The 72,089-nt window shown below is 40.2% G+C and overlaps 2 protein-coding genes and 1 long non-coding RNA gene across 3 annotated transcripts; all 3 read right to left on the minus strand.

Moving 5' to 3' along the window:
- Nucleotides 1–11,537: 11,537 nt before the first annotated feature.
- LOC134618333 (uncharacterized) lies at nt 11,538–11,969 on the minus strand. Its single transcript, XR_010091901.1, has 3 exons — nt 11,891–11,969; nt 11,688–11,795; nt 11,538–11,613 (listed from the first exon to the last, which is right to left on the minus strand). It is a non-coding gene; the product is annotated as an uncharacterized LOC134618333 (long non-coding RNA).
- A 5,542-nt stretch (nt 11,970–17,511) lies between these two features.
- LOC134620481 (NXPE family member 3-like) lies at nt 17,512–39,403 on the minus strand. Its single transcript, XM_063466657.1, has 6 exons — nt 39,338–39,403; nt 29,492–29,947; nt 24,271–24,566; nt 23,690–23,760; nt 18,152–18,358; nt 17,512–18,068 (listed from the first exon to the last, which is right to left on the minus strand). The coding sequence occupies exons 1-6, from the start codon at nt 39,401–39,403 to the stop codon at nt 17,512–17,514; spliced, it is 1,653 nt and encodes a 550-aa protein (XP_063322727.1).
- A 5,151-nt stretch (nt 39,404–44,554) lies between these two features.
- LOC134620487 (cytidine monophosphate-N-acetylneuraminic acid hydroxylase-like) lies at nt 44,555–56,743 on the minus strand. Its single transcript, XM_063466668.1, has 14 exons — nt 56,538–56,743; nt 56,368–56,459; nt 54,147–54,256; nt 53,344–53,534; nt 52,526–52,606; nt 52,372–52,438; nt 52,100–52,181; nt 51,884–52,021; nt 51,558–51,693; nt 48,912–49,055; nt 48,371–48,545; nt 46,843–46,959; nt 45,203–45,318; nt 44,555–44,693 (listed from the first exon to the last, which is right to left on the minus strand). Exons 1-14 carry the CDS (start codon nt 56,741–56,743, stop codon nt 44,555–44,557), a joined length of 1,794 nt encoding a protein of 597 aa, XP_063322738.1.
- Nucleotides 56,744–72,089: the final 15,346 nt, after the last annotated feature.

Consider the following 72,089-nt stretch of genomic DNA (forward strand, 5'->3'; position numbering starts at 1 on the left):
CTGAAAACCCTCTGCTGTCTGATCATTTCCTGATAACATTTACATTTACAATAATTGATTACACAGCAGTGGAGAGTAGACTTTATCAAAGTAGATGTCTTTCTGAAAGTGCTGTAACTAAGTTTAAGAATGTAATCCACCCACTGTTATCATCTTCAATGCCCTGTACCAACATAGAGCAGAGCAGCTATCTGAACGCTACCCCAACAGAGGTCGATTATCTTGTTAATAATTTTACCTCCTCACTACGTACGACTCTGGATACTGTAGCTCCTGTGAAAACTAAGGTCTCAAATCAGAAGTACCTGACTCCGTGGTATAATTCTCAAACACGTAGCCTAAAGCAGATGACTCGTAAGCTGGAGAGGAAATGGCGTGTCACAAATTTAAAGGATCATCATTTAGCCTGGAGAAATAGTTTGCTGCTTTATAATAAAGCCCTCCGCAAAGCCAGAACATCTTACTATTCGTCACTGATTGAAGAATATAAGAATAACCCCAGGTTTCTCTTCAGCACTGTAGCCAGGCTGACAAACAGTCAGAGCTCTGTTGAGCCAACCATCCCTTTAACGTTAACTAGTAATGACTTCATGAACTTCTTCACAAGTAAAATTTTTATCATTTGAGAAAAAATTACCAATAATCATCCCACAGATGTAATATTATCTACAGCTACTTTTAGTACCATTGATGTTAAGTTAGACTCTTTTTCTCCAATTGATCTTTCTGAGTTAACTTCAATAATTAATTCCTCCAAACCATCAACGTGTCTTTTAGACCCCATTCCTACAAAACTACTTAAAGAAGTCCTGCCATTAATTAATTCTTCGATCTTAAATATGATCAACCTATCTCTAATAATCGGCTATGTACCACAGGCCTTCAAGGTGGCTGTAGTTAAACCCTTACTTAAAAAGCAATCTCTAGATCTGGTTCGTGAACAGCACCATGCAGGACAGACGAGCACTACAGAGGGTTGTGCGATCAGCCGAGCGCACCATCCGCTCCGAGCTCCCTGACCTGCACTCAATCTACAGCAGGCGGTGCTGGACCAAGGCCAGGAAGATTGTGAAGGACCTCAGCCATCCCAACAACGGAAAGTTCTCTCTGTTGAGGTCAGGAAAGCGATTCCGCTCCCTGAAGACCAACACAGAGAGGCTGAGGAGAAGCTTCTTTCCGCAGGCAATACGGTCTCTCAATCACACCACCACATAGTGTTGGGTGTAATTAAATTACTTTTCCACTGAAAAAGTAGAGTAACTAATTACTGTTCATTTTTAGGTATTTTAATTACAGTTACTTACACTGTACTTGTGTTACATTGTATAATAATTAAACTCACTGAATATCGTTATTTAATTTCAATAATTTATCTTCTAAATGTAGACGTAAACTCTGCTGCTTTAACCGCGCTGTAGTGCAGGTGCAGGTCATTTCGCGCCAGTTTGCTGCACAGTCGTATTCTAAAGCGGAAGCTGTCGAACTCAGGTGAAGCGTGTGGCTGTTTTATGAAATGGACATAATCCCGTCTCTTCACTTTTCTGAAACAAGCAGACAAGAATATTACAGTAATATGTAAGCTACGTCCTGGGGAGAAAAATCTATCAGCCGCTGTTAATAGCGAGAGCATGAGAGCATAGACGAACACTTCTGAGTGATCCTTGTTCATCATCCATGGATAACACCGCGGCAACTCCTGCTAAGCAGGCAAAACTTGATTTAACTTCAGCAGCACAGAAAGCGTTTGAAGGTGAGCTTAAAAAAATGATTACAGGCTACATTGCGGAAGAGATGGTACTGCTGCGTACTGTAGAGTCTCGGTCTTTAAAATTTTTTTTTTTATTATTTATACAGTTTAATTTCTATTGTTTGCCCACTCAAGGTTTATAGGGATTTTAATACGTATTTAGCTAAATTACTTATTTAGTAATTAAGTTACTTTTCTGACACAGTAATTAGATAAGTATTTTAAATACAATATTGACTAAGTAATTAGTAATTAGTAATTAATTCCTTTTTTAAAGTAACTTACCCAACACTGGTACTGACCCACACATATGGTTTTTACACACACACTGGACATTCTGGACATTTGTTTACACTCGTGGCCACTGCACAACTACACTGCATGGTCATCTAATCCAACCCGTTCTCACTCCCGACGTGTAAAATACTGACGTTTTGTCACGTCCCTTAACTTCTCATGCTGACGCTGAAGGTACCCTTCCACGTTTTTATGCAACGCTGTGGGTTGTAAATTCATTCCAATATGAACCCGCTCGCGGTGATAAGAGACGCTTCGAGCAGAGGCTCCAGCCATCTATTTACTCCAATAATAACCCCGTCACGGCGAAACGTGACGCCTTGAAGTATAATCTAACTGGACAACCGGGGACCCTCTCCGCGAACGGGTTTTTCTCCCTAATTTAATGCTTTCTTTTAATGACATCGTTAACATTTCTCAACAAAAACACATGAAAGTAACACTGATAATTCAACAATAAAATCGCTTTATTTTCTAAAGTGATTCACGATCTGAAAGTGTACAGATTTAACGTACATAATCCGTGGTTGGGGTTATTATTTTTATTTCACACATAAAACACATTTATAGATTTATTCACCATTCCTGTTAGTTTTGGATGCACTGGGCTCCAACCAATCAGACCAATTTACGCTAATGGCGCACTACTCCCATAACTGCACACTACACATAAGCCTCAACCGCCGTTGCTGTGGAATGAAGATAATCAACAGCTTGGTGCTACCTGTTATTCCTTTATTTAATTTTATTTTTTACAAATTGCAATATTTATCTACAGCGTGCCTTTAGCGACACGTCAACAGATCTTAAACAAGGCGATTGGATGGTTTTTACTGCAATGCATCTTGGGAGTCGTAGTAAATGGATCTTTCAACTCACGGTCCTGCAGCGAATTTTTCAACTCGGCACGAGGATGATCTTAGCTAAGTAAGTTGTGATAAACTGTGGGTAATTTGCATGTTCAATATTAATCAGCTGATATTAAACTTGAAATGTTTTCACAGAGCAGTCTGTGTACCAAGAGAACTACTTCTGCAAAAGTTTATTTAATTTTTCTTTGTGATGTATTCTCATGTGTAAGACACTTGCTTGGCCACCCAGCTAATGTTAGTACTGCTCTGTTTTAGCAATGTATCTTTTCTGTAATTAATTCAGTTTTTTTAACCCTATTCTCGTAATTAACTCAATATTAACGACTTTAATCTCGTAATTGATTTTTTTTCTAAATATGGTGTAATACTGCCTCGTAATATAAGTTATTTCTTTGGTCACAAATTATTTTTGTAACCATTTCACCAAAACAGACCTGAAATAATCCCTACATGTTCCATTTTCATTTGCAGAAATGACAAAGCCAAAAACCAAACCATGCCCTTCCTGTCAGGCTCCAAACTCCTGCAACAGGAAGACATGCAGTGGATGCCTGGGCAGCCTGAACGTAAAGGAGGGATTGAAAAAAAAAAACAAGAACAGTTTAAAAACAGCAACTGCCTCTGTTAAAAAAAAACAAAAAAAACAGAAATGTGAGCAGGGTGGTTAATTCAGCCAAGTTGTCACTAATTTTATTAGTTCTGATCTAATAAGTGGTTGGTCTGCTAGACAATTCTTTATTAATCACAGTTGTCAATGTTTTCTTGTATATCATGAAGTAAGAAACTAACAAGACATGTATATACACATCAAATATTTATTTATAAACGAGCATAAATAAAAAAGTTATTCACATCAAAGTAACATCATCACACTAAAGACATCAAACTAGAAAAAAATATTTATATTTAAGCTACTTCTGATTTTTAATTTAATCGGCTAGTAACTGAGAGACAAAACATTTCAAGATGGATTTTATCATTAATTTACAGGTTTGGTTACCATAATTACTTTTTAACTATCTACAACAATAAAACACCAAAGATGTAAAACTTAAAGGTTTGTTATACATCAATTTGCTTACATGAAAGACTGGCTGCATATGTTTTTCTTTGTTGTTCTTGCAGGTTTCAAAACTACATGCCCTGGGCTTCCAGCCAATTCTGTTTCTTGGACAGTTTGACCGTAAGGGCTGTAGTAGGGGATGTGATCACTCAGATCGAACCAGCGAAAGGTGCTGCACGTGACATCCTTATAAAGATGAGGAAACTTTATGAACACCTTCTGAGAAGTAAGATATGCTTTGTCCATTATTTGTGTCCTTATCAGGTAGCCTATCCTAGCTGTCTTTGGGTGATACTCATGGTACACCCGCCTAGATTATTGTAATTCCCTGTTTACTAGCTTGGATAAATCATCTCTACAAAACGCAGCAGCCAGACTATTAACTCATTCTACCAAACGTGTTCACATCACTCCCATCTTATATTCTTTACATTGGCTCCTAATAGAGTTTAGAATTCGCTTGTTTTAACATATAGAGCACTAAATGGCCAGGCCCCAGATTATTTATCCAAGCTTCTTATAAAATACACCGCTGCTCGTCATCTCCGCTCACAGACTCAAAGTCTCTTAGTTGTTCCCCGTACACGACTGAAGACAAAAGGGGACAGAGCCTTTCAGTCTGTTGCACCAAGGCTGTGGAACAATTTACCACTACAGTTACGTTTGCTTGACTCTGTGGATTGTTTTAAAAAACAGTTAAAAACTTTTCTGTTTAAACAAGCCTTTTGTTGATCTCTTCATATTTTATATTTTTTACATTATTTACATTTGATCTTTTATATTGTGTACATTGCCTTATTACCTATATATGCCTTATTACCTCCCCGTGTTGTGTTTACATCACCAAAGCTAGCCATACTGAACCTCTGGTGTTGCCCACCTGAACAATTTTGTATGTGTGTCTGTGTGTATAGTATGGTCTTTCACACTCATGTATATACAAATGTAATTTTAAAAATCTTCTCGAAAACCAGACCTGATAATTCTCTTCGAGACTTTCTAGTATAATAAATGTTATATAATGTTACCAATATGAACACCATGATTCTTAAATAACTTATATACTTCTTAAGAGGTTAGCTGATTACCTTCCTTAGGTAGTTAGCATCACCATTGTACAAAACTCTTAAGTCACAGTACTAGCTTTAAGTGTCAAATGTTATGCACTACAAATTCAGGTAAGTAGTGTCATCAGAGGAAAAAATTCATTAGCTGTCTGGATTTATAGTCACACTCATTAATTTATTAATGTACAATGTAGAAAAGCACTACAGATGTCACACTACCCCCGAGGGCACTTGTACTGAATGATTTGGGTCAGTGAGAGTGTGTGAGATGACTTATTTGATGCCAATATTTACAAGTTGTAACTTTAGTAAAAACCTAACTGAAAACATGCAAAACACTACTTATTATGTGTTTATGTGTACTGTACATTTTTTCAACCCATTTTAATGAATATTTAATATTTAAAATTTTGCAAAATTACAAGCTTCACCTCCTGCTGAAAGTTCTACACCAGCAGCTGGACCATCCTCTGCTGACAGTGTCAATGCTGGACCAGTCCCAGACCCAGAGGCTCTAAACGAGGAATTTATTCTTCATTTAGAGCCTGTACCAACATCTTCCCTCTGTCAGCCTCCTGTATCCTCCTCTTCATCTCTGCTTCCTCCTGCATCCTCCTCTTCATCTCTGCTTCCTCCTGCATCCTCCTCTTCATCTCCGCTTCCTCCTGCATCCTCCTCTTCATCTCCGCTTCCTCCTGCATCCTCCTCTTCATCTCCGCTTCCTCCTGCATCCTCCTCTCCATCTCCGCTTCCTCCTGCATCCTCCTCTTCATCTCCGCTTCCTCCTGCATCCTCCTCTTCATCTCCGCTTCCTCCTGCATCCTCCTCTTCATCTCTGCTTCCTCCTGCATCCTCCTCTCCATCTCTGCTTCCTCCTGCATCCTCCTCTTCATCTCCACATCCAGCATCTCCCTCAATTTCTACGGTGTACACCTCTGATGTCCCAAACAAAAAAAAGGACAAGGAAAGGTTAGATGTTACGGTATTGTAAATGTACGAAATACATGACAGGTTCGTTAAGTTTGTTAAGATTTCTTTTTCTTAATTTTTGCATTTTCTCCAGTCTTACAGACCTCATGTAAATATTTCATTTGTTATTTTTCAGAATGCCAAAAACACCGTACACAGAAGATTTTCAAATATGAAGAGACAGTAGACAGGAGAGTTGTAAATGTAAGTCATTTAGCCTGCTGTTGTGCAGATTTGTTTGCGTCTTTGGACTTCCCGGACTTGAACTGTGCCTGACTGACTATCCATGAGCTTTTGTATTTGATGAATCTACGCTAATTCAGCCATTGAGTCTGGATTTCGCTCCAAGTAGGGCATTAAGTAGGAACATACCACCTGATACAACCTGGTCATGCTGCCTTCCTGGTGTTTACGTCCTTTAAAGTCCTCCTGACATCATGCTCAGAAGGAGTGGTTGATGTGGAGGTGCTCCTTCCCATTCAGTAACATCTGCTTCAGTTAGTTTTGCTTGTGAGCCACAATGTAAGCAGTGTTGCTTTGCTGACATGCACTCGATGCTGGCAGTACAAGCATTGTAGAGGTTCTTATGTTTTTGTAAACTAATTGTATAATATATTGAGCCATTCAATAGTACACAAATGTTTATAAGCTCCTTTTTGTATGCAACTTGCATGTCTTTCTTAATTAACTGTTTGTTTATATCATGTTTTTCAGGAAAAAGAAGAAGTTAAAGTCAAGTGGAAGCCCTGCTCGATATGGTATGTAGTAACAACTTTGTTGGACCGGAACAGACATTTATATTGTTGATAAATAGTTATCACCTCAGTTTGAATTCATGTATTTGGACTAAAGTAAATTGAGAGCTTTTAGCAATCAAGCTGCTCTTCTGTGAGGAGCTTGATAGCTGTCCACCTCCAAAGTTCATTATGAGATTTGGAGGTGGACATGGTCAACACTTTTAAGAGTAGGCATAAGACTTTACTTCTTTATAGAGCTTATAGTTAGGGCTGGTTCAGGTCAGCCCTTAGTTATGCTGTCATAGGACCAGACTGCTGTGGGTTAGTGCCCCCCCCCCTCTTTCTCCCTCTCTCTCTCTCCTCTGTCTGTCTGTCTCTTTTAGGGTCATGCAGGCTCAGTATTGGTTGAAGATGCAGTCACGTCTCCTTTTACTGAAAACTCTCCCCCTCTCCCTCACCATCTGTAAGCATACATGTCTCAGTAATGCAGTTCATGCATGTTACTAACTAAACTTCTTCCCTGGAGTTTCTGTGCTTTCTCATCCAGCACGTTCCGATGGCTCGTGGCTGCTGCTGTGGTCCTGCTTGACATCTACTCCATATATTATTACTCTCTGACTTGATTTGATTAATTTATATTACAATGAAGGTGTATAAAGCATGACATGAATATAGAAGATATTTCATTCTAAAAAATTGTCATATGTCACAACCTAAATTGTCCTATTTTGTGTGTGGTTGTCGTTGTTGTTTGTTATGTTTTTTTCCTGACAGTGGCAAAGTGTGGGATGACACATGAGAATCTGCGCAGCTTTACACACAGTAAACCAGATCCCTGTGTGCGATCGCACAGTTCAGTTTGTAGTTCAGCATAAAAGTTCAAAATAAAATATTTACTATACATTTCAGCCAGTGTCAGTCTCTGTTTCACTCTCTAATTTGTTTCAAGTAAAGTAAGTAACATCTTGTATGAGGTGATTAGGGTAAGGAGTACTGTGTATGGGAGCCTAAAGCAAAGTTAACTGCACCAGTACCAGCTTCAGAACATATTGTATATTATATGTTTCTACCTTTTGCAATATGTCATGTTTAGATGCAGTGACTATTGCACATTTGGAATTGTGGTCATATGTGGTTTTTATAAACAGGGTATTAGAAAATAATTGAAATTTTTTCTTGTTTGTTTGCACATTATTATTGTTAATATTATTATTATTAGATACCAAAGACACAATTTGATTAAGGGTTTTCCTGTCATTATTTCAATAAAAATGCAATTACACACGCAAACAATAGGATCAAAATAAACTTTTAAAAAGTCTATTATCAAATGCTGATTTTCAAAACATTCTAGAGGAAAATAGAGATAAAATAATCTGAATAATAACAGTGATCTTGGATGATGATGGAGACTTCAATGGATTATTCTGTTTCAATCAATATTTTCATATCTATGACAATAATTTGATAAGATCAAAGAAGGCAATGATTCCAAAATGGGAGTTATGTCATTATATGTATCCAGGAATATGTGTATGAGGATAGTTGTCATGAAATCAATATTAAATCAAAGTATTACTTAATTACCACAGCTGACACGAGTTCTCCATAGCTGCCTGCTGTCTCAGGATCTGTCTCCAAAAAGGACCAGGGAGTGCTAACATATTATGTTCTAAACTGATGCAGAAAATGCACATTAAACATAATATAAACTTACTGAGTGAAGTAATGTCAAGAGGATTCCTTTAGCTCCTATTGGGTTGGTTCCTTGATCAATGCAATACAGAATCATTAATCTGGTTTTATGTAATGTCCTTAAAACACGTCAAAATGAGGCTCACTGGTCTGTGTGGCCTCCACATGCCTGTATGACCTCCCTACAACACCTGGGCATGCTCCTGATGAAGTGGCAGATGCTCTCCTGAGGGATCTCCTCCCAGACTCCTGGACATTTTGTGCTGCAGTTGGTGGATGGAGCGAGACATGATGTCCCAGATGTCCTCAATTGCATTCAGGTCTGGGGAATGGGTGGGCCAGTCCACAGCATCAATGCCTTCGTCTTGCAGGAACTGCTGACACACTCCAGCCACATGAGGTCTAGCATTGTCTTGCATTAGGAGGCACCCGGGGCCAACCGCACCAGCATATGGTCTCACAAGGGGTCTGAGCATCTCATCTCAGTACCTAATGGCAGTCAGGCTACCTCTGCCGAACACATGGAGGGCTGTGCGGTCCCCAAAGAGATGCCACCCCACACCAAAACTGACCCACTGCCAAACCGTCATGCTGGAGGATGTTGCAGGCAGCAGAAGGTTCTTCACGGCGTCTCCAGACTCTGTCCCAAGTGCTCAGTGTGAACCTGCTTTCATCTGTGAGGAGCACAGGGCAGGAGTCGGGCCCTCATACCACCCTCATGGAGTCCATTTCTGACCGTTTGAGCAGACGTGCACATTTGTGGCCTGCTGGAGGTCATTTTGCACGGCTCTGGCCTTTCTTTCCTACTGCACAGTACCTTCCCTTACCATTTGTTTCCTACTCTTTTACTTCTTCTTTGATGACGGTTGTCTTTCTAGATAAGCAATTTCATTTGCTCTGGGGCGAGTCAGTGGCTCGGGTGCATTCGGGGACTGTCAGCTCACCAGTGTGCTGGCATGCTTAACAAACACACCACTACAACAAACATATCAATTGTACTTGCTGATTTCTTTGACAAAACACTGAACAAAAATTTCCTTGTGAGTGTGCTGCCTCGTGCTTTTAAATTTTGTGATAATTTGAGCAGCCCAGAAAGCATCCCATAAATTAAATTATGTTAGTCTATCTGAACATGTACACTAGTCATTAAATTACACGGGAAAGCATGATTATGGGTAAACAACTGCACCAAGGAAATTCCATTTTTCTTCTCAAAATGTAAAATGTCTGTTGAAAAATCACATTAAACAGAGATGTGATTAACTTTTTATTTTACCAAAAATAACATCAAGGATGACACAATCAGTCTTCATCAGAAGTGCTCAAATCACTCTCAGTGGCATCGTCTGGAATGTCCTCCTCCTCCGAGTCCATTTCCAGGAGTGGTTGGTAGCTGAGGATTCTCTTGTACATGTCCTTTACTTTGAGCATTTCAGCTTTCAGTTCACTTTGTTTTTTTAAAACCAGGCTATGGAGTCCCTTCTGTGCATCCTCCGACATGCCAACAAGGGAGGCTGTAAAAAGAACAAAACAAATAAATATGAGTGAAGTAAGAAAAACAAACAAAAAAACCTCACCTCATAAACACAAGGAATTAGGATCCTGTAATTAAACTTTTTTTAAAGGGAGAAGGCAGTGTTAGCTAGCAATCTAGATATAGGTAAAAGATCCAGTAAGACTTTATCATCTGCTCTTATTTTCAATTGATTCATCAAATAATTAATAAATAAAAGATGTGCTTACAGTCTGAGGAGATTGTCCCCAACACCACAGATCGCATTCGCAACACTGTCCAGTGATGCCGCATCTCCCTGCAAAGGATCATCTCCTCCTCTCTCAGGCGCCTCACAGCCATCACCTTCTCAAAGACCTTTCTCTTTGTCTGGAGGTCAGCAGCAGCTACAGTTTAACAACATCAGATGGGAAAACATAGCAGCACGTTGTGACTCAAGAACAAAACATTCAACTACTGCTCAGATACTGGGAGTTTATTTAAAAAGGATATTTATAAATCAAGAGCTTACGTTCACTTGTGCTCTGCCAGAGCCAAATGTCGGTCTGGATGAGGGCATCACTGGATACGATTTGCTTTGTTGGTTCAGCAAGCTTGTTGTAGTCGTCAACAGCAGCCGCCAAGCGTTTCTTCTCATCTAAGATGACCTTGCGAATTCTGTGTCGCCTCTTGTTGCTATCTGTAAATAATCATAAAAAATTCACACCTTCACATAATGTATATAGTTACATTTTAATCTACACTCATCAATTTGTTTGCTAGAACATGCATCACATCCAGATTAAACAAACCTGGATCTGATTTTATTCTGTTTACAAAGTAGCTGTACAAACTAAGTGTCAAACGGTCCATTTCAAAGAAACTGGGACGTACCATTTTGTCTGTAAAGACTTTGTGTTCGCACTCTGATGATGACGATAAGCTCCTCTATTTGTGCCTGCAACGCTCCAAGGCTGCCATCAGTTTGATCAGTTTCTAAGTGAGATGAATATTAATCAGAATACAGGATGAGGAACAGTCACCAAACTACAGTGGACTCTGTAATCACTGACTTGATGATATTCATTATAAGACATCTGTAGCCTTCATGTGCTGCATTATCATTAGATAACAAGTATGTCGGTGTTCAGGTTTATTAAACCAACTAGTACGACATCATTTCAACCCAGGTTCAATCCAATTTGATGAAACGCAAAAACTCTGCCATAAATTCCACTTTTACAAGGCTTATTTTTCTTTGTTTGTTGACACTGTCAGAAAGATATTAACTCTACCTTAAGTTCTTTAATGAGGCCATGGTGGGTCCTATTGTTATACACGAGTGCGTTATATTGAGACTCACCTTCAGCCCATTTCTGCACATCGGCCACCCATTGCTGCAGTGTGTCGTCATCCACACCCAGCTCATTTTTGGTCGCATTCAGGCTCTCCACTTGTTCTCTAAGGATCCTTATGATCTAAGAATACATTAATAAATGTCATTCACATTGATGTTTTTAGAGTACAGGTGTTTTTCCCCATTACCACACACATTAAAATGGGTGTTGAAAAAAAAAATCATCTTGACATATCTCTGGCTCAAACTGCGGCCCAGTTGTTCCACTTTCCTTTTGGTCCACCCCAAAGCCAGGAGGGTCAGCATGTCTGTTCGCCCTGCATTTCAGTTCGTATAAAAATAAGAATTAATGAGCAGGAGACTGAGTGGAATCTCACACACAGACACATACCTGCTTTTGTACTTCAATGGCCGCCCTAGACAGGAAACTGTTTACTTGTCCCACCTCTTTTCCAACTGTAGAACCGGCCCCATCCTGAAACGCACCTCCCCATTTGATCTATAGAAAGGAGGTCACAATACATGACTGCTGAATTCATTCAACCTTATAACAATATGTCTCAAACTAATCCAAAACTACAAGCTGCAGTATACCTCGCATTTCCAAATGAGAGCCTTTGCATGCATGACGGAGAGAAAAGGACGCATTGACAAGAGTCCTCAGCTGAGCCACCTTGATTAAATAGGGGAAATATTTACAGGACACATCGGAGCAAAGGAACGTAATATGTCCTGGGACGCTAAAATTAAGTATACATTAAGAAAAAGTAAAGTAAATAGTATTATAACAATACCAAGAGAAAAATAAAATGAATATACACCCATCCATATGCATTTATACACACACACACACACACACGCACACACACACACACACACACACACACACACACACGTGTGTGTGTATGGCGTTAACGTCATTTTAACAAGATTAACGCTGACAGCACTAATATATATATATATATATATATATATATATGTCTCTGGATGTTTTTCATAAACTCAGCAACTTCCTCATCTTTTTCAATGAAGACACCTTCAAAGTTCGCCTGCTCTGAAGTGCTGAACGGACACAGTGACAGTTGTTTGAAAAGAAACATTAAAATACTTTTTTTCTACAAAGCCATATTTGATTTATGTACACAATGCATAACGTACCTTGCATTAGATTGAAAGCGATAAAGCTTACAGTTTCCATCAACTAAGACGGCAAGCACGTCTGGAGTGCAGGCAGGACAGCTAACGCATGGCTCCTTGCACATCCTGTCCACCTCAAACAGCACTCCACTCCACAAAGCTTTTACTGAAGGCTGATATTCGGCCAGTCTTTTGAGTAGAGGACAAACAACAGAATATTCACGGACAGTCATCATAAACATTGATTTGCACAATTTCCTTAAAAGTGACAAATTTAGAAACTCACCCTTCCGAAATGGGCTGTTCTTTCATCCAGCATTTTGACAAATGCCTTAAGTGACATCCCTGGTGCAGCCTTCTTAATGTCATAGAAAGACTGAAAGATATCCATTGAAAACAGGGTGCAGAAATTTAAGGTGCCAGGCCAATATCCACTACCCAGGATGTCCTTAACTGAGGGGGACCACATTAGGTCACAGCTGGCGCAGCTCACCACTGGCAGTTTAAGGTTATAACAGCCTTTAGGAAGGATAAAGATAAATTCAGTCGTGGGTCAAAGCATTCATTTTTTTCATGTTGTGAAGATTTCATGTTGTTTTCAAAGCGGTCTGGTAAATCCAAATGACCTTTGACAGGTGCCCACATATACTCTGGGCCGAGGGTAATTCAAAACAAGATAGCAATTCTTATAGATGTATCTATTATGTTTCTATTGTTCAGCACTTTGGTCAGCCTTGTGTGTTTTTAAATTGCTATATAAATAAACAATGATGATAGCAATGTACAATTTGCACTAAAAAATGCAAACACATCTATTGTGTATGTACTGTGTGACAAAAGGGCAACTTACCATTTATGGTTACAAGAGCCACAACTGCGCCAGGTGAAACCTCAACGTTACCTGCTGGGCAGTCACACACATGGTCTGGCCTTTGCACAGGCAACAGCCGAACTAACATTAAAAACACACAATATATATAAAAAGAATTTGAAATTAAATGATACACAATACATGATACAATAACAGCACCCACTCATAGTACATAGCAAGAAATGCATAGGATTAAAAACCGTACCTATTGGCTTTTGAAACTCTGATGAAGGCTGCAAAAACCCTCCTGTTACTGCCTCTCGGTTGTGCAGGACAAAGCGTGTGTGAACTGCAATATCACACTCAGCACAAAGGAATGGAAGAGGAAGGCAGTCCAGACACCTCACAACTACTTGTTTGCCACACTGACACACATGGTGTGACGGTGGATCCAGAGTAGCTAACATATTGTCTATAAGACAAGGCCTGGCCTCTTTCCACTTTTGCAAGGACACCATGTTTCTGATCTCCTAGTGAGTAGCAGCTGACTCAGACGCCGTCTCATAAGTCATGGCTTCGTCCTCTTCTCCATCCTCCAACAACTGATGGAGCTCCTGAGGAAGCACCTCAGTTCCATACACTAACAGAAAAAATAAATAAAGAAAGAAACTCTTCCACAAAGTGAAAAACACTCTAGGCAGTATGTTTCTTAGGACTGCACAAAAGCCCTGCCTAACTCAACTATAACAACAAATATAAAAGTAAACTTTAAAAAAGGAATACCTTCTTTTATATATTGTGAAAGTGCCTTTTGTTGGGTTGACACTGGCAACATAACTAGGTTCTTCACGTGGACATTGATGCTGATCTGCGGAAAATGGGGGAAAAAAAGAGATTGAAGAATATTTACTTACTGAAACATATATACAGATATATAAAATTTATAATAAATATATCAAATAATATAACGTTTACTACGTACAATAAATTAGACAAGTGTGTCCCCTCTTTAACATTTGTTTCCACTACATCACATTTACAAAGAAAAAAGAAAAAAAAGAAGGTTACCTGCATGTCTTGAGGGAGTTCGTCAGCAGCTTGAAGCTTGGCGCTCCGGTTAACGTTAGCATCATAGGTTTGTAAAGAGCTAGCAGAACTATTAGCGCAAAAACTGCTTTACACACCATGTGAGGCTCTTTTACAACACACAAGTCCTTAAATGTTTATAATAGATTTAATGATCATCGTTGGATTAAATGGCTAATGCTGCACTAGCCACGTGTAGTCGTTACCGTACTCTACCTAGCAAGCATGCTGACGGTAGCTGTAGCCATTTTTAAATGCATTAAATTGTTTCCGAGATCAGTCACCTCTGTTTGTTTGAAGCTTTTGTGAAAAAAACCCTTTGAAACACACATCAAGCTATTACTCTAAATATATGTATTTTTTACATACCTGCATTTGAATCAATCAATTCCGCCTCCTTTTCTTATTCTTATAAACGGGTCTCTCCGTTCTCCCATCATCCTTTGCTTACACTGGTTGCGTCTGATTGGTTGGAGCCAAGCGCATCCAAAACTAACAGGAGTGGTGAATAAAACTATAAATGTGTTTTACGTGTGAAATAAAAATAATAAACCCAACCAAGGATTATGTACGTTAAATCTGCGCACTTTCAGATCGTGAATCACTTTGGAAAATGAAGCGATTTTATTGTTGAATTATCAGTGTTACTTTCATGTGTTTCTGTTGAGAAATGTTAAGGATGTCATTAAAAGAAAGCATTAAATTAGGGAGAAAAACCCGTTCGCGGAGAGGGTCCCCGGTTTTCCAGTTAGATTGTACTTCAAGGCGTCACGTTTCGCCGTGACGGGGTTATTATTGGAGTAAATGGATGGCTGGAGCCTCTGCTCGAAGCGTCTCTTATCACCGCGAGCGGGTTCATATTGGAATGAATTGACAACCCACAGCGTCGCATAAAAACGTGGAAGGGTACCTTCAGCGTCACCATGAGAAGTTAAGGGACGTGACAAATCGTCAGTATTTTACGCGTCGGGAATGAGAACGGGTTGCAACCAACACAACAACCAAGACTGTCCGAGCCGGGGCTCGAACCGGCAACCTTCCGATTACAAGGCGAACTCCCAACTCTTGAGCCACGATCGCCCCACATGAAGGTGCGCGGGGTCCTTCCCCGCCCGCAGCTGTGTAGACGGCTTTGTCCCGATACTCTCTATACTACATGTTCAGATGTACACCACATGTTGTTTGTTTTTGCTAACAGATGGCACATTACTATTAAAAAACACTAATTACTTATTGATTACTGATCAGCAGTGACATCTCTACTCAGAGAGAAGTCAGTTTCACAATGTTTTCATGCTAAGGAGAAGTTACAGTGCCTCAGTGTTTGTGTCAGGAAGAGCAGTTTTATGCATCTGACATCAAATCTGTGCCAAATACAACATGAGGCTCCATCTGTTTGTCACGGTCCTGGGTCATGTGACCCAGCATTTTGAGTTTATTGTTGTATTTGTGATTTCTTAGGTATATTTAAAGGATGTTAAGTTTTAGTATTATTAACAGGTTGCCTTTAAGTCTAGTTTATGTTATTCTATGTATTCTTAGTTCTGAGTCTGTTCTAGTATATTACATGGTCTGTCTTGTCCTCAGTGTTTCAGTATGTCTGTGTCTAAAGCTCCTTTTCAAGAAATTATTTTCATTAAAATTCCACCTGGTCTTGTGTCTCTGTGTTTTTGTAACATTATTCAGAACTTAATAACAAGCTGACATTTTCCTCCTGACACCAACGATCAGCTCAACAGACCCTCATTTTACCTGCATACATTCTGCTCACCTGTCAGCTGGTTAACACCTGCTGCTGATTGGGGAAACACACAGGTTACCTGGTGATAGTCACAGTTTAATGTGGGCAGCTGCTGTTCAATATAACATCATCACAATATCGTGCACAAAATAAGTAAATGTAGTTTGTTTCCTGAGCTTAGAGCTGCTGGAACTTGTATTTCTCTCAGAGTGACTGACTCGAGTCGAAGATGATAAACAGGATTTAAAATGAGGAGCAATGGACACTGAGCAGCAGATCAGCCTACAAGAAACACATGGTTTCTTCCAGGGTCCTTACACTTGTATCCAATCTGACTCTATGCTAAGTGCTTTATTTATCAGTGTGAGATGTGTACTAGTACGTTTCTTTGAGACAATCATTGGACTACTGTCAAAGATGAGTAAACCGTCACTAGGTTTTGGATAAAGTGTGCACTCACAAACCTGTCAAACCTGCATTTGAAACGTTGGCTACCATAGCAGTATAGTATTGCATCATGGCATTTGGGTCTTCTAACTAAAATGGGAAAATAGGAACATAAATAGTGCCATCATTGCCAGACCTTGCCACATCTGGTTGACATACACCCTGCCATGACACCAGTCAGTCAGAAGTGCCAGCTTGATGCTGGATCCAGGGAAGACCTTTTTTCTATGGGCCTGGGCCACATAAACCAAACCACAATCGAGCCAGATATGGCATGCCATCACATAGACAGTGCCATCTATGCCAGGCCTGGCCCATATCTGGACGACATATGTCTTATCATGCTAGAAGTCAACCAGCAGTGCCGCCTTGATACCAGATCCGGGCCAGACCTGCTTGCTATGTGGGTTAGACCCCTGCCTTACCACCACATATTTTAAATACAATGAGGGTTTCTATAGAGAAAAACATGGATGTCCCATGGGCTCCCCGGTGTCACCTTTTGTAGCCAACCTTTACATGGCAGAAGTGGAAAGAAAGGCTCCTCGCTGTTTCAAAGGGACAGTACCAAGCCACTGGTACAGATATGTAAAGGAATAAAGGAATTACACATCATAATAACAAGTTTTATCTTGAATAACAACATGCCATTTCTTATATGTGACAGGGAAAGCAATGATAATATGTTTTAACGTTTGATTTAAATGCATGCAGTGAGAGCTTGGATAGGTAATCTTTAAAGTAAAGTGTAACAATAATTGCACTAAAAAGATAATTGTAGTGAACTACATTTTTATTGGAGCCAAACTAGCAAAGTGTCTCAATCACAGGCATCAGTCTGCTGGATGGATGACTTTAAAGTACATTGTAATTCAAGAATTATAATATTAATTCATATCCATACATGCTTTTTTTATTCTAAGTTCTATTTAAAAACTGATTTTTTAACAATTTACTCAGTCTGCTTTGTGCATGGCTCGCTAATAAACACATCTAGCCATCTTTTTGCGGACATATGTAGGACAAGAGAACATTAACCATGTTCTTAATTATGGGAGGTGGTGGGTGGAGGTCATGCGGCAAGTGGTGGGCCAGGACCATCTCCCAGGCATCCACCAAATGGACATTCAAACCTTTGAACATGGCTCTGAGAACCTTGTCCCGCTGCAGCGAGTACCAGTCACTCACAGTGAGTGCATCGTACAATGTTATCAAAGCTTTGGGGTTTGCGCTCCGAATGACAACCAGTGTGTCTGGAGCCCTGGACAGCAGCCGCACCACTGCCCTGCGGATGCTCTGCAGACGCCGGATGTAGAACTGAATGGGGTAAGTGCTAAAATGTGACCAGATGCTGAGAACTATGACAGTGTTGCTGCCTCCAACCACATTGTCCAACTTGCTGGCAATATAGAGCAGCTCACTGGTTGGGACTTTGCTAAAACGGATTGGAGGGCCGTGGCAGCGGTATGTCACCAAAATGTTGTTTGCGTTGTCCAGAGCCATAAGAGGTCCAATTTTTTTCTGACTATGCAGGTTAAACTCCTTGAGATCTGAAAGAATTATAGAAGAAATAGGTAAAAGAAAAGGTAAAAGAAAATCCAATTTGTACAATAAGAGGTTTTGGGGTATCTACCTGGTACTGCTTGGTTAAGGTATTCAAACCACTGCCTGATGGTCGAGTCTCCATGCAAGTGAACAACTTTGTCTTTCAGACACTGTGTGATGGCTGAGGAATTTTTGAACTCATGAACTGTGGTGCCATATAGTGCTCTCCATACACCCTCATAGTAATAGCCAGAGGGTCCAGACTCCACGCTGCTGCTACTCTCATCTGAATGACCTTATAGATTTAAAAAAATGTTTGAAAGATGAAAAGACAAAAACCAAGGGAACAATTACAAATGGCCTGTATTTTTACAGTTAATGTTTTACAATTACAGTAAAACATTAGTGACTGGAAAAATAACAAATGCAGTTGCAATATTTATGTTCATTCAGATTTTATAAGAAGATGGAATATAGGACAGTGAAAAAAGATTCAGTTATGGTACGATGGCATGTGGTCGACTTCACAACACAATGACAGTTTAACTGGGTGGTGTTTCAGTAGGTACAGTGACAAATGTGATATCTGTATTCAACTATTCAACATCAGGCATTCGGTCACACCAACCCTTCGGTTGGCACTGTCACTTGGTGTTCGCTCTCTTTGCGGTAGAGTATCACTTCCTATTCACACACACAGTGGTGTTTTTAAGTAGCTTATCTGCATATCAATTTAATTAAAAAGACCCCAAGCAGCTGGGGAAAGAGGGCGGCTGGGTGACGGTGAGGAGGAAGCATAGTCTTAAACAGAAGCCCCAGGTACACCACCAACCTGTTCATGTGTCTAACAGTTTTTCCCCACTCGGCGACACACCCACCGGGGGTCAGACTCTGGTAATTGGTACCGGAACAGCTTCTTGCCCACAGCTGTCAGACTCCTGAACTCTGCCTCCTGACATCTGACCCACGTTAAACACATGGACTGGACATACACACACCCACAACCACCTACACACACAATGGACAGCTGTACCCTCATACACACAATAATAACATGGACTGAACCACCACTCACACCCACTAGCACTTTATATAGCCTCTGTAGAAATTATCCACATATCTCACTTATCTTAACTGCACTACTGTATAATTCTGTGTAAATAATCATTCTGTACAATACGATAATTTTTAATTCTACAACTGTTTATAACCTGCATAGTTCACATTTCTGTATAGCTGTATATCTCATATTTCTGTATAGTTTTTTTTATTTCATATTCTGTATAGTTTTTCATATTTATATCCTGTTCATAGCCTGTACATAACTTGTACTCACTACAGCCTGTACATACTTATAGTTATAGCATAATCATAACATACCTTCATACCGTGTACATTATAACATACCATAATAGACCCATTTCTGTAATATACTTACATATCTACATTATTGCTAATATATATTGTAATATATCTATATCATGGCTAAAGCACTTCTGGATGGATGCAAACTGCATTTCGTTGCCTTGTACCTGTGACATGTGCAATGACAATAAAGTTGAATTCTATTCTATTCTATTCTAATTGGTGATTCTGTTCTCAGACATGTGAAGCTAGAGACACCGGCAACCATAGTCAATTGTCTTCCGGGGGCCAGACCAGGCGACATTGAGGGAAATTTAAAACTGCTGGCTAAGGGTAAACGTAAATTCAGTAAAATCATAATTCACGTCGGCAGTAATGACACCCGGTTACGCCAATCGGAGGTCACTAAAATCAATATTGAATTGGTGTGTAACTTTGCCAAAACAATGTGGAATCTGTAGTTTTCTCAGGTCCCCTCCCCAATCAGGGCAAGAGTGTCATGTTTAGCCGCATGTTCTCCTTAAATTGCTGTCTGTCTGAGTGGTGTCCAAAAAAGAAAAAACCTGGTCTTGTTAGGAGAGACGGCATCCATCCCACTTTGGATGGAGCAGCTCTCATTTCTAGAAATATGGACAAATTTATTAAACCCCCCAAAATATGACTATCCAGAGTTGGGACTAGGAAGCAGAGTTGCAGTCTTAAATGCCTCTCTGCAGCTTCTCTCTTCCTGTTACCCCCCCCCCCAAAAAAAAAGGCCATCTCCATAGAGACAGTGTCAGCTCCCAAAAAGACAAAGAATAAACTAAAAACCAGCCATAAACAACTTAAACATAAAAAATCACAAAGAAAGAACAGTATCCACATCTGAACCAAAGAGTAAAACAGTGAAATGTGGATTAATAAATATTAGGTCTCTCTCCTCCAAGTCTCTGTTAGTACATGACTTAATAACTGATCAATAAATCGATTTACTCTGCCTTACAGAAACCTGGTTGCAGCCGGATGATTAAGTTAGTTTAAATGAATCAACACCCCCGAGTCATTCTAACTACCAGAAACCTCGAAGCACAGGCCGAGGGGGCGGTGTGGCAGCAATATTTCACACCAGCCTATTAATCAACCAAAGACCAAGACAGACTTTTAATTCGTTTGAAAGCCTGATATCTATCCAATAGACTCCAATTTGGTCATGTAAATGGAGATTCTTCTTCTCACACTAACGTTAATTTTGGAGTTCCACAGGGTTCAGTGCTAGGACCAATTCTGTTTGCATTATACATGCTTCCCTCAGAGTCTCAGAGTGATGCTGAAAAACTAGTTCATGCATTTATTACTTCTAGGCTGGACTACTACTATTCATTATTATCAGGTTGTTCTAAAAACTCCCTGAAAAGCCTTCAGTTAATCCAAAATGCTGCAGCAAGAGTACTGACAGGGACTAGAAAGAGAGAGCAGATTTCTCCTGTATTGGCTTCCCTTCATTGGCTTCCTGTTAAATCCAGAATTGAATTCGAAATCCTGCTCCTCACATACAAGGTCTTAAATAATCAGGCCCCATCTTATCTTAATGACCTTGTAGTACCATATCACCCTGTTAGAGCACTGTGCTCTCGCACTGCAGGCTTACTTGTTGTTCCTAGAGTATTTAAAAGTAGAATGGGAGGGAGGGCCTTCAGTTTTCAGGCCCCTCTTCTGTGGAACCAGCTTCCAGTTTTGATTTGGGAGACAGACACTATCTCTACTTTTAAGATTAGGCTTAAAACTTTCCTTTTTGGTAAAGCATATAGTTAGGGCTGGATCAGGTGACCCTGGATCCTCCCTTAGTTATGCTGCAATAGGCATAGGCTGCTGGGGGACTCCCATGATGCATTGAGTTTTTCCTTTCCAGTCACCTTTCTCACTCACTATGTGTTAATAGTCCTCTCTGCTGAATCAAACTTGTTATTAACCCTCTGGGGTCGCCAGACGCGCCGGCGCGTCAAAATCACATGACCAATTTAAGATGACACAGCTACAAGATGCAGCGATTCAGAGTCTCCATTTCAACTTGAAAGTGCGGACTTCAAACTATACACCAGTTTTTGAATTGTGTCGATGGGCCACGTAAAACCAGAGTTATGATAAAAAATACACGCGATGCTTTTTTCTGAACAAAACAGTGGTGTTTACAGCGGAAAGAACGGTAAAAACGGCGTTTTCTACAGACAGCGCTAGCAAACACTCTCCCTTTGCGAGTGAAAAATGAAAAAGAAAAAACACCCCTTCCCTATTGGTGTTAAAGTTTACCATGTCAGCCAACCAAAAAAATGATATGGCAACATGTGGCACTTGGTTGTTTAGGGAGAAGGGGAAGTTTTTAGGAGTGACACCCGCGACGGAAAGCGGGCGGGCGAAAGAAAGGGAGAGAGAGCGAGTTTTCATATGTGAGACATAAGTGACGTTTAGTGTGTGTTTGGAGGCTGTAGTTAGTGTGTTGTGTAGTTATTGTTTTGTATTGTGTGTCAGTTAGACTGCTGAATTTCACATTTTCTCCAAATAAAGCCGTCAAAGGCAGATTCCAGTGTAAACGCTGTTCCCACATGGAAAACTGGACTGATACACCTCCTGTTGTCAGACCTGCAGGGTTTAGGCCTGTGGTGTTCTCCTCTGTCTTATACTGAATACAAACTACATGTTTTGGACTGGCACAAATAATTTGTGTGCCTTCTTATTTGATGCAGCACACCTGATTGTTCTGTAAATAGATTTAAATGGTTATATAAAAAACGCCTGAGGCCTTGGCTGCATTTTTAGGTAAATAGTACCATATAACTTTGTTGTTTGCAAAACTTGTGCATAATTTTTAGAAATATACAATTTCTATTTCCATTTCAAGTCATGAAAATGATTCGTTAAACATGTTTGTGGGTTTTACAGTAAAAAATATAACTTTTTTCTACTCAGATTTTGAATTTTTTGTCTGAATTTAGATCAACTGTGCTAATATAGTATACCAAAATGAAAAAATAACTCAAATTTCAGATATTTGAGGTTGTGCTGAAAATAATGGTACCAAACAAGGCAAGAAAAACATATTTTAAAGGTGAAATATAGAGGTAAAATCCAAAGTAGTCAAAAACGGCCAATTATACCCTGGACCCCAGAGGGTTAACCTCTGGCTCTGTTCCACAGCATATCTTTGTCTTCCTTCTCTTACCCCAACCGGTCGCAGCAGATGGCCCCGCCCCTCCCTGAGCCTTGTTCTGCCGGAGGTTTCTTCCTGTTAAAAGGGAGTTTATCCTTCCCACTGTCACCAAAGTGCTTGCTTATACGGGGTCATTTGATTGTTGGGTTTTTTTCTGTATGTATTATTATAGGGTCTGCCTTACAATATAAAGCACCTTGAGGTGACTGTTGTTGTGATTTGGCGCTATGTAAATACAATTGAATTGAATTGAACTCTTTTGAAAAGAAACTGCTGTCCATAATCATTATTCAAATCCCAAATAGGGAAATATGTTGGCGAAAAATGTCTCTCCATCCCTCAAGTACATTACCAGAGACACAGTGGCACTCAAGCTTTTTCGGTGGCACAGAAACAATTTTTCTGTCATCCAGCTCTCGTGTTTGTTGCTTAGTGGTTTGAGGGAGATGCCTGTTAATCAATAGGTTGGTGGAAGTTTGAGTGATACCTCACCAAATCAAAGTGTCCTTGACCAGATTAACGATCTCTTTTGATTTATTTGTGACACAGATTTTTGAAAACAGATGTCACAAGCTGGGATTGATCTGACTGTAAAACTGAGTGTTATGTGGCTGTTATTAATGAATCACAAGGCAGGCCCACTTTTACGTATATCATGCTTTATTGTCCATCTAGACTCCAGTGGGGACATAGAGACAGAATTAAAATCATGTTATAGTTGATGAGACTTGAATCTACCAGGAATATGTTTGCATTCTGGTTTATGGGTAAAAAAAGAGGATATAGATTTTCCCACAAACTTTTATAAAACTACTACTTCCTTGCAATCATCCTAGAACCAATGCAAGTTTAAAGCACTTCTTCATGCCTTCATTTTTCAGATTCGGGAGCCACATCCATATGCCATAAGGAGACTATGATATTATGTATACCTGTACACTATGTACAACATAGTGGTAAAGATTTATAATATTTGTTTTAGGTTTTCTTTTAATTATTTTAGGTCTTCTAACAGTTACACATTCACTTTTGTATTTTATTTAGCAATGCGTAGTATTGAAAAAAATTGGGTTTTACCTTTCCTTTTTGGAAGCACGGTGATGTTGGCAGGTCCTGATGCTGGAATGGAGACTTTCATGTTGACACCTCTGAAGCAAGCATGAGAAAATCCATCAATTCAAAAGTCCATTAATTAGCATCTGCAACATAACCATTTATGACCTTAAGGTTTCAGTCCAGTCACACTACTCCTCTGTAATTTAACTACACAGAGCAGGTAGCTTTTTTCAACTAAGAAAGCCCTGCCTAAACACTAATGAACATTACAGAACCAATAAAAGGTTTATGAAAAAAATATTTCTCTCTTTAGTGGGTGAAGAGTAAGAAATATCTGCTTCTAAAGAGAGGGGACATTTGCTAGATGGTTACTGACACAAATACAAATGAACAGTTGCTACTTGCTAATTCTCTGCTAACTTTGTAAAGCAGCTTAAAAACAGTTTCTTTTGGGTTCAGTCTCTCTAAAAATGTAAAAATGCAAGCACTCGAAACCTTTTAGTGCTAGACTAATGTTGATGTGCACCCTTTAAGACATATTTTACAGCTGTTTATAGCTCCTGAAATCTAACAACAAAGACATATACATAGGTAACACAAACCTTTGAAAAAGTTGTTTCTCAATGGCTGTGATGTTTTCTTTAAATCCTCCCGTGAAGTGGTTGATCCTGGCATCACAATTCAGATTCTTTGGTTTGTAGCAGAACCATGGCTCACCTGTAAGGAGCTCAGTGTAGTTGCATACAGGCTGCTGTGCCGGATGCAAACATACATTACAGATGGTCGTTTCAGTGACTGAGCCAGAGCGGAACTGGCTCTTGAAGTAAATCCTGTCGGGCTGTTCTCTGTTCAGCCTGTGCAACACCCTGACTGCCTCACTAGGATGAACCAATGTAACCTGGTAGGACAAAGAGCCAGAGTTTTCAAACCTGGTCTCACAGGTATAATGAATTAGAACTACAACCTTTCAACACAGTATTACTTCCTTGTGTCAAGGACAACTCCAGAGTGAAACCTGGAGTGCGCATTCCACCCTTTTCCAGCTGAGGACCACGGCCTCAGATTTGGAAGATCCTGATTCTCATTCACACCACTTTTACACTCTGATGCAAATTGCTCCAGTGCAAGCTGGAGGCTGTCACCTGTTGACATCATCTGAAAAAGCAGAGATAAGATTCTGAGATCACCCAAGTGGAAGCCTTCCACCACTTGGCTATCCTTAGAAATTCTGTCTATAAAATTTAGGTACAGAATCGGTGAGAAAGGGCCACTCTGGCAACAGAAATGAGTCCGACTTTTTGTTCGCTGGGACCACTGCAGACCAAGCTCTTGCAAACGTTGAATAAGAATTGAATGGTCCATAGCAACGAGCCAGACACCCCATACTCCTGAAGCACCTCCCACAGGACACAGTTGAATGCCTTCTCCAAGTCCACAAAACACATGTAGACTCCCATGCCCCCTCAAGTATCCTCGAGAGATGTCTGTGAAGGTTCTCAGTCATCCAGGTCATCGTAGTCTAAGGAGCTTGGAAAGAAAAGCATCTGGACTTCTTTGAGTTGCTTGAAGACGTTTCACCTCTCATCCGAGAAGCTTCTTCAGTTCTAAGGGTCAAATGGTGGAGAGTCCCAGATTTAAACCCGGTGGGAGTTTCCCCCCAAAGAGGGACAAGGACCCCCTGATGATCCTCTACCTAATCACATGAGCCAAGGTGTGAAAGCGGGTGTGGGTCACAATCAGCCAGGGTTTCGGGTGAGCTCATTGTGAAACCTGGCCCCACCTTGTCATGTGATTTCCTGAGGTCAGATGGCCCAGGATGCGAGTGGGAGTTAAGGCGTCTGGGAAGGGATCTCAAAACTGGATCCCAACATATAGGCAGCAAGCCGAGGGGATACTAACTAGGTTATGCACCCAAGCCCGCCGCCTCTCACTGAGGGCAACTCCAGACTGAGACAGAGTCTAGCCACTCCCCAGGAGACTGGTTCCACAGCCCAAGCCGTGCGTTGAGGCCCGACTATATCTAGCCATTACCTCTCAACCTCACGTACTAACTTCCCCAACAGAGAGGTGACATTCCACATCCCAATTACTAGTCTCGGTAGCCAGGGATCTGTCTGTCAGGGTCTCCACTCCTGGCCGCTGCCCAGCACACATTGCATCCGACCCCTAGAGCGCCTCCTGTAGGTAGTGGGACTACAGGAGTTTGCGCCCATGGCCCGAAAAAGGGACATGGACCACCAGACTAGTCTGGGATTAAGGCACGGCCTCCAGACACTCGCCCTGCCCTAAAGCCTGGCTTTAGGGCAGGGCCCTGGTAACCCTATCCTGGGCAGGGTGAACCGTTCCCTTCGATCTTCTGCTGATAGGGGGTTTTGTGTGACCAAGATGGCGTGAACAACATGAGGCCCAGTGTCTCTCCAGAATCTGCTATTTAGCGGTTTTAAATCTACTTTTGACCAGAATGTTCATACAGAATTGCTGTGCATTGCTGACCTACAGCAGACAAGAGCTGCTTGATATTTGGACTCAAAACTCCAGTTTTATTGCCAATCTCAGACTCATCCCAGAGATCTCCAGAACACGGGAGGCCGCCCACTCTTCCCGGGCTTGCAGAAGTGCAGGCAGGCGGCACCGAGAATGTAAAAAAAGGTGGGGTAGGCACAGAGGGCTACTAGCTAGCTAAAGCTAACACCACACCGGCTCCCTTTACCCAGCATTTTCCTCATCAATGTCCGTTCTCTGGCAAACAAAATGGATGAGATACGGCTCTCCATCACCAACAACAGATGGATTATGGACTCAAATGTCATGTTTTTCACCAAAACATGGTTAAACAACAGCTGCCCGGACAATGCTATTGAGTTAGCAGGATGTCACACACACCGAGCCGACAGACTAGCAGATGACTCCGGGAAGACCAGGTGTGGAGGTTTGTGCATTTATATTAACAATGCTTGGTGCATAAACTCTACTACTACTGAGAGTCACTGCTCACCTAATGCGGAGTTTTTAATAGTCAAATGCAGATCTTATTATCTCCCCAGAGAACTCACTTCTGTCAATATTACTGCAGTGTATATCCCCCTGATGCTAATGCTGGGCTGGCTATGAAAGACCTTTATGCAGCCATTAGCAAACACCAGACTAAACACCACGAGGCTGCTTTTATTGTTGCTGGTGACTTCAACCACACCAACTTAAAGACAGTCCTCCCCAGATTCCACCAACATGTCTCCTGTCACACCAGAGGGGACAAGACTTTAGACCATGTTTATTCCAACCAGGCTGAGCCTACAAAGCGACACCCCTCCCCCACATTGGACAATCAGACCATCTCTCCCTGTTCCTCACCACTCATCCAATGTGTTAAACATCCAACAATTAAAGTGTGACCAGAGGGGACAGACACAGTGCTCCAGGACCGATTCTAAAACACAGACTGGAATAACCCCCGACGTATATGGCAAGGACTCCAGACCATTACAGACTACAGGACTACTAAACCCTCCCCTGCATCCTCTGATGTCTCCTTGCTCAATGAGCTCAACAACTTTTATGCTCGTTTTGAGCGAGGGAATCCAACTACTGCGACTAAAGCAGACTTGAATCCAGACCACCTACCACTGACTCTCTCCCCCCGATGTAGGAGCGGTGCTGAGCAGGATTAATGTCCACAAGGCTGCAGGTCATGATGGCATCCCCGGGCGTGTTCTCAGAGCGTGTTCTGGGGAGCTGGCAGGAGTGCTGAGAGACATATTCAACTTATCCTTGGCCCATACTGTGGTACCGGCCTGCTTCAAATCCACCTCCATCGTCCCAATACCCAAAAACTCCAACCCATCAAGCCTCAACAACTACAGCCTGGTAGCCCTAACCCACATCATTACAAAGTGCTTAGAGCGGCTGGTCCTAGCACACTTCAAATCCTGTCTCCCCCCCACCCTGGACCCCCACCAATTTGCATACCATCATAACAGGAGCACAGAGGATGCAGTCTCCATTGCGCTGCACTCTGTCCTCTCACACCTGGACAATAAAAACACCTACGCCAGAATGTTGTTTATAGACTTCAGTTCAGTGTTCAATACAATCCTCCCCTCACAACTCATCAGGGAACTCACAGACCTAGGCATCAGTTCCCTCATGTAGAAATGGTTACTGGACTTCCTGACCAACTGGCTCAAACATGTCCGGCTGGATAACCACTGCACATCTATCACCACAATGAACCCTGGTATACCACAAGGCTGTGCGATGAGTCCTTTCCTCTACTCCCTCTTCACCCATGATTGCAGACCTGCCGATGGTTCCAACACAATCATTAAGTTTGCAGATGACACCATGGTGATTGGCCTCATCAAACACAACAATGAGGCTGCCTACAGGGAGAAGATGGATCGTCTGGCTGAGTGGTGTGACACCAACAACCTGCTGCTCAACACCGAGAAGACCAAGGAGCTCATCGTGGACTACAGGAGGAATGCTGACCCACATCCACCCATCTACATTAAAGGGACTGTTGTGGAGAGTGTGAAGTTCCTGGGAGTCCACATCTCAGAGGAGCTCTCCTGGACGACTAACTGCTCCAAGCTAGTCAAGGAGGCTCACCAGTGCCTCTTCTTTCTGAGGACTCTGAGCAAGAACCACCTGTCCTCAGACATCCTGGTGAACTTCTACTGCTGCACCATCAAGAGCATCCTAACCAACTGCATAACGGTCTGGGAGCTGCTCTGTCTGGGACCAGAAGGCGTTGTGGAGGGTCGTGAAAACTGCCCAGCGCATCGCCGGAGCACCACCGCCTGCCATACAAGACATCTACAGGAAGAGGTGTCTGAAAAAGGCTGTGAAAACCATCAAAGACCCCAGTCACCCAACACATGGACTCTTTACCCTCCTGCCCTCGAGGAGGCGCTACAGGAGCTACTGGACTAAGACCACCAGGTACCAGAACAGCTTCTTCCCTACAGCTGTCAGACTCCTGAACTCTGCCTCCTGACATCTGACCCACATTAAACTCATGGACTGAACATACACACACCCACAACCACCCATAACTGAACACACACAAATGGACAAAAACAAACAAATGGCCAACTCGCATTTGCATATCTATAATCTGCATAGTTTTCATATTTCATATTTCTGTATAGTTTTCACATTTTTAACCATATGCATAACCTGTTCATAGCCTGAACATAGCTTGTACACTCACTACAGTTAGAGCCTGTGCATACTTATAGTTATAGTATATTCATAACATACCTTCATACCGTGTACATTGTAACATACGTTTAATAGCACTACTGTAAATGCTGTATGGACAATCATACTTTACAATACAATAATTATAGTTTTACAACTGTTTACATCTGTTTATTAATACTCGCATTTGTATATCTATAATCTGCATAGTTTTCATATTTCATATTTCTGTATAGTTTACATATTTTTAACCATATGTATAACCTGTTCATAGCCTGAACATAGCTTGTACACTCACTACAGTTAGAGCCTGTGCATACTTATAGTTATAGTATATTCATAACATACCTTCATACCGTGTACATTGTAGCATATGTTTAAAAGATTCATATTCTGCAATATATCTATATTATTGCTAAAGCACTTTCTGGATGGATGCAAACTGCATTCCGGTGCCTTGTACTTGTGACATGTGCAAGAACAATAAAGTTGAATTCTATTTTATTCTAATTGCCGTTTGTCTGGTCACTCACCCAAGACCAATTTGCCATGTGAGACCCTACCAGGGGAACAAAAATAAAGAGCTGCCATCACAGCATAAATGGTAAGTTTTAACATCACCTCAACCTGTGCGCTTCCTTCCCAGGGTATAGAGAATTCAGCAGAGTAGGAGCCATTGAGGTGATCCACCACTTGCCCTACCACACCTGCACCAAGGGTGGGGTTGTGCAGCTGGGCAAATAAGACGTCTCCCCCGAACTTCTTTGGACGCCCCTTGAAGTCGTGTATTTTTATCAGGGCCTCCAGTTTATCCCCTACATGCCACTGTCCCTCTCTTATACTGGGGAGAATGGTGAAAGTGCTGTGTGCTGGATCACTGGTGTTGCTCAAGAAAAGAGGTGATGATAAAGATGGAGTTTCAGGCCAAGCAGTAGAATTTAGCAGAAGGTTTTCTTCAAGAGCCTCCTCAGGGGATAGTGGTTTTAACTTGCAGAAGTTGTAATGTATGTCAACAGGTGGAGTGACAGTGCTTGCAGCTCTTGGGTAGGGGATGATGATGGTGGTGTTCATTTTTTTCTGAAACGGGCAAAGAAAGAGCATGGCAGTTATCCAAATGCTTCAAATGAAAGAAGTCTCTTTAGTTTTAAACACAGTATAATGAAAGATTCCTCTTGACATGGCATTTCCTGTTTTCATTGTCTTATCTTCGGCATGGAGGAGGAGGTATGATGGTGTGGTGACACTGTTGGGGATTCATTCAAAATTGAAGGCACACTGAGCCAGCATGGCTACCACAGCATCCTCCAACAACATGTTTAGTACTGGGCTTCTGGTCTTTATATTATTTATTTTTATGAAAATACATTTATCATGTTATTTTATATAATGTATTATTATTGTTATTACGTAATGCACGGTGAAATGTTATACTAAAATATTTCTAAATAACTGGACAAGATACAATAATATCACATGGTGGAAATTTGTGTTTGTCTTATAATCAGTTTTATCCTGATTTTAGTGTGTTTATATGTACAGTTTTGATTTTAGTCGTATGATTTTGATTTTGGTATTTATATTGCACCTTTTTAGTGTTTTGCATGGCATTGTTTTAATTTAGTTTGGACTGGATGTACAGTGGACAAATTGGGTAATAGAAGCCACCTGCTGAGTTATGGGTGTGCCCTGAGGTGGCCGATAAGCTGCTGAATGGACTTGTAAAAAAAAAAAAAAAGCTGGATGAGCACTCAGAGGAGGAAAAAAAGAAGGCTGGCACAGACTCCAAGAGGAAGGAGCATATAGAAGCCAGGCGTGGGAGAGAAGGACACTGCTGCCTGATTGTGAGTTGATCGCTGTTTCTGTTCCCCGTTTCTGCTAACAGAAACAACGATCAGACCATTACACTCAGTGACTATGTTGTATTATGATATTCTGGGAAGAAAAGAAGTAGAAGAAATGTGGCAACACCGATTGGTACATTGGAAGTCTTGTTGGGGGTTTGCTAGGCGCATACGTGGATGCGAGGTGTATCATCTCTCTTCAAGGTGCGCCCGCAACAGGTGAAGTTTCCTCCCAATCTTCGGGAGCAAGGAACATTTTCTGGGACTGGTCTAACCCTGTTTTTGGAACGATATAAATGTTTATTGCAGGAATATTATTTTTCAGTACCCAGATTTTGGTTTTTGTCTATATTTTGTTGGTGTTTGAGCAGATCTGAGCATAATCTGTTTTATAAGTTAAACTACGAGGCTGATACTTCTGTTGTCGCTACCACAATACATAATCTAAATAACCTGATCCTGCAATGAGTGATCTAAAGTATGTCTCCCTAAATGTTAAAGGGATAAACAATGTTATTAAACGTAAGAAAATTTTGACCTGGTTTAAGAAGGAGAAAACTAACATTGTTCTCCTGCAAGAAACTCACCTCTCAGATGTGGAACACCTAAAACTAAAGAGAGAATGGGTGGGGCAGGTGTACTTTTCTTCTTTTTCATCAAGTAAGAGAGGGGTTGCAATTTGAATTCGTAAAAAATACCCTATTTGTTCTTAAAAGTGTATTAAAGATGATCAGGGTAGATTTGTTGTTATAATAGGACATTTATATGGGGAATCTGTTCTGATAGGCTGTATTTATGCTCCGAATGTATATCTGGAAAATTTTTACTCAGAACTTATAAAAGAAATATCTGTCAATTTGACAACATTTACTGTTCTGGCAGGAGATTTTAATTGTAGCATAGACCCAGAAATGGATCAAAATCCACCGCCCAACAATTCAGTATCCAAAAAGCGAGAAGCTATCAAGGGACTGCATTCTGACTTGCAGCTGATAGACATTTGGAGAACTCTTCATCCAGGTGAAAAAGATTATACTTTTTATTCTAATCCACATTGATTTCCCGTATTGATTATTTTCTTGTCTCGAGGGAGGTCCTCGACAGAGTTAGTATTTGTGATATTGGCACGTGCATACTCTCTGATCATGCAGATGTTCATTTAAATATTTCACCTCCTGAAACTCACCCAACTCCACGTAGTTGGCAATTAAATCCATCATTTTTAAATAATTCTATGTTTCGGAGTTATATAAAAGAACAAGTTGATCTTTTATTACCGACAAATGATAATGAAAACACAAACCCTTCTGTCCTTTGGGAGACAATGAAGGCATACTTACATGGCGCTATAATTTCATACAGTATAGCAAAAAAGAAAGAATCTTTAAAACATCAAATGGACCTGGAAAAAAATTAGCAGATCTAGAACACTCCCTCAAAATACATTTTTCACCTGACGTACTGAAAAAAACAGAAGCCACTAGATCAGCTCTGAATCAACTTCTGACTGAAAAAGCAGAGGCCAGTATATTCTATGCTAAGCATAGGCTGTTTAAGTTGGCAGATAAACCAGGGCGGCTATTGGCACGTTTGGCTGCTGGGAAACTAGAATCCCATGCTATAACATCACTAAAAGATGAAAGAGGACATAATCAATATGAAAATAATAAACTGGTTAAATTAATGGAAAATTTCTACAAACAATTATACACATCTGAAAATACAGCCACATTAAGTGTGTAGGGATTAGAGAAATTATTTTACTGCTATTGTTCATATTACCATGGCATTAATAACATAACCTACAAGTATTGATATTGCATTCAGATGTTTAAACATATTGGCAGACAATTAGCCTTTATTACAGGTGCAGTTATAACCACTTTAAACTGTTGAGTTGAATCTATAATCTTAAATGCTTTTGAATGCTTTTTATAATCTTAAATGTTTATAGGCAGATTACATTGCATTATATGAAAGACTCACCTCTGAATATAATCTGGGCCTAAAAGTCTTGACAGGAAACTGCAGGTTTGCAGAGCGTGCTTTTGCAAAAGTGAAACTAAAAGCAGAGTGTAAGTGCAAGTTATTCTGACGAGCTGTTTGGATGATGCTATTTGAATAACCAGGTTGTTCCTTATTATCTTTTATACTTTTATATTCTTTTATTAAGCTTCTAGTAGTGGTTCTTGCTTAAGAGATTTATTCAACATATTACATCTATAGTTTCAGTCAGGTTATTACACATAAGGATGAGCCTCTGTTCTGGTAAAAGGTCAGAAGCGCAACGGGTGAGATGAGAGAGCATGTAAGGTCGACACACACATACACACACCTACACAGCAGTTAGACTCAGGGGTAGGTGAAGGTTCAAGTAATATCTTGTAAAAGCTTGCAACTGCAAAATTGTGTCTGCATATGTGACAGTTTGTTGCAGAACTGAGCTTGATGTTCCAGAAGATAAGCGCGGGCAGGACAGTGACAGGAAACACCTGGCTTGGAGAGGAGAAAATGTTCTTTTCAAACTATGTTAAAAGTCATGGTGGTTTTGATTTGACGTATGCATGTATATATCTGCTTGACGCATGAGGGGGCGTCAGTAAATATGCCCTGATGTTATAAAACCTTTCCTGTGTAGATTTTGGGGCGAGATCTGATGCTGTCTGCGCACAGTGATCATCTCCCACGCGTGTTCATTAAAAATCATCGTTTGACTCCACCCGGCTGGATCAGTGTGTTATTTGGATTTTCCTCCTGTATCCCTCCTTAATATTTGAACCTTAACAAGTGATACCCAAAATTTTTTACATAAACTCAATTTACCAACTTTGTCTGAAGGCGATCGAGCTCGTCTTGGTGAACAAACAACACATGAAGAGGTGCTGACAGCAATTAAATCTCTTCAAGGAGGGAAAGCCCCTGGCCCAGATGGTTTTGGTCCAGACTTCTATAAAGTTTTCCAGGATCAAGTAGCTATACCCCTCTTAAATATGTATCTGCACTCTATTAAAAGGGAAAGTCTTCCCAATACACTTTACTCTGCGAACATATCGCTATTCCATAAGAAGGACAAACCAGCTGATCAATGTGCTTCCTATCGCCCAATTAGTTTAATAAATGTTGACAGCAAAATTTTGTCCAAAATATTGTCTAGCAGACTAGAGAATTATATACCTAAGCTTATTAAGGCAGATCAGACGGGCTTTATCAAGAATAGAGAATCAATTACAAACATGAGAAAATTACTGAATATTATAGAACAATGTAACCAAAACACGAGGACTAGTTGTATCACTTGATGCGGAAAAAGCTTTTGACCGCGTTGAGTGGACTTATATGTTTGCTGTGATGGAGAAATTTGGCTTGGGTAGGGGGTTTATAGACATGATCAGACTGTTATATGTCACCCCAAGAGCATGTGTTTTAGTAAATGGTATTAAATCACCAGAATTCTGTTTACAGAGATCAACAAGACAGGGACACCCGATTTCCTCATTAATTTTCGCTTTAGTAATTGAACCACTGGCAGAGGCCATTAGAAATAATCAAAGTATATCTGGATATCAAATTCAAGGATTCGAATTTAAAATTTTACTATACGCAGACGATGTTCTGCTGTTTCTCACCAATCCCCAGGATTCTATACCCTCTGTATTATCTATTATAGAAACTTTTGGATATTTGTCTGGGTATAAGGTTAATATGAACAAAACTTTTGCTATGCCACTGGGAAATCTGCCTATGACATGTAATATCCCATTTACCTGGTCGGGTTCGGGATTTAAGTACTTGGGGATACACATTTCACCTAATATAAGAAGTATATTGAAACAGAACATAAACATAGTTCATAAAAGCGTCAAAAAAGATCTTTCTAGATGGATGGATCTTCCGGTCTCCTGGATGGGAAGAATGAATTTAATTAAAATGAATGTGTTGCCACGGCTTTTATATGCTTTACAAATGCTCCCAATAACTCTTACCCAAAAAATTGTAAAAGAAATTGAAAAACATCTGTCAAGGTTTATTTGGAGGGGTAAGAAACCCAGATTAAGTATGAAAACGTTACAGCTGCCCAAAGATAAAGGGGGTCTTGCCTTTCCTAACATTATGCTTTTTAACTGGTCATGCCATAGTAGAGTCATACATGAATGGATCCACGCATATCTAAAAGAGACAGAGAATCCCCTTGAAGCCTGGACATGTTCGCCATTTAATCTCCTAAGCGAACTAGTGAGTAAATATATTAAAAAACATAACAAAGTAATGATTGATACTTACTTAAAAACATGGCGTGATATGAATAAATACACTGAAAGTAATCCTATACTGAGTTATCTTACACCTTTTATAAATAATCGGCACTTTACAACGGGAATGAAAAGTGTAGTATTTCAGAGATGGTTTGGTGCAGGAATACGTGTGGTGGGTGATCTGTTTAATGGGAATGTTTGTATGTCTTTTGAGCAGGTCCAAAAGAAATATGGAATACATCAAATGGATTTTTTTTTTTGCATTTTTACAGGCTCGTCACCTAATTACTTCAAGTTTTGATACTTTGCACAATACAATGCAACTAGGACCCATGGAAAATTTCTTTTTACACTTAAATGCAGATAATAGTACTATAAGACAGTTTTACAATACACTACAAGGTTATAACAAACATAATATTGGAAAACTGATTAGGAGTTGGGAGGGTGACCTCCAGTGTCACTGTGATGATCATGCCTGGAGTGAGTGCATACAATCTGTGCATTCTTTATTTCTTAGTAACAGATTTAAAGAAATACAATATAAAATTTTACATAGACAGTATAGAACGCCTATTTTTCTGAATAAAATTGATCCGAGCAGGTCTGCACAATGTATGAAATGTAAATCTGCGGCGGGATCCTACTTGCACTGTCTTTGGACTTGCTCAAAAATCTCAAAATTCTGTCTCTGTGTAACAAAAGATTTAAAAGGTATGTTTAAAAGTAGAATACCAAAAGATCCAGCCCAGTATTTATTGGGGTTGCCAATTCTGAACAAATTTCCAGATAAAAACAAATATATACTACTATGTAAATTATTGTTTTTGGCAAGAAAATGTATTCTTTTCAAATGGATTAATGAAAAACCACCAACAATAACTCAGTGGTATAAAGAAATCTTTACAGTTTTACCAATGGAAAGACTGAGTGTAAAATTAAGTGGCAATGATGATATTTTTTTGGATATATGGTGCCCGCTATTGTATTACTTACCTGATGATCTGAAGGAAACCATAGTGAGAGGGGCAGCCCCACTCCAATGGCGGGTTGAGTTTGTCAGGACAAATGTGTACATGAGTGGTAGACCGAATTATATATAATGTATTAGTTTTCCGTTTACATGTCTCAGACTGCTTTTTGTGTTTGTTTGTTTTATTTGTTTTTTCTCTTTGTTGTTGTTGTGGTAGTTGTTTTTGTCTTTTTTTTTTGCTTTTTTTGTTTTTGTCTTTTTTTTTGTTGCTTTTTTTGTTTTATTTTGTATAAAGGGAAAAGTAAATAAAAAATATGATATATAATAATAATAAACAACGATCAGTGGGAAACAACGTGTACGATCGACAGCAGGGCAGAGGTGAACCTCTGCCTGCATCTGTAACTACTGTCATTCACTGGGTGAAGCCCTGTTGGGGGGGGTGTCACAAATGGAGAATAGCCAGGTTTGCATCACAGACAACTTTTCTGGCCAGTGTCTGTTTGTTAACAGGAAGGTGCCATGTGGGAGGCCATGGTTGCAGCGAGCCAGGGTTGTGGGCCACAACTGGGTTGTTGTGCAATTAGCCCAATGGGGAGACAGGGTTTGTTTCGGATTTTACTTTAAAATGAACTTTTTTTTTAATTGTAATTTTTTAAAATTGTTTACTTATTCCTGCTTTCCTTCTCTCAGAATAAACTTGACTGGTTCCTCATATATAAATATATAATGATTGTTGGGTTTTTCTCTGTATTTGTTATTGTAGGGTCTACCTTACAATATAAAGCGCCTTGAAGTGACTGTTGTTGTGATTTGGCGCTATATAAAGAAAACTGAGTTGAATTGAATTAAATAAATAAAAATGTGTCCTCACCTCCAGGATGTCCATGACATATATCGTGAAGATGAATACAAGCACAGGCAATAATAGGAAGATGCAGTCAGATTTCGGAAGGAGAGTGCAGACCTGCCTTTTACAAACTTGAACCATGATCAGTGAAGAGTCCTCTTCTCTTGATGTAGTGTACTGTGAGTTGCTGCTCTGGTACTGAAAAAAAGAGTGGTGGCTTAAGAGGGTGATAACAGATTTAAAAATAACACATGTTAAACTTTAGATTTCACAAAAAATGTTTTTTTTTTCCCTCAAAAGTAATTATGGAACCAGTGAGCTGATATACTCTGAAATCTGTTAGAATGCCAGTTTGGAGAAAAATTATTAACTTAAATATGTTGCCAGTGTTCTCTTATGCTTTTCCTTATTAGGGCCGGGGGTGGGGGGGGGGGGGGGGGGGGGGGTACCTAGAGAGAACTCACACAGGCACAAGCTTGTGACTATTTCACAAACGCTGTGAAACTTGGCAGACGTTCTGATCTTTTTGCATAGCACAAGGGTGTCAAAGATTAGGCAAGGGGGGCAGAATTGTCTCAATGAACACTCTAATCTGGGTCATTGGATAATATGTTAATTATTTTAGTCTAGTATGAATATGAAGACCATGGGTGACGTCTTTATAAGTAGGAAAAGTTATAAAAGTTATAAAACTTTTCAAAACACAGGTCAAAGTTCAAAATTTATCTTCTCTTTCGCATTAACATTATAGATTTCTGTAATTTTAAACATTTACTTCTTACAATTTAAGTCCAAAGAGTCATTCTGACAGATTTATTTCATTTTATACAGCAGTATTTCATAATCATATAGAAAAATTGTGGCATACTGTTAAAACTGTGCTTCTTTTGCTGATATTACGATATTTAATTGATTAAATGTGTAGTTAAATTTCTGAGGACTGACAGAAAGGGGAGTTTCACTGATCCAGCCCACATAAGTACAATATAAAGCGCCTTGAGGCGACTGTTGTTGTGATCTATCCAAAATGATTAAGTTCACTTCAATGAATTATAGTGAACTCCAAATAAATATTGAAATGTCCACTGGAATGCAGCAGTGAGATCAAATAATACAAGAATAAGTGAGACCACCACCAACACCACTGTAGCTTGGATAAGCTCCACCCCGCCCTCCAGAAGGTTTAAAGGCATGTGGTCCTAAATTTTCAATCAGCTGTAAAACAGCCTGTTTCAGTTTAAGCGTTGTTTTCAATAAATTGCTTGTTAAAAAAATATTTTGTCTCACTGCCATTTCTTCTTGTTGCATGTTGAAGCTCTACTCTAACCTTGTTAAGATCCAACCATGCAAAATATGATTTTTTTTCCATTTTTAAGTGGTCTTAAACTTTTGATTGGGACTGTGTATCATATCAGTATTTTGTTATTTTAATATTTTATATTCTAATAATTATCAAAAAATGCAAATGTTTCGAAGAGAAGAAAAGCCTGTCTAGCCATATCTGTAGTCTAAACCAGGGGTCTCAAACTTAAAAGGAGCTTTGGGCCACTGCTGGCACTGTCATCTCATTGGAGGGCCACTTTAGTGTTCAAGTAGTACAAAAAACAAACAAACAAACAATAATGGCAAGACCTCACCCATAACAATATCCGGCCCCTCCTCCAGCACTGACTCAGCTACTCTGGAAACAATGTGGGCAATGTATTCTTTCATTTTTCTATCATCTACCTGCTCACCACTTGACTGGTCCTCATATCTACATTTATCCATTCACTATGTATTTGTTCCCCTTTCTCCACCTGCCCATTGTGTGTCTCATCTGTCACATGTTTTCGTCCCATGTGATCGGGGGTGGCACCTGCACCGTACCGTTGACACCAGGTGCCCGGCTCTCCCCAACTCTTTCTGGATATGCACGAACAAAATTCCCCTTTATCCCACAATCGAAATGTTTGCGTGAAATGAACAGTATAGTTCATCAGTCCTTAATTTGAAAGCCAGGTTTAAGGTGTCCTCATTTCCTTTGAGAATCATTTGAACTTGTCTTCTAAAGGAGACGATGTGTTTTAAGTGTGGAGACACAACCTAAAGGGACCATTTTTATGGGAGAAATTAGTTGTCCATGTCGGGAAAACTCCTTCTCCAAAAGTTCGTTTCTGGTGAAAGATGGAACATTAGAGATTGTGACTACCGGTGAGGAAACGGGACTTTCACTCCTGTTCTCCTGTTTTTAGACAACTACACTGTCTAAAAAAATGACCACCACATTATTCGTTCGGGAGGCTGACTTTACACTGCTATTCCCAACTAACTCACCCGTAGCCAAACCGCACTCCTCCACCGAGTAGCTGACAGCCAGTGTTCGAGATTAACTCCTATCGCAAATTAACTGGTGACGTGTGGTAGACTTGCTTATCATGAACCGCTACTGACAAACCAGGAAATAAACACTGAATATTTTGTCTGTGACATTGTGAAGTTATTTTAAACACAGTCAGTCATTCTTTTTGCTCTTGACCAATAAAATATTCAAAAGTGTCTTGAGTTTACCTGGTAGTATTCCCGTGCACGAGACGACGGCGAAATTGGCAAAGAAATGTAGGTCACCACGCCCATGCTGTTCACAAGACTGTGAGAGTTAATGATCTGGAGAATCTTGCTGTATCGTTATCATTCTCCCCGCATTTTATTACTCAGATGTGACTTCAGCATTGTCGCCTCACAACAAAAGCGTGCAGAAAGAGAAAACTTTTATGTCGTCAGAATCACCCAGTTAAAGTCAGGTTGTTGAATTAAGCTACTAAACAAGTTTAAATGTGCAGTTAGAGCAGATTTCTGTGTGCAAGTCTTAGCTGTGGATTTTCCAGCGGCTGGACGTTTACTCCTAACCAGAGCTCTGTACAAAAACAAATACTATAGTTATGGAACTTCCCTGGATTGAAATTCCTCATGTAATTCACATGTTCAAATCAATGTTAACCAGACAGCAGTCATTTCTCTTTCAAGTGATTGCACTCATCTTATAACATCCTTGCACTTTAATATTTGATCTTCTGTTCCACCAAATGGGTCAACAAAGAGAGCCCTCATCTCTTTGTTGTGTCTGTTTTCTAATACATATATAGTTTAAAAATATTTTTGTCATTTTCTCAATTTCATCACTTTTGTAAAGTAAAACCATCCTTTGTATTTCATTTTTGCACAACTCTTTCCAAAGTCAGTAACCTTTTAACCACATGGGCCCAAAGGGGTTTCTGAGCTTCCTGCTTGAAAATGAAATGCCCACAATTAATTGAGTACTTCTCTGAAATTACAAACTCTGTGTATACAATCTTGGTATCAAAATAAAGCTAACACTTGTGAAATTTCATCAGAGGTATAAATATTGCAGCGGATTTTACTGTGTCAAAGTTACTGAGACTGGAACACAGAAAAAGTAAGTAGATTTTATCCTTGCCTATTTTTTTATTTTTTATTTTTTACCATATAACCGTTTTAAAAATATGCCTCATGTCATATTTCATTTCAGAAATTCAGTAACCAACAAATAAACATCATATGTGCAAAGATTTATGTTTCTAAAGTGAAAATGTGAAAAATTACAGCACTGTCAATACATAAATATCCAGACGTCGTACAAAAATGTCCAATTTTGGCACACATTGGACACCATGTCAGTTGAATTTTGTAGGTATTAAAGAGCAGAAATGATTTAATTTTACTAACAGGCCTGAAAATGCTTGTTTTTTTAATATTTTTGAAGAATTAACCACACATTTACATGGCAATGGGCATGGAGCGTTTAATTTGCCTCTGGGGCTGAGAGGCTGTAACTTTGGTTTCTTTTGGTCAATTTGCATGATTGACACCTCTTTTTAATCGTTTGAGCCAATAGGATCACAGTAACAATACCACGGTCACGTCACTTCAACCAATCAGTAGTTACTAGGCCAAAACCCACGTGGGCCAAAATTTACTGCATGTGGCGTCTGTCCAGTCACGTGTCTGTAGATGGGTCTAAAATGGAGGTTGTTGACGGAAAATGGCTCTGATGTTAGCCATGGAAACTGTCTTGTTTTTGTTGTGTTTGGTGGTTGTAGAAATTGTTTATATGAGATTTTAGCTGAGATTCAGAGGTTTCTGTGGATACCACACAAGTTGGGACTTATATTTCTCACCCCGTATTATAACCGATTAAACGTGATCTCCTCCTCTTTGGTACCGGGGGTGTGGGGCTCAAAAACCATTTTGATGACTCCATAGTTAAAGCGTAGTGATAGATTTTTATTTATTCATCACAGAGTTGAAGTTACTGACTGACTATTCATGTTTTGACAATTGTGAAAAAAGCTTTGATTGTTGGAGTGTCTTTTACACAGGTGAGTCTGTGTTATGAAAAACATCTAAACTGTTTTAGTATCTGCATGAAGAGTGGTGAGAATGACTTTTCTGCTGTGAGCCAAATCAATGGAGAAAAAGTGTATTACTTCATCCCATTTGGTTCTCACTTCCTGTTTTGTTTTGGTAGTTACTTGTCTTTAGTGTCTTGTACTTAATTTTACTTCTTCTCCTGTCTAGTTGTTTGATTGTCTGCATCTTGTTTGGCCTGGCTGTGTTGACCAAAAAAAGAAAAGTTAATTTGAAATAACAGGATATGATTTATTTAGATACAAAATTCTATTAATCAGCTAGTTGGCAATTAGAATTTGATGAATCATCATAGCAGAATGGAATTCCAGCAATGACAGGAATTAGGAGGTACTGTAGGAGGTACTGATGTACCGGCTCACTCCCAGTGGCTGCTTGGCGGGGCCTGGCACCCATGGCTCAGTCGGGCCCTTTACGGGGGGTGGGAGGCCCTTAGACCTCGAGCCTCTGGGTGCGGGGCTCGGTCCTCTCTGGTGTGGCTGGCTGCCAGCAGAGCCTGCGGGCACATCACCACGCCCCCCTGTGGCTTCTGCACCTCCGATGGTCCTCCATGGGCTCTCGCACTCTGGGGGGCCTCTGGATGTCTGGGGCCTGGATCTCCTCCATGCCTGCTTCATGCCCTGGGGGACGGGGCTATGGCTCCCCACACCCTCTAGCAGATCATTACATGGAGAAACCTTTCGAATACAAGCGTGCTGATCCACACAGGTGTGCACACGGGTGTTCACAGACACACTATCTTCCTTGGCTGCTCCCTCTAAGCACATTGTGCGCTGTCAGTCTTGTGTGCTGCTCAGTAACATTAAGTATTTATTAATTAATGTTACTTATGTTTAGGTTGTCGCTGTGGTCTCCCTACTGTGTTGTTGTTGTTGTTGTTGTTGTGTTTTTTTCTTTCAACAGGTGATCCAGCGGATTTTTTTAGTGTCTTCTATCACTGTCCCTCTTCCCCTATGTTTTTCTCGCCCTCCCTCCCTTTCTTTCTTTTTTTCTTTCTTTCTTTCCTATCCACAGGTCATGTCTGTCCTGTCTGTAATAACTTAAAGTAAAATAAAATAAAATAAATAATAATAATAAAGATCAATCAAGTGGACCAATATGGCAAAGCCATAATGATCCACATTAGAAAAATTGGGCATCTTTCCTGGCATTCAGACAATAATTCTGATTTTTATAGAAACGAACAGGACAGGCAAAAAAAAAAAGAAAGAAGACAAGGGTCAAGTTTAGACCGTTTTAAGGGGTGCTTAAGCAGTTAACTCTTAACTCTGCTAAAAATAATTGTAGTAATAGTAGTAATAATAACATAGTTTAGAATTATTTGACATCTTCTTCTAATGTTATATTCTAGCAAATTATCTACTGGAGATGCTACAGGTCAAAAAGACAGCAGGTTTAAATGTACCCTCAACAGTATGCGTTTTCATTAATAAATAGGACGTGTGCTAATCATGAGAAAAGGGAGGGGAAAAGCTAATTTCTTCACACAAACTAGTGGTAGTAATTTGATTACAATGTTAGACAACAAAAACTGCAACTTGTTCTGACGACCTAAAAACTGTCTGGGTGCTTATATTGCTTCCAAAACACGGTATGCTTCTAAATACATCCATCCATCCCTTCATGTTCTTCCGCTTTATCCGGGACCGGCTCGCGGGGGCAGCAGCCTAAACAGAGAAGCCCAGACCTCCCTCTCCCCAGCCACCTCCTCCAGCTTGTCCGGGGGAACACCAAGGTGTTCCCAGGCCAGCCAAGAGATATAATCTCTCCAGCGTGTCCTGGGTCTGCCCTGGGGCCTCCTCCTGGTGGGACATGCCCAGAACACCTCATCCAGGAGGCGCCCAGGAGGCATTCTTGTCAGATGCCCGAACCACCTCAACTGGCTCCTTTTGATGTGGAGGAGCAGCGGCTCTACTCTGAGCCCCTCCCAGATGGCTGAACTTCTCACCCTATCCTTTCTCTAAGGGAGAGTCCAGCCACCCTTCGGAGGAAGCTCATTTGCGCCGCTTGTACCCGCGATCTCGTTCTTTCAGTCACTACCCACAGCTCATGACCATAGGTGAGGGTGGGAACGTAGATCGACCGGTAAATTGAGAGCTTTGCTTTTACGCTCAGCTCTCTCCGTCTGTTGATCTCCTGCTCCCTTCTCCCATCACTTGTGAACAAGACCTGAGATACTTGAACTCCTCCACTTGGGGCAGGACCTCGTCCCCGACCCGGAGTGGGCGCTCCACCCTTTTCCGGCTGAGAACCAAGGGCTCAGATTTGGAGGTGCTGATCCTCATTCCCACTGCTTCACACTAGGCTGCGAACCGAGGATCACTTTTGTACATCTACCTATAGTACAAAAGCAATATTCAATATACAATATACAATTTTCAAGAGTTCAGGAGAGTTTCAACAGAAAAATGTTCTTTGCTGGCATCACAGTCCAATCCCATTAAAACATTATACTATTTATATGTGAGACAATCCTTACAATGAAGATTAATCAGTTATTAATCAAAAAATCAGCAGTTTTACTGGTTTGTTCACATCAGGTTTTTCCCAGAGGTTCTAATGATAAATCCACAGTAGATATAAACTTAATGAAAAGATTTGTTTCAATACATAACATTACATTTTACAGCTTAACAGTCGTACGTAGCATGTGTAAATAATAAAGCCAGATTGAATCATTTAATCACGTTTGCATTCACGTTCATTTCACAATAATAAAAATGTAAAATAGATGAGAAATTGATTTCATGATTTGAGTTAACCATCTAAGTAGATACAATTTAACACTAGTTGTTGTTTTTTTGTTTATTTTTTTACTCTACAGATTAAAACAAAATGTTCAATTGTAAACCATCCTTGTGTCTTGTAATCATGCATCACATGTGTTTTCATGTTTTTTGGAAGTTATTGAATCAGCATGTTTTGTTGTTTAGGTGAGTACGCACATATGGCATGGTTATTGTCACAACAATAAGTTTTTCTCAATAACAAAAATAGATTTCACTTCTATTATCATCAATTACATAACATTAATAAGACTAAAAAAGAGATTTTATACTTCACAGAAATTGATTGTAAACGAGTTTACTGATTTTAAATATGATTAAATGTCCAAAGTCAGTGTTTTGTCTATTAAAGACTGATGACCCTGAGCTGAGTTCCTTACCTCACAACTATCACATCTCAATTTAACAGCCACCCAATTGATTACTTTGCTATCTCATTAATATAAAGCAGTGACATAGAACCAATTGGAATTTCATAGTTCATATAGAAGCTGTTTGTATTACATCAAATCAGGATATTGGTAACTTCATCTTCACAAGTCCAGAATCAAATTCATGACAAGGCACAGTCATTTCCCATCCCTGTATCATTGCGAGGCATGGTCGACTCATTGATGGGGAAGACCTGTTTTTGGAACTGTTCCCAGTCTGGCTTGCAAAGTGGCAGCTCTGCTTGGAAGTGTTTCCAGAACCTAGAGGTCAACACAAGGTGATTAAAAGTTAATTTACATGTAACGTAAGTTACGTTTTTTTTTAACTGTAATTGACACACACCATTTTATTGTTGTGATAGTTAAACTAAGAGTTATTAGGCTTGGAAATAGCAATGAATAATAGCCAAAATAGCCAAATAAACATGCCATACAAATAGATATGCATTGTCTGTGTGCTCCTCCCCCTACAATAAATGTAGCCTATATGGGGCTGTTACTTTTGTATTTTGTTGTACAATTTTGCAAAATAAATTAAAATAAATCAAAATTATATATTGTTAAATAAATTGTATTGTATTGTGTAATTTGATTGGTGTGGATCTGTGTGTATAATCAGATATGTTAATGTGTAACTAAATCTGTAACCGTGTATAAATATTTATCAATGAAAGTCTTACAACTTAGCTCTGTGAAAATGCCATAAAGTTATTAGAACAATTTACAGAACGAGAACGAATGCTCAAACATGTGAGATAAAGGGTCGGTACTTGTGGTGGTAGATGTCTGGATCTCGGCTGATGCGGTTCTGAAAGCCGATGTACAGGTCATCCCACAGACAGCCATGCAGCACCACGTACCGTATCACTCCAATCCTGTTTTTAATCTTGGAAGAAACCAAGAAACATAAGGGTTACTGCTCTGTCCAAGCAAACATGTTTTTGAAAGGTTTTGTGATGTCCTCAAAGTACAAGTCTTTGACATCTGTACAAGCACATAATACATTAACAGTAAATAATGCACATTTGTTTTGAAAGCTGTGATGTTACTTGGAGAGACATAATCACAAATGTAGCCTGTTCAGCAGCAGGTCCAGTTGCCTCAGAACAGAGCAAGATTAAACATTCTTGTACACCAGAAATATTCTGAAGCCTTCATGGTCCAGGAAGTGCAAATGTGGCAACACGTCGCTAGAGTTGTAACAGAGTTGAACAATAACCTCTATTGTGGTGGATAACAACTGCATTGTTAAGGTTCGTCATGGCTGTACAATGCGTGCCTCATTAACGGAAAATAATCTCAACCTGGTGAGGACTATCTGTTGCCAATATTCTAATTCAAAGAAAAAACACTTGTAAAATTGGACTTTACAAGTAGCAATTTCACCCTCTTACATTTTGCCCCAAATGCATAAGAAAAATTAAGTCTGTGAAAGTTCTCAGTCATACATGTGAGTGGGCGTTAAGGCGTCTGGGAAGGATCTCAGAACTGGATTATAGATGGCAGACAGTTGGTGTCGTAAACCACCGCCTCTGTTCAAAGATGGTCACTCACAGTGGACATAAATGGCTTCTTTTACTCCTCTTTCAAACCATCTGTCCTCTCTGTCCAAAATGTGAACATTGGCATCCTCAAAGAGTGACCTTTGACCTTTAGATGCAGATGGACAGCCGAGTCTTGTCCCATGGAGGTTGGCTCATGTTGGGCCACAGTGTTGTTTTTGTTGTTTCATTACTGAGCTCCTGCTTTTGGCCCACGCACCTAATAAGGTCTTGTTTTCCCTGGGGAGCTATTTAAGGTTGTGGCTCAGAGCAGCTCATCGCTGGAACGTTGAACGCCCTGAGTTCGTAAAGCCCCGGCTAAGTCTAAGTTTGCTTTTGTGATTGTTTGGCGTAGTGCTTCTGTGTGTAGATTCCCTGGACCTGTTCGTGTTTCTTCCCCTGGACCCCCTGTGCGGCAGTGTGGACTGCAGTGTGAAAGCAGAAAGGCGTGAGTGGCAGAAGAGGAGTGAGTTACGGAGAGAATGTGCCTGCAGAGCGGAGGGTGGACGAGTGATTATTGAAAATTCGTGTGTGTGGATTTCCTTCCTCATTTTCCCCGGAGCCCTGGGCCCCCGCCTGTCACTCTTATATATTCTTGCACCTCGGTGATTGTGTAAACAAATTGTGAACTCTTGTTTTCCAAGCTGTGTCTGCGCCTGAGTCCGTTCAGTCCTGTGTGACACTTTATTTCAGAAGTAAACCCAGTATATGTTGGGTAACAGTATGCAAATATCCAGGCAGAACAGGATTTTTTCCAGATGGTAGATGGTAAACATGATAATTTCCTCGTGATACATTGGCAGTCATGAGGAAATCACTTTTATTCACATCCTGTTATGCTGTTTGTTTAGTGCTCCATAGTGACTCACCTCCAGGTAGGCGTGATGTCTGTCAGGTCTCTTTGTGGGAAATGATAGATCCAGAAAGTCCACCAGATAGTCATAACCGTCAGCGATGCATTCAAACTTATCGTCTGTTTCAATGACCTACACGGAGACATTTGCATTTCAGCAGATTTGCATCCAGTCTGAGTAAGATAGCAATGCAACCAAAAAAAGAGTGAGCCAAGGTGATCATTAACAGCTGGAAGGAAGGGAAATTGTGATAAGGGATCAGAGCATAGAGCTAATTGTTTTTTTGTTTTTAAAATTTTCATCATTGCAGGATGTGACCTACACCTGTACTACCAGTTTCTGTTAAGTTACTACAGAGGATGCTGTGGCATGAGGGAAAATAACTATTAAAAAACATATAAAACTAAAGACAAGAAAGCTTCTGCTCAGGTGTAAGAAACATCTATTTAATGCTTTAAAACACTGAAAGCATCTTTCTTCCATAGTATCGTAACAAGTACAAAAAATATATATGTATGTATGTTCTTAGACTGAAAACATCTCATTTGCTTTTTTGATTTTTGCTCAACTCCATAAATTGGATTTTATGGTTAACGGAAAGTAAAATGATGACGAAATCACTATTATGTGCATGAACAAAATGTTTTCATTCACTGTCTTTTTCATTAGGAATAATCACATTGCTCATTGGATAAGCCAAATGAAGCTTATGCGTAAGTTCACTACGGAAGAGCTTTAGTCACACATGTGTCTGCTTCCAAGGTTTTTGGGGGCTAATCTAAGCTTTACATCACTTTCACTGTCAAGTGACATAACTGGTCTAGTCCAGTCATTTTTCTGCCCACCTTTTTCAGGCCAATCAGCCTCCTCTGCGCGTGTTTCAAATCTCATCTGTCGTTTTCCCTTGCAGACATCTTCACACTTCATACCTCATCCCCATCTCTGTCTCTCCCATGTTACTCAAGCTCCATCAAAACCTCCACCTTCATCTGCACCACAGTATCCAGAGTTCCGGGGTGGTCCTGCCCTAATCCCTGTCACTGCTGGGATTACGTTCTGCTGCGATAGGCCATCAGACTATAATTGCAAAATACCTTAACTGAATTCTGTATATTGAGAAATCATGCTCAGTTCCTTGTAATGATCTCTCCTTATTGAACATCCACCCATCCATCTTTTTTTTTTTCCAACTCATGTTAGTTTTCACAGGACTTGGAGGCAGGGCACACCCTGAGCAGGTTGCCAGTCCATCATAGGGTCATGACACACAATAGTTTTTGTTTTTGTTTTTCTCAATGCATTCTCCCCCAACCATATAAAAATGGACAAAGCAAATATTTTCACAGTCCTTTTTTGCGGGCCTCTGTGCTTTATTTCATTTTTGGAAGCAAAAATCACTGTGCAATAAGCAGAAAAAGGCTTTTAGGTAGGAAAAATCACAAGAACGCAGTAAATGCAGATAAAGGTCAGATGTTAACTGTAGGACAATTCATGCCAAAAAAGAGTAAAACAGCTCTCCAATAGAACTGTCCAGAACATTTACCCGCACAACCAGGTTGTAGTTTTGAAAGCCAGCCCACGTGTAATAAAACTGGATCCAGCTTTGATGTTTAAATATGTCAGACTTGATGGCACTGTTCAGCTCGTTCACATACAAGTTGAACTCCCAGCTGTCCTTGTAGATTTTTACACTGGCTGGCGGATTGGTGATGGCCTCACTGTGGTTGATCATAGCAAAGAAAGTTGTAAAGAAAATATTTAATTTGGCACATGGGTGATATTTATGTGTGCAATTTACATGATAATTTTAGTTTTTTACAAGTGTATTATATTAAAAAATACTTTACTCATCTTACTTGGGCTGTTTATAGTGATAATAACAGTTGAAATAAAGTAATGCGATTATGTCAGCAGATAACATAGAAAAATTTGCCTTTTTTTCCCCATCAGACTGTCAGAAACAAAATGATTGGTTTATATATTACTGTTTAAATGTCCTTGTTTTACAGATGCAATAACAGTGTCTTTCTTTCCCACAGTGACAAAGAATGGAAAACACAGATAAACATGTGAGCTGTTCCAACCTGTTGGTGGGGTCTGTGAGAGCGAGGCCGAGGTCCAGCACAGCACCTGGCTTCGGTGTCCAAGTCTTGATTGCTGGTGCGAGCTTATTAATGAGTGCATTAAGGTCCTCTGCACTGTTTTTGATATTTGTATCCTTTATGTATCTTCACCCAACACAGTGCAAAGAGACACAAAAGTAAAAGGACACATAAAGATAAAGTTAGGTCTCATGTTTCCATTTCAATGCTAAATTTATTGCCACATCTATAACTTAACAGTCATTAGCAGTAGTGTCACTGTCAAAACTTAGCATTCCAACTTTTCTGGATACAGGGTTGTATAACACAGTCATGGCCCTGTGTGTGAGGTAAGTAATACTAGAATCTCAAAATCATGTTAATCTTATCCTTATTTATTTAAATCACAAATGTATTACATCAAACAGAGAAAAATATCACTTCAGTTTAAACGTTTTATGCTAACAACATGTTTCAGAAATGTTTGAGCAGTGGCAACATAAGACTGGAAGAATGCTAAAACAATAAAACACCTGGTAGAACATCCTAAGACTAATGATAAACTGAACTAAACTACTGTCAGTCATGAACACAATTCAATATAAAAGGAGCAGCTCATCAAGGTGGAGTCGTGGTTATACATTAGCTAGCTTGGACATAGTTGTTCTTTAAATATTAACTTGCCCAGATGAACTATGAACAATGAAAGACATTCCAACCCATCCATCCACCTTCTTCCGCTTTATCCGGGGGCGGCTCGCGGGGGCAGCAGCCTAAACAGAGAAGCCCAGACCTCCCTCTCCCCAGCCACCTCCTCCAGCTTATCCGGGGGAACACCAAGGCGTTCCCAGACAAGCCGAGAGATATAACCTCTCCAGCGTTTCCTGGGTCTGCCACAGGGCCTCCTTCCGGTGGGACATGCCCGGAACACCTCACCCAGGAGGCGCCCAGGAGGCATTCTTGTTAGATGCCCGAACCACCTCAACTGGCTCCTTTCAATGTGGAGGAGCAGCAGCTCTACTCTGAGCCCCTCCCAGATGGCCGAACTTCTCACCCTATCTCTAAGGGAGAGTCCAGCCACCCTTCGGAGGAAGCCCATTTCCGCCGCTTGTATCCGCGATCTTGTTCTTTTGGTCACTACCCACAGCTCGTGACCATAAGTGAGGGTAGGGACGTAGATTGACTGGTAAATTGAGAGCTTCGCTTTTACGCTCAGCTCTCTCTTCACCATGACGGTGCAGCGTCCGCATCACTGCAGCTGTAGCACCAATCCATCTTTTGATCTCCCGTTCCCTTCTCCCGTCACTCGTGAACAAGACCCCGAGATACTTAAACTCCTCCACTTGGGGCAGGACCTCGTCCCCCACCTGGAGTGGGCACTGCACCCTTTTCCGGCTGAGGACCATGGCCTCAGATTGGGAGGTGCTGATTCTCATTCCCACCGCTTCACACTCGGCTGCGAGCCGTTCCAGTGCGAGCTGGAGGCCATCACCCGATGAAGCCAACAGAACCACATCATCCGCGAAAAGCAGAGATGAGATTCTGAGGCCACCTAAGTGAAAGACCTTCGCCACTTGACTGCGCCTAGAAATCCTGTCCATAAAAGTTATGAAGAGAATTGGTGACAAAGGGCAGCCCTGGCGGAGCCCATCACCCACCAGGAACAAAGTCCCACTTATTGCTGGCTATGCAAACCAAGCTCTTGCAACGGTTGTATAGGGATCGAATGGCCCGTAGCAATGGGCCAGACACCCCATACTCCCGCAGCACCTCCCACAGGACACCCCACGGGTCACGGCTGAATGCCTTCTCCAAGTCCACAGAACACATGTAGACTGGTTGGGCAAACTCCCATGCACCCTCAAGTATCCTTGAGAGGATAAAGAGCTGGTCCAGTGTTCCGCGACCAGGACGAAAACCGCATTGTTCCTCCTGTATCCGAGGTTCGACTAACAGACAAACTCTCCTTTCCAGCACCCTGGAAATCCAGGGGTACCGCCCCTGATCTCCACGCAACATTGCAGAGGTATGTCATCCAGGACAGCCCTACAACATCCAGAGCCTTCAGGAATTCGGGGCAGACCTCATCCACACCAGGGGCTCTGCCACCAAGGAGTTGTTTAACTGCCTCAGTGACCTCGTCCCCGGAAATTGGCGGGTCATCCCCCTCATCCCCAGACTCTGCTTCGTCCTCGGAAGACGTGTCAGTGGGATTAAGGAGGTCCTCGAAGTATTCCTTCCACTGCCCGACAGTTTTCTCAGTCGAAGTCAGCAGCACTCCACCAGCACTATACACAGTACAGGTCTTCGAGGCAGTCCGAAAGTCTTTTTCCATGGCCTCTCCAAACTCCTCCCACACCCGAGTTTTTGCTTCAGCCACTCCCCAAGCTGCGTTACGCTTGGCTTGTCGGTACCTATGAGCTGCCTCCGGAGTCCCACAGGCTAACCAAGCCCGATAGGATTCCTTCTTCAGCCTGGTGGCTCCCTTCACCTCTGGTGTCCACCATTTGGTTCGGGGGTTACCACCACGACAGGCACCAACCACCTTACGGCCGCAGCTCAATGCAGCAGCTTCCAACCCTTTTGCTCTTTATTAATTCATCTCTGATGCTGTGCAAACCCTGGCCAGCCCCTCATTACCAACTGTACCTGTCTGACGGATGAGCCTCCACAAAGTATCCAGCGAATGGGCAGTAGATCCTCGGCTGCAGGGATTTCACCAGTGTAGCTTTGTAATTCACCAGCTTCTTCCTCTCATTCTTGATAAACTCTGCCTTCCAGGAATCTGGAAACACATAAACAACATCTCAGCAGTTTGGTGCACTTTGACATTGTTGATCACATCGTATCAGTTAAACAAGTCAGTTCCTACGTCGCTTCAAGAGCTACATGTAACTGTCAAAAGACTTTAACTTAGACACTGCTGTGTGCAGCTGGAGCTAAAAGCTAACTAAGCTAACCTATCGCAGGCTCACCGCTGTATTTCCCTCCATAGAAGGTCATGGGGAATCCAGAAGCTCCTCCAGCAAAGTCGGTCATCATCACGTCCACATTTTGTGGTAGCCTGCCTCCGTTTGGTCTGGTGCAGTCCACAGTGTTGAGGATCATGTGACCTGCAATAAAAACAAAATTTAATATTATAATCAGACTTATTTTCACAGCATAAGTAATTATATTATTCAAAATGACACCTTTGTAGTCAACAATGATGCAGGTGTCCATTTCAGGATGTACACCATCCATCAGGATCATAAATCTCAGGTGATCATCAATCTAAGTGAGACAGTAAGATCCATTTTTACTTTGTAATCATATTTCCCCCCAACATTACTTAATATTGAAATTAATGATTTTACAATGCAACATTTTCCAAACATGTATAATAATTGCATTATTTTTAATTGCTTGCTTTTATAATTGCTTTATAATTGCACTTGACCAAATGATTGAGGCAGTGACTTACATTTTGCCAAACACCAAAGGGAATGACTTTAATGTTGGTCAGCTTAACCTGGCTTTGCTCCAAATACCTGTCACAGCAGAGATAGGCCCATGTGAACAAGGGACTCACTTTGGATCTCATTTATGGGAAGATTGAGCTCCACTTTATTACTAACCAAAACACAGGTCTGGATGTGTCACCAACATATATGGGGACATTGGGCCTCCTTTCTGCCAAGACTTTCAGTGTGGGATAGCTATAAAGGAAACAGAGAAAGTCAGTGCCCCGCTGTGTAAATATAACCAGTATCCAATGCTAAAAATTATACTCTTTGTAGATTCATCTACTGTTTTTGTTTCTTTTCATTTCTCTCGTCAAAAATGCAGTCAGGAACTTGGCAAAATACCTCTTTGTTCTGTAATGCTCTTCACAAAATGAGTTCATTATTAATTACAAACAATTAAAGAATTACAAATCCTGTAATTTTAAGGGTTTGTAATCCTACAAAGTGGAATAAATTGGAAACTTATTTTTGAATCTGAATCCTTCTCAATAACAGTTGTAATTATATAGTTTCATTGCAAAATAACCAATAGGACTATTTGCATTATTTTGTTTGTCTTTATATTTAATGTTCCTTTATGTATACAGTCACGTCTAAGGTTTTACATATCAGAACATCATAAAGAAAGGAATCTGGTGTTTAGATCTTGATAAAAATAAAATAATAAAAGTTTAAATAATAAATAAAAATAAATAACACCTTGGAACTAAAATGTGGAACAATCTGTGGCATTGTGTTATTATTTAGGTAACAAAAACTAAACAAAAAATACAGTTTATGAAAAACTGTATTTATGAAAACAGTTTCTACAAAAACAGTTTGTAGATACTGTACTGTTTTCTCTGAGTCATTTAGTTGCTTCAAATAAAAATGGCAGTAATATACAATACATATTTTTACGCATATTTAACAGCATCGGCAGAGCTTGCCTGAGGTGGTCTGAGTGCATATGGCTGATGTAGATGAGATCTGCCTCACATAGCCTGTCCAGAGCATCTGCTGGAGGCTCATGGAGAAGCCACCACCCTCTGGCAAATGCGGGACCCTTCAACCAGGGGTCGAACATGAACCTTTTCTCACCAAGCTGTAACTCCATGCAGGCGTGGGTGAAGTATGTCACCTGACAGGAAGGTCAAAGAAAATGTAAATGTTGGAGACCGCTGTTATGGAAGTTTTAACAATAACCTGCAACACACATAGTGAGTGTGATTTGAAGTGGTTTTAATAAAATAAAAAAACACATTGCAGGGGTGTTGTTAGGGTAAGGGTTTTGGGGGGGGAGGGGGGCTATACCTTCAGATAAAACCTTCACAGAGAGAATTGTGACTCTGCTTTTCACTCAGCCCTGAGCAGGGCATCATGACATCTTGAAGACTACAAAAGGCCCTCTGTGAGTGCGCAATAAAACATGAGGCCCATTTGTGATAACATTCATGCATACAACACTAAGTGAGAAAGTGATATTACTACTACTACTAAAGTGATATGGTTAAAATGTGTGATTAATACGTAGAATAAAGAAATCTGCCAGTACACCGCTGATGTACTTTTCACTCTTAGTTCATTCAGTATGAAGAAAATTTGAGATTATTACTATTATTACTTAGATAATTCAAGTTTTAGACAATTTTGCTAAAGAGTTTTATAAAAGTAACACAGCAGTATGCACAGTATTGTCTGAAAAACTGTGGTTAAATATTTGTTATTTAAAGTGTAATATCAAAACAGGTACTTTCACTTCTCCTTCCTGGAGCTCCAGAGGCTCTCGAGGATCAGCCATCCAGGGATCAACAGGGCTCAGTTCCACCAACTGAAGCCCCCCATCATCCAACACTTCGACCTCTGCAAGTGCAACAAGAAGCTCCGGCATAGTATTTACATGGCACTTATATTATTGTCATTATGTTATTCTCCATCTATTAAATAGAGTTGCTCATACTACTTGACATACATTTAAACTGTAGTGTTTAATATAAGATAGTTACATCTTTGATGTAACTTACTATTTAATATAACTTATTCAATTAAACAACACATTAAAGGGATTCAAATAATGATTGCTGGTAACGAGCTAGCGACCCATACAATTGTATGATTTTTGTTTCTTTCATGGGAGAGAAGCTAAACCTCTACTAGCTCCCACATAATTCAAACCTAATTTAAGATTAATATATGCTACTTTAGCTTCAAACTGGATTATTTGTGCTTGAGTAAGAGAAACACAGAGAGCCAATGTGTTCACTGCACAACTGTGTGACAAATAAGTTCACTTAAGCAGAAAAATCTGTGCTGTAACGTACCATTTGTACATAAAATTAGAAGGCAACTTTCCATCCTGTTTTTTTTTTTTAACAACTTGCTACTATTTTTTCTAAAAAACAACAACAACAACAAAAAAAAACCCAACATAGATAAAACAAGTACAGTTTACAATGGAGCTGTTTAAGAACAGGTGCTATATAAGAGATTTATGAGATAGACTGCAGAGAAGAGAGTTGCAGTTATCAAGACAGGTGTGACAATAGCATTGACAAGTATGGCAGTACTTTTGGCATAACCAACGTGGTTAATATTGTGACGATGGCGGTAGGCAGATTGGATGATAGTGTCATGTGCTGTGAAGAAGAGAGCACTGCTGACACAGAGACTCTAAACCTGAGAGGAAGATCTGACAGTTGTGTTATCAATAAATAATGAAACTGAACAGTTTGATTTAGATAGTGTAGTATGGTGTCAATAAGAATAATTCTCTTTTTTTGCCAGTTTTAAGAAAGTTGAGAGCAAAACAAACTCTAATTTTATTTAAACATTCAGAAACAGATTTGGGTGACAGAGTAGGAGTGGGTTTGGAATTGAAAAATAGCTCTGTCATCTGTGAAACCGTGAAATAACTGTCTCTCACATCTAGTCTCATTTGTTTTACTGCCATGTTTAGTTACCCTGATGTTTCCACCTCCCTTGATTACTGCGTGTCTGTATTTTTTGCATTTTTGCATTTTATCAAATTATTTCCTTATGCTGTCTTTCTCTTGTTTGCCCTCACTTAATATATTTGGCACTGATTTCTTGCTTTGGTTTGCTTCCTTGGTTAGAATTTCATCTGCATTCATCATGTTCATTTTTCTTGGGATTCTTAAAATGAAGCTGAACTCCAGATGGCTGCTTATTGTACTTTACAGCAATTTATGGCCACTGTTTAATTCCTGGAAATCAGCACAACAGTGGTAACTGCACTGCTGGTTAATGTTTAATGTAGGATTTTAAACATAATACTGTCCAGGTTGTGGGCGTTTATTCAACCGTCACACTACCAAATAATGCAAATAAAGGGGAGAGACACCTTTCTACATAGATAAATCAGCACAAGTGCAGTCACAGAGCGCTGTTGCTGAGTGCCGAGATGCATAGTGCATAAAGTTTGCTGACACTTTGCTCATTCTATAACTGTAGAGTTAACCAGCACTAACATCATCAAAACTATGTGCTAGGAGCTTCAAGGCATGTGTTTCCATGGCTGGGCATCAGACCAGAGGGCTAGGAGCATTGTCCCTTTCAATAACTTGTTATATTTACTATTCTTTGAGAAAAAAAAAGTACCCTGGAGAGAAGTAAATTGGATAAAAGTTTACACCCCACTCATTTGCAGCATGGAAAATGTCTTTTGGAAAAATATTTTTTTGACATTTCTTCTTGATTACAATTGTTGGCACAAATTGTCAGTTTATTCATTACAAGAGGCCCTCTGCCAATTTAGCATTTCCTTTAAAAAAGCAGGGAAGGTAGTTCTTTTGCTCACTGTTAGTGACTACTAGGGCAAGAGCTATAATTACAAGCTACCCACATGTCTCACAATGCAGCTTTATAGTTTGCATATTTAAATTTCAGGATCACCATCCGCAGCTGGAAGTGGAATATCAATATACAGGAAATTATACTGTACAGACAGAACTTACCGAGCTCGTCCTGCAAGAAGCTGTCAGGGGGGTTCACATATTTCATTGTTGACACATTTAATTTCCAGTTGTGCTTGGTGCATTTAACAGTCCTGAGGGAACAGACAGTTCTGTCAGCTACAATCAAAAGTTGACAATGGATAATCTTTGATATCTGTTCCTGTTCTCACATGCCATCCAGGTCTTCAATGTCTTTGATGAACAGCCCCCCTTGATGCTTGCACTGGTTCTTGCATGCTTTAAAGTCATTGTTGGTCTTAAATATGATGTAACACTTGCCGTCCTCTGGGCTTTTCTTGAAATTGACTCCTTCTTTGAGTGAGCAAACTGCTTCAGCATCCAAAGACAACAACACCTTTGCTATTTGAGAGGCCATTGCACCTAAATGTTTAAAATCAAAAAGAAAAGTTTTAACTCACAATATTCGAGGCTAGCACAAAGAATCTTACAATAGATTTTAATAAAATGACAGACTTAAGATACTAAAAAAAATTGCATATATTAACCCTTACATCCTGTTGGGGTCAAATTTACAATTAAGTACATGTAAACTAGCCCAAATGTCATTATTCAGCCTAAGGAGCTTGGAAAGAAAAGAAAAAAACACTTGCCAGATGCCTTAACACCCACTCACATCCTGGGCCATCTGACCTCAGGAAATCACATGATAGGGTGGGGCTAGGTTTCACAATGAGCTCACCCGAAACCCTGGCTGATTGTGTCTTGATGCATTTTCAATCATCCAGGTAAGTAAATCACTTAAATGGATGATTCAGAAGTCACTTGGATGAGTGATGAAGCGTTTCTTCCACTGAAAATGCTACATCCAGATGAACAGAATTAACTTTTGGGGACTTGGCTGATTGTGACCTACACCCGTTTTCAGACCTTGGCTCATGTGATTAGGTAGAGGATCATCAGGGAGTCCACGACCCTCTTGGGGGGACACTCCCACAGGGTTTAAATCTGGGACTCTCCACCATTTGACCCTTAGAACTGAAGAAGCTTCTCAGATGAAGGTGAAACGTCTTCAAGCAACTTAAAGAAGTCCAGACGCTTTTCTTTCCAGGCTCCTTAGACTACGATGACCTGGATGACTGAGAACCTTCACAGTTATTATGCAGCCCACATTTTGATGAGTTTTTCTAAAGTTACTCAAAACCTGTAGTCTTGTGCAGGGGTGGTGTGGAGTAGTATACAAGTTTTTGTAAAGTGAGGCTGTTTGAGCACCAAGTTAACCTAAATTTCTATTGAGATGGATTTTTAATCCACCATTGAGGGTCAAATCAAGGAAAATCATTGTTTTAAAAATCTTGAAAGTGAGAAAACATGAAAACACATGAAATGAAAAAACAACTCTGATTGACAGACCGACTAGTTATTTGTTTGTGATGATCAACTCTGATGTTGGTTTTACAGTTTCAAAGGTGTCATCCAAACTGACCTCTTTCCGCAGTCGTTACTTGGGCAAAGAGAGTTTTAATCTTTTACTGATCTTCAGCTGCTTCTTTATGGCAACTACATCTTTATGACATACTCCCATTAACTATATGAGATAGGTAAAGGCACTGACATAATTTTAGAAGGTAAAGAACTATACGCATAGAGGACAAGAGACTGGTTAAGTTATTCAATATGAGCTTAGGTCTTAATTCTTCAAATATGTAAACATTTATTAATCCCTTTATGCACATTGCTCAACAAATACATGTCATACTCTACATCAGTTCAGTAATCTGCATTGGGAATTTCCCCTATCACCAACATTAGTCGCTTTTTTTTTCTACGGCCACTCAAATTCCTCTGAGAAATACTAAAATATATCAGTCATTTGGTTCTGTATACACTATGATTGTTTAAGGATTGTCAACAGAAATAATTCAATTCAACTTTATTTATAAAGCGCAAAATCACAGCAACAGTCACCTCAAGGTGCTTTATATTGTAAGGAAGACCCTTAAAAGAGGAGATAGTGAAGTGCTCTAATAGGGTGATATGGTACTACAAGGTCATTAAGATAAGATGGGGCCTGATTATTTAAGACCTTGTATGTGAGGAGCAGAATTTTGAATTCTTGATTTAACAGGAAGCCAATGAATGGAAGCCAATACTCTTTCGAGTCCCTGTCAGGACTCTTGCTGCAGCATTTTGGATTAACTGAAGGCTTTGCAGGGAGTTTTTAGGACTTCCTGATAATAATGAATTACAGTAGTCCAGCCTGGAAGTAATAAATGCATGAACTAGTTTTTCAGCGTCACTCTGAGACAGGATATTTCTAACTTTAGAGATGTTGCACAAATGGAAGAAAGCAGTCTTACATATTCATTGACATTCAGTAGATGCTAAAACTGACAGCCTCAACATGGCATTTAATCTGTTATTAGACTCAATTGGCTTCTCTCAAAATTTAAAAGAACCCACCCACCACTTTAATCACACTCTAGATCTTGTTTTAAAATATGGCATAGAAACTGAACATTTAACAGTGTTTCCTGAAAACCCTCTCCTGTCTGATCATTTCCTGATAGCATACACATTTACAATAATTGATTACACAGAAGTGGGGAGTAGACGTTATCACAGTAGATGTCTTTCTGAAAGTGCTGTAACTAAGTTTAAGAATATAATCCACCCACTGTTATCATCTTCAATGCCCTGTACCAACATAGAGCAGAGCAGCTACCTGAACGCTACTCCAACAGAGGTCGATTATCTTGTTAATAATTTTACCTCCTCACTACGTACGACTCTGGATACTGTAGCTCCTGTGAAAACTAAGGCCTCAAATCCGAAGTACCTGACTCCGTGGTATAATTCTCAAACACGTAGCCTAAAGCAGATAACTCGTAAGCTGGAGAGGAAATGGCGTGTCACAAATTTAGAGGATCATCATTTAGCCTGGAGAAATAGTTTGCTGCTTTATAAGAAAGCCCTCCGCAAAGCCAGAACATCTTACTATTCATCACTGATTGAAGAAAATAAGAACAACCCCAGGTTTCTCTTCAGCACTGTAGCCAGGCTGACAAACAGTCAGAGCTCTGTTGAGTCAACCATCCCTTTAACGCTAACTAGTAATGACTTCATGAACTTCTTCACAAATAAGATTTTAATCATTAGAGAAAAAATTACCAATAATCATCCCACAGATGTAATATTATCTACAGCTACTTTTAGTACCATTGATGTTAAGTTAGACTCTTTTTCTCCAATTGATCTTTCTGAGTTAACTTCAATAATTACTTCCTCCAAACCATCAACGTGTCTTTTAGACGCCATTCCTACAAAACTGCTCAAAGAAGTCCTGCCATTAATTAATTCTTTGATCTTAAATATGATCAACCTATCTCTAATAATCGGCTATGTACCACAGGCCTTCAAGCTGGCTGTAGTTAAACCTTTACTTAAAAAGCCATCTCTAGACCCAGCAGTCTTAGCTAATTATAGGCCAATCTCCAACCTTCCTTTCATATCAAACATCCTTGAAAGAGTAGTTGTCAAACAGCTAACAGATCATCTGCAGAGGAATGGCTTATTTGAAGAGTTTCAGTCAGGTTTCAGAGCTCATCACAGCACAGAAACAGCTTTAGTGAAGGTTACAAATGATCTTCTTATGGCCTCTGACAGTGGACTCATCTCTGTGCTTGTCCTGCTAGACCTCAGTGCAGCGTTCGATACTGTTGACCATAATATTCTATTAGAGCGATTAGAACATGCTGTAGGTATTACAGGTACTGTACTGCAGTGGTTTGTATCATATCTATCTAATAGACTCCAATTTGTACATGTAAATGGAGAGTCCTCTTCACACACTAAGGTCAATTATGGTGTTCCACAGGGTTCAGTGCTAGGACCAATTCTGTTTACATTATACATGCTTCAGTTAGGCAGTATCATCAGAAGGCATAGTATACATTTTCACTGCTATGCAGATGACACGCAGCTCTATCTGTCCATGAAGCCAGGTAACACACACCAATTAGTTAAACTGCAGGAATGTCTTAAAGACATAAAGACCTGGATGGCTGCTAACTTTCTGCTTCTTAATTCAGATAAAACTGAGGTTATTGTACTCGGCCCTGAAAACTTTAGAAATATGGTATCTAACCAGATTCTTACTCTGGATGGCATTACCTTGGCCTCCAGTAACACTGTGAGGAAGGCTACGTACATTGAAGGACACATCCTGGTCAAAACTGACTCCAAGGTTCGTCACAGTGTGCCTGCGGTACATAGCCGATTATTAGAGATAGGTTGGTCATATTTAAGATTGAAGCATTAATTAATGGTAAAACTTCTTTGAGCAGTCTGCAATGTAATGTAATCTTTACAGTTTTTTAAACTTTTTTTTTCTTTGTCGCATTGCATTATTAACTACCTCTTCTGATTATTTTACTGGACTTATTAACACATCAAGATACAGATGAAAAGCTGTGGCTGCTTTATTTTGGCATCTAGCACCGCAGATGAAAAGTGAGCTAAGTAAAAAAAACATATTAATGTGCAACCCAGAGATGAAGAAAGATATGAAATAAAGGACAGAAAAGGAAGATATTATTTTCAAAGATAAAGACTACTGAGCAAGTCACACTTTATAAACTTTAAGTCTTGTTTGTCTTATTGACTTCATCCTAGTAATCATTACTATTTGTTTTTAAATGAGGTAAAACCAACTGAATTATACTTCAGTTAATTTTCTGCGTTTAAAAAATTGCATGATATGTGTACTAAGCGGTTTAGTGCAGTGTAGTACAGGCTAAACTGGCTAGTTTGCAGCATTGTTGTTTTGCTTACAGTGATGCACTGTGTTGGACTGTTGCAGGGCAGGCTGTGGTGTTTATGTTAGGTACCACTGGGGTAGCAGACATAAACTTAAATTGAAGGTGATGGTGCTGATTAGATTCGCTCATCTTTATATATTTTAAGTTCAGTTTTATTTATGTAGCATCAAATCACAGAAACAAATGTCTCGAGGCACTTTATATTGTAAGATAAGACCCTAGCCTTTGTTACTAGCTTCATATTCTGTAGGGGGGTTGTAAATCAGGTATATAGCTTTGAATTCAGTTAGGCTAAACCCACAAATAATATTGAATATTGAAAAAGCTGTGCACGTCAACTGATCATTGCCTGTACACAAAGAAAAAAACTACTGGCTGAAGAAAATAATTATTATGTTCTTTAATTCTAAGCCATTCTTTTCCTCATACTGCACCACTACATCCATAGGGTTACCTCACCTGCCAAAGGACACTGGACAATCCTTCACCCAAATTAAGGCCGTTACTGGTGCTGACTGCAGCCCCATGACCATCAGACGGCATCTGAGACTGAAGGGCTTCAAAAACAAAAAAAGTCTTCAAAGGCCTCATTTCCTTGAATCTCACAGAACTGACCGTTTGGACTTTGCAAGAGACCAGCAAACATGGGACATTGAAAGGTGGAAGAAAGTTTTATTGTCTGATGAGAAAAAAATGTAACCTTAATGGTCCTGATGGTTTCCAACGTTACTGGCATGACAAGCAGATCCCACCTGAGATGTTTACACAGCCCACAGTGGAGGGGGCGCCATAATGGTCTGGGGTGCTTTTTCCTTAAGTGGAACAATGGAGCTTCAGGAGGTGCAGGGGCGTCAAACGGCTGCTGGCTATGTCCCGATGTTGCAGAGAGCATCCCTCATGACTGAAGGCCCTCGTCTGTGTGGTAACGACTGGGTTTTTCAACAGGACAATGCTACAGTACACGATGCCTGCAGGACAAGGGACTTCTTCTAGGAGAATAACATCACTCTTTTGGACCACCCTGCCTGTTCCCCTGATCTAAATCCATCTGAGAACCTTTGGGGATGGATGGCAATGGAAGTTTACAAAAATGGACAAAAGTTCCAGACAGCAGATGCCCTTCGTGTGGCTGTCTTCAACACATGGAGAAATGTTCCCACTCACCTCATGGAAACGCTTGCATTAAGCAAGCGGCAACTTTTATGGGTTTTTTTGGAGGTCCATCCATCCATCCATCCATCCATCTTCTTCCGCTTTATCTGGGGCTGGGTCACGGGGGCAGCAGCATAAGCATAGAAGCCCAGACCTCCCTCTCCCCAGCCACCTCCTCTAGCTTGTCCAGGGGAACACCAAGGCGTTCCCAGGCCAGCCGAGAGATATAATCTCTCCAGCGTGTCCTGGGTCTGCCCCGTGAGTCACAGCCCTGTTTAGCCTCCCTGTACTCTAAACAGGTACAATGGATGGCTTTACCAATTCTTAAAAATGGTTCCCATCCTCTACGGGGTGAATTTCAGCTTCTTTCCTCAGGATGGATGTTTCTAGTTCCAAGATGCAGGACAAAGCGTTATAATAACAGCAACAGAACAAGTGTCCATATGGAGCGAATGTCAAAGGTCACTTGCAGTTGACAGACAGACTAGTTTACTCATGCAACGTGAGCTCTGTCTCTCATACACATGTACAGGACTGCCAATCTGCAGAACATCCACGTGATCTGCCATGTTAATGTGCAGACAGACACTGGGTGTTCCTTATTACACAGCTATCTTTATGCCACACTCCCATAAAATATATGACAGTAGCATATTTGTAAAAGCAAAAAAAAAAAAAAATGTAACCATAGATACACAACAGAGTGATTAATGTGAATGTTGATGTGAACTTAGGTTTATGATCTTCTTATGTGAAGAAAATTGTAGGCAATCATTTTAGAATGAAACTCCTTTTGTATATTTCAAAACAAATGCATCTCTTTGCTAATGTATCCTACATGAATCCAGTAATCTGCACTGGGTATTTTCCCTGCCGTCATTAGTCCATTTCTTTTTCTACCTCAAATACAACTGAAGTATTGTTGTTGAACAACCAAGGATTTTAACAAAACCTTTTTTGGATTGATCCCAGTTTGCAACTGAACTGGTATCAAAGCTGGGCAACACTAAAATATATGAAAGCCATCTTCTATATAAAGTGTAGTTTGTTTAATGAAAATTAATGAATCACTTTAGAGATAAGTATTTCCTTTTGAATTTAAAGTGACTTGACTTAAGTGCAGCCTTTGAAATAACAGACAATAAAATCCTTATTCACTATCTTGAGCACTGGTTTGGTTTGTTTCTTAATGTTCTTGAGTTTTTTTCTGTGGTGTTCCACCATGAAGTTGTCTCTGTCTTTTTTCTTTATACATTAATTGTAAATAATAATCAAACAGCATTATAATTTTTAATATTATTATTATTACTAACAATAATAATAGTAGTAGCATGACAGTAGTATTGGTTGTAGTAGTATTTATTTTAAAGACGGGTATAAATTTTGAGTCAAACTTGAAACAAGCATTTAATGCAGGTTAATCAGGGGAATTTATAAAGTCCAAAAATCCAAAGAGCGAGCCACCTAATGCTAGTTTAAAGAACACTAAGAAAAGTAGGAAACACTGAGAATACAGAGTGAAGGAATGCACACCCAAAAGGGAATTAACCAAAAATATATCCAGAAAGTAACAGCAACTTAACAAAACCCTCAAAAGACAAGACAAAAAAATAACCATAAAGAGTCAATGCAAAACGTAAGCTGACCAACACTTTTACACAAATAACTCAAATAGCACATTGTTACTAAATGAGGGCCAACGATATCAAGCCAATAAGAACATCTACATAACATGGCTGAAAAGAAAAGAAGTGTTGCAGTTGTCCAGTCAAAGTTCAGAACTATAAACCATAAATTTCAGTGAGCCTAAGCAGTTGTAAAGTGGGTCAAACTTTTGCCACAGTGAGGTGAGTGCCATAACCATATAGTTAAATCTGCCAATCCAGCTAAAGTTAGTTACTCATAAATCACAGGAGAATGTTCTGTTAACAGAAAAGTTTGCATCCCTTTCAGAGCATTTTAACAGTAGGTTATAGTGTTTTTAACTCACCTTCAAAAGATGCTATTTTCAAAGAGATGCTTCTCAAGAACCTTGGTAAGAAGTTACTTTGGTCAAACCAGTGAAGTCTGTCAGGCGGTCCCTGTTCTGCAACTGGTGTGAAGCCAGCCTCCACTTTGTTTTGTGTTCCCTGTGTATTCTAAGTATTATGGCAAGAGACGTGGAAACCTTGCAAAATAAAAGCTCTCGAAACCTGATTTCAAAATAAAAGCCAACTTTGAGTGAATTATCAGACATGTTAAGTACAAACAAATATCATTTGGTCTTGTTTACACACTCTAATGTTAGATCCAAATGACACACCCTTGTACTCTAGTAGCGACCTGTCAATATCAAAGCCATCTTCTTTTGGATTTCAAAGTAAAAGGCCTGTGAATTTTCATTTTTGGACTACTCTTTCAATGACTTCAGAATGCTCTTAAAAGGAAAATTCATGTTTCCACAGGATAATTGCAGTCAATATTGACAGTATATAACCTCGCAGGGACACCATGTAAATATCAAGTCAGTCTGATTTTGCCTTCCAAAATTAAAGCCCTTTGAAATTGTCCATATATGGCCTATGACTTACCTCGGAAATCGGAACACGGACCTGGGAATGATGTCACACTAAACGGCGTTCTAGTTAGCCTCGTCAGAGAGGTCGGGATTCCAATATGGCAATGCCCTCGAAAACTGTTGTTTTGCTAGCCCTCTACTAAAACAAATTACTACTAAACACATGTGCAGCCATAGGTGCACTCAGTGGGCCAATGGTGATTTTTCATTTTTATGGGCCGATGTTTTGTTTTGTTTTCTTTTTTTTTTCCGTAACGGTATAAACAATGAAAGGTGATGGATTGGCCAGATGCTGGCAGATGTGTAAAAATAACGGGCGACTGAGCACCGCACATGAGCATGATGTGAGCGAGGGGGGACAAGCTGCTGCCTGCGAGTTTCCTGTAGGAGAAGTGCAGACAGGCAGACAGAGGAGAGCTTAAGTTTGACCAGGTACCAAAGCAAATCATTCGTACTGTACAAATAATGTAAATATGACGGTGTATCACAAAAGATTGATATCAAACTGATCACTTGACCCATATTACGTTACTTGCTCTTCGAGTGAATCAACAAATGGCGAAATGAAAAGCCGAACAACAACAATGCTGTTTCTTTAGAGAGTCTTAGCTTACATGTGTGTTTATTTCATATTTTCAGTTGTTACCCTCCACGGCTAAATAAAGCACTGTTATTTACTGATGAACACAAGAATGGACATAAGGGGCTTCTTTCAAAGAAAAAACTCAGGTAGATGTTATTTTATGCTTTGTATGTTGTTCAGTATATTTCTATGCAAAACAAGAGGAATTTCAATACACAGCAGTATATTCAAAGTTGAAACCAGATATTTACATACACTTTATGGAAAACACAAGAACATTTTTTTACTGTACAACATCAATTTCAAGTAAACTTGTTTTGTTTTAGATAAATAAATGTTGAAATATCTTTTGAATTAGTTAAATGTCAGAATAAAGAGAGACAGAGCTGTCTATTTTAATCACTTTCATCAAATTTAGGAGTACATATACACTAAGTTTATTGTTAATTAATAAGAAAACTCCAGACGATTCCATTCTGAGCTGAAGAAGCTTCTGATAGGTTAGTAGAGTCCATGTGAGTAAATTGGTGGCACACCTGTGGATGCATATAAGGCAAAACACAGAGCCTGTTTCTTTGAAATGGGAAAATCAAGAGATGTCAACCAAAACACCAGGAAAAGAATTGTGGAGCTCCATAAGTGTGGCTCAGTTTTGAATACAATTTGGTGCCATTTACAATTAAGAAATACAGATAGTTTCTCTCTTTACTCTTAAAGTTAACAAATATATTTTTTATATTTATCAATCTAAAAAAATAAACATTTAGTCTGATTTGATGTTACAATTAAAAAAGTGTTTTGATCTGAAGAGTACGTAAATATCTGGTTTCAACTGTATATTTGATGATTGTCAGCACAAAGAGGGAGAGAGAGGAACAGAGAGGGAGAGAGAGGAACAGAGAGGGAGAGAGAGGAACAGAGAGAGAGGAGCAGAGAGGGAGAGAGAGGAACAGAGAGAGAGGAGCAGAGAGGGAGAGAGAGGAGCAGAGATGAACAAGAGCAGGTGAGACACACATGTTAGTCAAATGGTTGTTTATCAAAAGTATCACTGTATCATAGGTACTCATGTATCTCGTACCTGGTGTTTCTTTTTAGGTTTGTTATTTTTCAAATTCTATATTTATTAAGTTATGCAGGCTTGTTTGCACAACAAGGCTAAATAATTATATAAACTTTTCTCAATCTAAATAGTGTACTTTGGTAGAATTAAAAAATAAGTGTAGTGCAGGTCTGTGATGATTTTTAGTGTTTTGATTCTGGTTCTGTCTCGGTTAAGTCCTAAAGTAGTCCTGTTTTAATTCCTGATCAGTTCTGGGTCTGGTTGAATTGGGGTTTAGTCCCTGTGTCCTGATACAGCCCTGATTTTGTTCTGCCTTGCTGCTTAGTTAACCCCGCCCCCCCAATCCCACATGCATACTACCCTTTAGGGCTAAGCCCCGGGTGTAAAAAATGTCTGGCTCCGCCTCTGATGAGGTTAGTGCACGTGTGTCACAGTGGGTCAGTCCAATCACGTGAGCCTGTGACACACTCATGAATATTATCCATCTACACTCTGCTGCAGCCTACAGCTCACTGATGAGAGACAGCTGACTTTAAACACACATCCAGAAATAATGTCAGCACTGAGAGCAGAGCTGAAAGTATCCATCCAATTGCTGAAGGCCTTCTAAAGGAGGCTACAAAGAGCAGAGCTCATTGGCTGTGAGCTGTTTGTGACACTTCAGCATCTGCACCAGTTTCCCTGCTCGTTTCAAATGTCTCACTGGCACCGAACTTCAAACGTGTTTAAAAACAGGAAAGTTTCCAGTTTGATCTGTCATCTCTGTAGGATTTTACCTTCAATATGGACGTAAGTGACTGTAAATCACTGCTTTGTCTGCTTTTTATGGACAATTAACAAACATCACAGGAGCCAGAGACTAACAACTAGTATGATTCAATGCAGAGAGGTCTATTAACACATAGTGAGTGAAGAAGAAACACCCAGTGCATCATGGGATTCCCCCAGCAGTCTACACCTATTACAGCAATCATTTGCAGTGGGGTGGTCGGGCTGTCCACAGGCACACACTTGGACGTTCAGCTCTCCGTTCCTCCTTCACGTTCTTCATATATCCATGTTGGAAAGTGTAAATACCGGGACTGAATGTACCAGAAAATACAGCTCTTAATGCAAAGCTATCAGCACAGGTGGTAAAAGTACACACAGTAATTTTTAGGTAGAAGTACAGATACTAGTGTTGAAAAATACTCTAATAAAGAGTAAAGGCTCTGAAATGTACTGAAAGTAAGAAAGTAAAAAGTAGCTCATTGTAGAACAATTGTAACCTATTGTAACTGTATGCAAACTGAACCTTAACAGTAATGATATAATATAATATAATATAATATAATATAATATAATATAATATAATATAATATAATATAATATAATATAATTAGATGAGAATCCAAATGTTGTTCTAATGTAAATCCTAGTTGTTCCCTTGAATCCGTTCCATAGGACACAAGCAGTGACAGAGAATTTAAACAGAACTCTTCCCTGTTGCTTACATGGTAAAGGGTTTGGAAGTTGGGGGAAACCCTCAGAGCTGTTGCAGTGGCTCAGCATGGAGAACAGATCACAATGATTTCTAATGTGAGCTTCAGTACAGGCTGTGATCAGCTGACCTGCTGCTCTTTGTTCATTTAAACAGCTGAACTCAACAAGATGGAAACAGATGTTTCACAGCTACCTTGGCTGATTTCCATCCCCTACGCTGACAGCACACTATCAAATCTTTATACTAGACGGGAGAACGTTGGTATATAGATTGAACTGAGTGAATCAATCTAAGCATTATCAGCTGAAATGCAACAAATCTCTGCTACACTTGATGTAACTTAACTCTGGCCATGAGCACCAGTCCAACACAGCGCTTTACTAAACACTTTAAGGCTCATATAGGCCCATTATTTTATATTGCACAGCTGCCTCGTGGTTTGTGTCACATATTTGTGTTTTGTTGCCCACGGATGTGCATCGTAGTATAGTTTTGGATTTGGACTGCTGCACTCAGATACTAACAGACAGAAACAAAGAAAAGCTGTCTTCTCTAAAGATGGTCTGCCTGGACTCGTGATTCAATTCAAATCAATTCAATTCAATTTTATTTATATAGCACCAAATAACAACAAAAGTCACCTCAAGGCGCTTTATATTGTACAGTAGATACAGAGAAAAGCCCAACAACCATATGACCCCCTATGAGCAAGCACTTTGGCGACAGTGGGAAGGAAAAACTCCCTTTTAACAGGAAGAAACCTCTGACAGAACCAGGCTCAAGGAGGGGCGGGGTCATCTGCTGCGACCGGTTGGGATGAGAGAAGGAAGACAGGATAAAGACATGCTGTGGAAGAGAGACAGAGATTAATAACAGATATGATTCAATGCAAAGAGGTCTATTAACACATACTGAGTGAGAAAGGTGACTGGAAAGGAAAAACTCAATGCATCATGGGAATCCCCGGCAGCCTACGTCTATTGCAGCATAACTAAGGGAGGATTCAGGGTCACCTGGTCCAGCCCTAACTATATATAGATTCTGTAGGTAAAGTGTTGATGGTACAATAAACAAATTTGACTTTGCAAAATGTTCTGCAGGGAAGGTGTGGTTGCTTCTTAGACTACCATGACCTGGATGACTGAGAGCCTACGCAGACACGTTCTGAAGGAAGGTCTCCAAACTTATTGTACTGATTTAACTGATTCAACTGAGCTTATTGTCATCTAGCAAAGTTTAATGTGTCTCTATTGACAACACAAAGCATTTTTTCACTATTTATAAAACAAAGAAGTCTTAAAATATATCTGCAGTGCTTGGTGCAAATTCAATGATTCAAGCCGCAGTTGGTCATCATCTTCATTTAAAAATACATATGAATAAATGAATATAATACATAATAAAATGTGATGTTGACATGTGTTCTTGGTGTTTGTATTTTCTGTAAATGTCTTCTTTAATGTAAATGCTTTGTTCCAGACGGACAGGGAGTCGCTATAAGGCTGTCCAAGCAAATCCACGTCTGTAACAGAGACTGATGAAGATTGTAACAGAGTCCAACAGTCTGCAGTGGCCTCCACAGTCCACCGTCTTCACATCACAATTTCAACATGTCTGTGAAGTCTCCAAGGCCTTGTACTCATGCCTTGATGAACAGGTAGGTGGAGTTCAAATGTGGGTTTTCAGTGAGTTTATAAGTACAATTTACTGTTACTGCTGCTGTTTGTGTTTTGTCAGGTTTGTTTCATGAATATTTGTCAGACAGAAGAAGGTGATATTCCAACAGAGCTGAAAAGGAGAGCCGTCAATGCTTTACATTTGAAGAGCAGAGCAGCTGAAGAAAAGCTCTGACTCCAACGTGAGATGGACACTGTGATTCATCACCTCCACCAGCAACACACTGACCTGCATTCATCCATAGATGACACTCAGGACTCTGGTTCCACAGCTGTTCTTGTTCACAGCAGCATCCAGTTAGAGAGGAAACTGTATAATGCAATGATGATGTTCCAGCGTCATGTTGTTGCTCCTCCTCCACATGCTTACCTGCCACAGTTTAACTCCGCCTCTCAGACAGTCATGTCACCTGATCTGCATGTTTTGCTGTAAGATGACGTCATCTTGACGTTGACGAGGAGAAAAACTAGATTTGTCCTGCAGATGGCGATCTTGCACCGTGTTCAGAGAGCCGACACTTTGATGATGCAGGTCTACTCAACTTACTTTTAGCCTGGGTTGGACTCTATATGAGCAGCTTCCCCTCTGGTTTCACTGTGTTAAGATTCAAAACTTGAAGAAAGGAGTACGGAGGGCTTTCAAAGCAATAACAAGTCTGGTCCAGCAGGTGAGATCAAAGCGAAGATTTATTGATAACACGCGTGGAGTTCAACACTGAGCAGATCCAGCATTGAACTGTCTTACAGCAGTCAAAACAAAGGTTTTATAGCGGGTGGGGGTAATACAGCCCCCTCCCTTGCAATAAGCAGACACAATACAACATACGTCAATCCAAAACCACAAATGTTAAGTTTTAACTTTGACATATTTTGAAAGAACATCGCGTCTCGTCTCCATCCAGGTGTCTTCCCACAAGCTCGGCTCTTATCTCTGGGACATCTGGTGTACTTCCTGTAACAAACTGCCAGTAGCAGCACAATTTGCAATTACATCAAAACACATCTCAGCTTTTACCTGCTAAATGAGTCTGCTACTGTGTGTGTGTGTATGTGCTGGTATGTGTGTGTGTGTGTGTGTGGGTGTGTAAGTGTGTGTGTGTACATGTCGTGACCTCTCCTGCACCCCGGCTCACCTCACACCTCTAGTCATCTTCAGACAAAAGGCCCACACGTACACAGCTGAAACTATATGTGTACTTTCTAGACTAAATGTCACGCTTAAATGATACTATTTAAAACATAAATGATATTACTGCAAACTTAAAACTTAAACCTAAGAATGTAAGGAACAAAAGGTAATATAAGAATAACTTGATAAACATGTCATGTAAGCCTGTGTTGCAGTTTCTTCACAGCTCCTGTCATCCTCACAGTAGATTGGCTGATCATAACGCCTGCCAAAAGTTCTTGACCATCTCTTGACCATAGAGCCAGAGCTCTTTAATAAGCACAAATGCAATTATGTATACAAGATTAAAATCATTTTCATCACCCCGGTTTTCCCTGGATTCCCAATATGTTTGCTCATGTCAAATTACAACCTGAAAGCTGTCAAGTGTGGTTATCAGCGTAATATGGAAATAGCCGACTATATGATAACAAAAGCATTTTTGTCTGACCCCACACTCCCCCTGTTGACCTCTGGCTCACCAGAGGTCACCACACTGTGTTTTGTATCACTCCTCGGCCCACACAGCGACTTCCATGTCCATCAATGGCATCATGGACATGTGAGCTTCCGCTCCTGGATCCACTGCCTTTGTAATCACCTTTTCTAACAGAGCTCGGGCACAAGGAATGAGACAACACCCACAGGTCACCAAAATGCCTACCAAGACGGCTAAAGAAAGCATAATTGAAAGCACAAACCCTTTCCACTGTCCGAACACCGAGGTCATCCAGCCTTCCAGCGGATTGTCAATTCCCGAGTGGTCATGCATGGTTTTAGACAGGGTTTTCAGACCTTCCAAGGCTCGGGTCACAGAGCCATCCGGAGCCGTATTGTTTGGAATGAAAGTACAGCAATTATCGCCAAACATGGCACAAACTCCGCCCGTCTCGGCCAGCAACATGTCCAGCGCCATTCTATTTTGCACCCCCATCAACGATGTCGGACCCAATTGCTCCGCCAACCCCTCTATCCCATCTCTGGTGAGGTTAGAAAGTCTCAGCAAATTGTAATGGACATAATTGATCCTATCTACATTTTTGTTTGGGGTCACTGGAAAGATAGCAGACACTATGGGGAGATTTTCAAAACCAGCTGCTATTTGGTCGGCTAATTTGTACTCATTTGGAACTCCCCTGGGCACTCCTATGGAGTCAATCCAGGTTGGAGAGTCCGTTCTAGGGTCAAAGGCATGGTGTCCTTCTAGTCCCCTCCTGGCTAAAACATGTCTCTTCCGCCTAGCTGTCAATGTACGGGTGTTGTGC

The sequence above is a fragment of the Pelmatolapia mariae genome, linkage group LG3_W, assembly GCF_036321145.2.
Source record: "Pelmatolapia mariae isolate MD_Pm_ZW linkage group LG3_W, Pm_UMD_F_2, whole genome shotgun sequence".
NCBI lineage: Eukaryota > Metazoa > Chordata > Actinopteri > Cichliformes > Cichlidae > Pelmatolapia > Pelmatolapia mariae.

Bases quoted from the DNA above. Each gene is read 5' to 3' on its own strand.
- LOC134620481 (XM_063466657.1), bottom strand. From the start codon at position 39,403: ATGGGCGTGGTGACCTACATTTCTTTGCCAATTTCGCCGTCGTCTCGT. The intron at 24,567-29,491 runs GTGATGTTAAAA...TTGTCCTACCAG, and splicing joins AAGGAAGCGCACAGGTTGAG to GTTACATTGGTTCATCCTAG. The intron at 23,761-24,270 runs GTTTGTGTTACC...TGCTTGCTTCAG, and splicing joins GAGAAACAACTTTTTCAAAG to AGGTGTCAACATGAAAGTCT.
- LOC134620487 (XM_063466668.1), bottom strand. From the start codon at position 56,743: ATGGCCTCTCAAATAGCAAAGGTGTTGTTGTCTTTGGATGCTGAAGCA. The intron at 52,607-53,343 runs GCAAGCTCTGCC...TTTCCTTTATAG, and splicing joins ATGCACTCAGACCACCTCAG to CTATCCCACACTGAAAGTCT. The intron at 44,694-45,202 runs GTACCGACCCTT...GTTGACCTCTAG, and splicing joins CCAGACATCTACCACCACAA to GTTCTGGAAACACTTCCAAG.